The 72,089-nt window shown below is 40.1% G+C and overlaps 2 protein-coding genes across 2 annotated transcripts; one reads left to right on the top strand and one right to left on the bottom strand.

The window, feature by feature from the left end:
- Positions 1-47,424: 47,424 nt before the first annotated feature.
- LOC121973164 (ethylene-responsive transcription factor ERF003-like) lies at positions 47,425-48,378 on the top strand. The gene is made up of 2 exons (XM_042524744.1): positions 47,425-47,759; positions 47,831-48,378. The coding sequence occupies exons 1-2, from the start codon at positions 47,677-47,679 to the stop codon at positions 48,258-48,260; spliced, it is 513 nt and encodes a 170-aa protein (XP_042380678.1). The 5' UTR covers positions 47,425-47,676; the 3' UTR covers positions 48,261-48,378.
- Positions 48,379-49,966: 1,588 nt separating this feature from the next.
- LOC121973163 (WRKY transcription factor WRKY71-like) lies at positions 49,967-51,550 on the bottom strand. The gene is made up of 4 exons (XM_042524743.1): positions 51,168-51,550; positions 50,745-51,092; positions 50,537-50,653; positions 49,967-50,457 (listed from the first exon to the last, which is right to left on the bottom strand). Exons 1-4 carry the CDS (start codon positions 51,330-51,332, stop codon positions 50,116-50,118), a joined length of 972 nt encoding a protein of 323 aa, XP_042380677.1. The 5' UTR covers positions 51,333-51,550; the 3' UTR covers positions 49,967-50,115.
- Positions 51,551-72,089: the final 20,539 nt, after the last annotated feature.

The raw sequence follows: 72,089 nt of genomic DNA, 5'->3' as shown, positions 1-72,089 counted from the left end.
TATAATATTATAATAAAAACTTTTTGGCTTTGGAAATCTTGGAAACATAAAAAAAACAATAAAAATCTTAAAAATTAGGAGGTTTTTTTTTGCATTGAAAGTCCGAAAAAACAGGATAATCTCAATAATTTTGAGGCTCTAGTTAGGAAAAAAATATTTAGGGGCTTATTATTTTTTTAAAATAAATATTAATTTTTAAAAAGTATTTTTTTATATAAAATTTAATTTTTTGATTTTTTTAATGCAAAGTTACTACTTAAATTCTATATCCAAATTTTGATAATAAAAAAATTGATAAAATTATTAAATTATTTAATCTTTCTAATAAATAAGATTTTATTAATTTTAATTTTTAAAAAATTAAAACTATACTAACAGGTATTGTAAATAGTAATTTATAAGTTATTCATGCATGAAAATAATTTATTTTTTATAAGATTTAATATCAAGGACTATTTTAAATTCTAAATTAATTATTTTTTAGAAAAATTTTAATTCTATAAATAAATCTAAATCATCAATGTCATATAATATATCACATTTTACAAAGTCTTAAAAATTCAAATATTTTTCTTTTAAAAAAATATTACCAAGCAATTATATTTTTTCTATCGGTATAAAAAAATCAAAATTATCCTTATATATCTTAAACAGTTAGAAATTATTTTTAAGTAAAAAAATATCGTGATCAACAATATAATGAAAATAATTAATTTTAAAATATTCTTCAATTGAAAATTATCTCATTAGTTTCATCCTCAACAGCTTATTTATGGTAAATTATCTAATCGCACAAGGTAAATTACGTACCCTAATTTAAAAATTACTAAATCACATATTCAATACTATTTTTATCCCTATTATTATTTTTAATTATGTCACACTCCAAAGAAATCTTTATCTAAAAAATGGACAGCATCTCCCTTATAATGTAACAATGAAACTTAGATACAAGGCCACAGGATGCACAAGTAATAATCAACAATCCACAAGACTGGAACATATATAACAACACAGTTATATACATAGCTCACACGGCTGGAACAAAAAAAATATAACCATACAGTTGTATAATAAATAACTCACACAACTATACTAAAAACATAGTGGAAGACAAAAGGAAAACTCATAAACCAAACACGACAGACTGCTAGCTGGTTAGGTTTTACACAACCACAATAAAGCAAATCCAAGACACTATATAGCAAAACTCCCAAAACAAAGTCAAGTTATACAATGTCAAGTCCATAAATTCGTAATGCAAGTGAAACAGGAAACAAAATAAGAAATCATCCTCGGGTGTGACGTGGGACTGGCAGACAGATACTCCAAGCTACACCACAGTCATCTACATGCTACTTGAAAACATAAAAGTACATATGAGGTGGTGAATGGGTCACTCAGCAGGTAATAGACAATATAATGCATGATCTATATAAAATATGGAAATCAAAGTATACAGTCTTAGTAGATAATAAAGAATATGGTCATATACGACATAAACAATGCATATAGTCATAACTAGCATAATAAATGCACATAACCATAACTGACATAATAGATGTACATACTCAATCTGGAATTAACACATATGATATAGTGATCAGTAAACCCACTAAGGATCAGCAACAGATCTACTTGTAACACCTGAGCAACATAACTGACAAGATATACATGTATGATAAATAAACATGTATGAAACATGACAATCATATGCAATAATCATATCTCAAACATGTTCAACAATCACAAGCAAATGTAGATATATCTCCAAAAGATGCACCGTGCATCATATGCAGAATGCACGTGTATGCAACATGGTCACCCCGCCCACCCCTCAAAACACCACAACCCCTGTGTATCTGAAAGGCTGGATAATAACAACTGTACTACCCTTTGGATATCACTATAGAGTGGTCGAGCCGAATAATTCGCTAAGTAGTTTTTGTTAAGATTCCGCAAGTGTATCTAATACCCATGAAGAAGAAATAGATAAGTTGACTTCTATAACATATATACCTGAGGCAGAAGTCTCACTTCTCTTCCTTTTCAGTTCCTCTAGGTACACCCTGCAGTTCCTCTTCCAGTGTTCGGTCTTACTGCAGTGGAAGCAGGTTCCTTCCTTAACAACCCCACCTTTAGGTTTCAATGCATGAGTCTTGCCCTTTCCTTTGGCTTGGGTCTTACCCTTACCTTTGGGCTTCCAATTGCCTTTGCCCTTAGACACCAACAAAATGGTACTAGGCTTTGCCTTCTCAAGGTTGAGTTCAGCAGTTCTCAACATGCTCAACATCTTAGGCAGCGATTTGTCAATTTCATTCATGTTGCAGTTCATGACAAATTGACTATAGCTATCGGGCAATGACTACAAGATAAGATCAGTGGTCAATTCTTAGCCTAGTGGAAATCCTAACCTTTGTAGATTCTCCACATTCCCGATCATTTTGGGCACGTAAGGCCCTACAGGACTTCCTTCTTGCATTCTGCATTGAAACGGTGCTTTAGAGATCTCAAATCTCTCATGTCTTGCTTGTCCTTGATATAGTTTTCTAAGGTGTTCAACCATATCATAAGCATCCATGTTCTCATGTTCCTTCTGAAGCTCAGAGTTCATGGTGATGAGCATAAGACATGATACATCTAATGCATCATCTTGATGCTTCTTGTAAGCATCCCTATCAGCTCTAGTGGCAGTAGCAGGGGGTACTTCAGGAATAGGCTGGTCTAGGATGTACTATTTTTCATTCAATCTTGCTTGAGAACTATTCTCATGTTTCTATAACAGTCTAGGAAATTAGCTTCATTGAGCTTATTCTTATCAAGGATAGATCGTAGAGATAGTGTCTTCTACGTACTAGACGATATGGTGGTCTACAACAATAAAATACAGAGAAGTATCATGTTCAGATCATTTAATTAGGCCTTTAATTAAATGATTCTCCCACTGAATTCTAAAACTTGATAGGAGCAAGTCACTACTAGCTCTAAACCCAAAAGTAAAGACATTCAAGTGGAACAAGATCCACATTATACCTCATCTTGAGTTAGCTTTGGCTAATCGCCCAAGACTTGTATAAATTAGGTAAGCAGCGTGTACCAATAGGACAAGATCCACATTATACCTTATCTTGAGTTTTTTTTTTTTTGAGTTAGCTTTGGCTAATCGTCCAAGACTTAGTACAACTTAGGTAGACAACGTTTACCAATTGCATCCTATGTAACTCTTGTATCTTTAGGTGAACAAAACTGTTTGTTCATTTTCCCATTTTATGAAATTCATACTATTACTCATCCTGAGTTAGCCTTTGCTAATCGCCCAAGACTAGTATAATATGATTTACATCTTATGGGATATGCCTCTAAGTTCTCAACTTAGTTAGGTCACACCCAAAGTCTAATAGTCAGACATCACAATTGTCCAGTCGCACTCTACCAAGATAAAACGAGTCACTTTACTTTGGCAAATCTGACTACAAATGATCGAGGTAGTAGTGAGTACCAAACTTTAGTAAGCATATGTAAAGGACCTAATTATGATAGCTACACATGCATCACATACATTCATGGCATATCATGGTATATATCAACATATACACAACTTTAAACGTGGCATGGTTATGACCCCTATAAACTACGATCTTCTCAAGCCAATGAGAAGAGCGATAAGTCAACCTAGGTCTAAGTCGCTTCTCCAAGTGCTTCCTTGGTTGTCGTGTGTTGTTGTCCTTCCTTCCTTTTCACCCATCGTCCAGAAGACTAACTCTTTCTAATTTTGTACATTACAATGTCTAAAGAAACTTGAGTTACATTCGAGTGTAATCTAATTACAACAAGAATAAAAGGGATGAAAGCACGACACGCAGGTCGTATTATGAATTACAATATTACACACATCCAATCACATTGGGGTTAAAGGGTCATAACCATGCACCATGTCATATATATTCATAATATTCTTATGACATAAATTTACTATGATTTCAACAATAAGTTATGAGACATAACACCATGGCGGTCCCGCAAAATTTATTTTGCATACTCATTTTGTAAAATACCGAAAATAGGCAAATATTAATAAGGGAATTTTCAGGAATTTTTGGAAATTTTTCGGGAATTTTTCGGAGCTCGTATGGACGAGTTAACGGGGATGAATACGGGGCCCGGAAAAGCCTGTTTAGGCTACCCCATTTAAGCGAGGAAATGTTTATAATTACATTTCCTTTTTCTTTTATTTTCTTTATTTGTTTTCGTTTTCTTTTATTCTTATTCCTCTCTCGGCGCCAACCCATGCCCGAGCCTTGTCGCGCGCCCGACTCCTCCGAGCCCTAACCGCCGGAGTTCTAACCGCCGGCCGCTGCGATTTTTCCTCATCTCCCTCACGTGCAAAAGGCCGAGACCAAGAGGTGCTGGCATTTCTCTTCTCCCTCTCCTCAGCCGAGCGATTCCTTGCCCTAGCGCCGGCCCGCCGCCGAGCCCTAGCATCTCCGCCGAAGCCGAGCAGTGCCGGCGACTCATCCTCTGCCTGGACTCACTCAGCACCGCCGGCCTTCTCCATGCCGAGCTCTGCACAGAGCCACCGCCGACCCGAGTAGCACTGCCGCACCCTTCGCCTTACCGTGGAGATCTTAGTCACCCCTTTTGTTGGAGCAGATCAAAGGGTGGTGCCGCATCAGTCGGCTGCCTCCCGCGCCTGGCATAGTCTGTGGATTCTTCCTGTTGCCGACCACTGAAGAAGGATCACTGTTTGATTCTTTCTTAAAACTATGGGGGTCTTGGAGTAAGGTAGGATTGAGGTATATTCTTTGATTTGTAATCGTCACTGCTTGATCTCTTCTTTTGGTCCCAACCAGTGAGGATTTGTTGGAAGTGATCTTGGTTCTAGTGGTGTTTCTTGCCGGCAGCACTCAAACAAGCATTGACAGGGGTTTTGGATCAAGAGCAAAGGTAAGAATGTGTACTGTGAAGAAAAGAAAGAATTTGTTACTAGAATTAGTTTTAGGTTTAACTTTAAATCTAATTGTGTAGTGGATTTAAGTTTGGATTTCTAATCTAATGAGTTGATTGGGGATTAAGTTACTAACCCTAGTTAACTATTAGATTTAAATAGGTAATTGAGGTTATGTGATTAGGGTTTTACCCTAAATTAGTTTTGGGGATTTTATTTAGCTATTTTTATGAATGTAGCTAAATAAAATATATGTGCTTTGGTGACACAGGACCTTGATTCGAGACGGTATCTCGACGTCGGATTGGACATTTCTTTTGTCGGAGGCGGGTACTTTTGACTTATGTCATTTGATATGCTTAGTAATTAAATTAACATGTTGCATTAATTGTGTTTCTTATCTGTTTCGGTTAATCACTACCCAAATCTTACATGCTTGATTGATTGATTGGTTTTGCATCTCAGGTATATTTTACCTGTTTATACATGCTTATAGGGGTAGTGATATGCCATGCTTGACCATGTTCAGGACCTAGGTTTTATACCTTCTGTATACCTTTGGATTGTTTTGGATTCGTTGACCTATGATGCATTTTTATATATATGTGGATTAGGTCAGGATATTCTTGTGGTTAGTGCCATGCACCATTTGCATGATTACATGCTGTGCGATAGTCCGCTCCATTATTGTTGAGCACATCGCCAGTTACATGGATCTGCACACACCACCACTCATGGGTTAGTGGTCGATTCAGGCTGAGTGTGTTGCAGCAGGGACTCTGTTAGGCACCGTTGGTCCGCTCATAGGTAGTGTGACACAACGTGTTATCCGGCAGGGATTCCTCCCCGTCTTTGAGTACCGGGAGTTGAGAGCATTGCGCTCCCCCATCTATGATTTGGGGTAGGAGGATAGGTGTACTCCGACAGCATCCCGTCCACTCGGTCACTCATCAGGAGTAGTGACGACAGAGTGCACGGTTGTCACAGCCCTACCCACTCAGCCTCACTTTTGTATGAGATGATCGACTGGCGTCAGGGGTGACCAGGACGCATCATTGGCATCATATGCATGATGCATTTATTGCTTGTGTTTGTGTTTGCTGCATTTATATGCTGCATATTGTTTGGATACCTATGTTTGACATGCATACAGGATTTCCTTATCCCTCGGACTGTTTGACCTTATACTCAGGACCTGGTTAGTACAGTATTCTCCTGTTTATTTCAGATACATTCTTATATTTCTTATCAGGAGACTGTACGCATGATTAGTGCTAGGTGTTGTTTCTTTACTTTGCATATCAACTGTACCTGCTGAGTGTTGGACTCACCCCGCCTCCATTGTTGATATTTTCAGGTTGATGCTGTCAGGAGGGAGTTCCAGTCGCTAGTCCTCACTGCACGTAGTGCTGGTCCTGCAGATCTCCAGCTATTTGCTATCGTTTGTATTATTTTTGATTCTCACTTGACTATATTTGGATTTGGATGTTGATTACTTAGATATTATATAAGTTGTCTCGTTGATGGATTTGTTTTCGATTTTATACTACTACATGCCTGCCTGGACGGCAGAAGAGGTAAGAAAAAATTGGATTTGGGCTTTACGAGTGTAGTTGAGTAGGGTTGATTTCGAGTCAGAGTATTACTATGTTGTTTATTTTATTAACTGCGTGGTTGTGACAGCCAGAGGCTGAATACTTATATAAACTGCGTGGTGATTGATTTTATTTACTGTTATTGTTCCAGCCGCCTGTGGCTGAGGTATATGGGTTATGTAGAAGTTTCAGATTGTCCGCCGTACAGGGGAGATGCTGCCGAAATTTCTTTGGACAGGGACTCCTCTGGGGCGTGACACATTTTATGAGTTACTGCTTTACCCGAGACTCTACTACCCACAATACCAACTACATTTTGTTCTAAACAAAACATTTCTAGTCGAGACCTTGTTGGTCACACACCAACTTCATTTTGTTCCCAAAAAAACATCCATATCGTTCAAGACTCGGGAGTTGGCCGAGACTCAGAATCTGGCCAAGACTCATAGTCTGGCCGAGACCCATAATCTGGCCGAGAGTCTTGTGTGGCCGAAACTCATAAGTTTTGCAAATCACAATAAGCCCTATCATGTAATTTCTATATCATATATAAAAATTCTAATAACTTAGCATATCCCTTTGCAAGTGGCTCTGATACCACTATTGGGATCTAGCGCGCTAAACACAAGAAAGTGCAGCGGAAATTTACTAGATCCTCCATCCAATAGATCCATGCGAAGGGAAGAAACATTTTTTTAAAATAATCTATACTAAGCTACATGATAGGAGTATACCCTTGATGCGTGCACACGATCTCCCGACAGCTCGGATCTCAGCACGATCACACATCCGCGCCTCTATGGTATCTACACGAACAAGCCTTGTCTTTGATTGTCTTACAAACAAAGCAAGATGGAGATCAAAACACCTAAGGTTGTGCTAGCAACCTCAACTAGGAGTTTCGGCCAAGAGAGGCAAGGAGGAAGAAGAAGAATGCCAAAGGTGTCTTACCTTTTCATCTACATAAAATTTATCATCCAAATGATATATATACTCATCATATAAATACCAAGGGTTTTGCCCTTTCATCTTCCCATCCAATGACTCAAGATTAACTATTCAATCCAATGGTTCAATTTTGACCATCAAACTTCTTTGGTGAACTCAAGTTCACCCAATGAGTCTAACCCATTGATTCTCATGCAACTCGACTCAATCCAACAATTGGAACCCTTTGAGTCTAACTCAATGAGTCAAATTCAGATTACACTTAATCCAATAATTCATCACATGAACACATCTCCATATCAACTTGTTCTTTGTGTGTGACCCTATAGGTTCTCGTAACGTTGGCAATGTACCCAAATCACCATTTAGATACCTAAGCAATGAATGACATCTAGCAAGGCATCATTGCTACCCAAGTGACGAGAAAGTCGAGATCTGACTTAACCTGTCCGTGGCTATTATCTTGTATGACTTGGTCCCTCTATCCTTGATATCTAGATTGATCAATGAGGTATAGACCGTGTTATCCTCTTATCAATATTTGTGTTTCTTGATCTCCAAGTAGACACACTCAAACAAATGAGCTCAATATCTCATATTGACTCATTTACGCATGGACATGCTTTCTAGTGTCCTACTAATCAAGGGGCCCATATATATCACTTCCGTCATATGGAAGGGATAGATCCCATCTACATCACTCACATCCCTCCACATAATTCATTGCATACCCAATGATCAACTTTATAGTCCACCCTGTTACGGGTGGCGTTTAACGATACCAAAGTATACAACCCCTTATGTAGGGAACCGTAGTGACTTTAGGTATAAGGACTATTCATACCAATAGTCACATAAGAATATTTATGACACTCATACGACGATCCATGAAACATTCTCATGGTGAGTCATTCAATATATATTCTCTAATATATACCAATGTGTCAACCTGATATCTCATATCCATAACTTGTAAGATCAAGTCATCCGTTGATCTACATGCTAGTTTCAACGCATTAATATTGTCCTTGTATATTAATGCTCGACTATGAATAGTTAAGAGTAGTGTTCTCTACAATATCTTACTATAAATTCAACCAATTGATATACTGTAGATAAGAACTTACTACCCAAGGACATTATTATACTTATTCAATTAGCACTGAACTAAAATAAATATAATAACCAACTTTACCTTTTATTAGTAATGATATATGATACAAAATGAGCCCTTTACAATCATCTCATAATACTAGGGCTAATACTAACAGAAAAAATCTAAGCTTAGATAGGCAAGAATCATTCAAGGGCAAGAAAGGTTTGGGATACAAACCCAAAGCCAAGGAAAATGTATCATCGTACCATAAAATTTCATATAGTTATAGAATTAACCCTACGTCTAGGAGTTAGATTAAGATTATAAGGAAGGTTATCCCTAGTGTTGATCTTGAGGAGAGTAGCATGACTAAAACATCTAAGAATCTTAGGAAAGGCATTAGGAAGGTATTTAGGGAAGTTATCTCTAGTGAGTACCTAGTACACCTAAGAAGATCCAATAGATATTGGGTTCCTAAGAGTGTGATCTCTTTACACTAAATGGGTATATGGTGTGTCAACCCTAATTAGAAGGGTAATTAATCCAACCATGGCGAAGTTGGTATTTTAGAGCATTTTTAAGGTATTGTGACATCTTTAAAATGTGAAATTGATTTTTATCCTTGATGAGTTTATAGTGTGCTAATAAGAAATGAGTTCTTAAGTTGATTAAAATTGGCACCATATGATAGAATCATGAAGTGCATCAAGTTTGAGTTTTTGGCACATTCAAGGGAGATAGGATAGCCTATATCAAATTGTAGATTTGGCATAGTGATTAGTTGATGAAACTTAAATGAAAATTCTACATATTCACTCTTGCTATAACTACCATGTTTATGTGCCTTATCACATGTCATGACATCATATTACATATTCATATTATCATAAAGAATGATACATGTCATGACATCATATTACATATTCATCTTATCATAAAAAATGATACATGTCATGTCATACTTGCATCATTCAAGATATGATAGATTTCTTATTGAAGTTATGCATTTAATGTATGACATACTCATTTACATGCATTATTTCAATTCTTTGTAATTAGGGACTAAAATGGCATTGCTTGACATCCTAAGTAGGATGATCAAATGGAAAATGTCTCAATAAAGATGCATGATTCATTGGTTTAAGAAAAGCATATTTTACATCTCACAAAGATGATTGGATGACTTATGTGTGAATTGAGACATACTAGATGATCCTGTCCGAGTGTTGAGTTGATGAACACTGGGTACATGGTGCTCTCGGTGATGACGTGTAGACCTCCGACTGTTGTGAACCGCCGGTGAGCACTTGCAAGCACAAAACCCCGGCAACGGCCCTCCGATGCTCAAGTCAAGCAACGACGAGATGAAGTAGAGGCAAAATAATGAGACTGTAGCTGCAGTAGAAGAGAAAAGCATACCTCAACCGAAGTCTGGAGGTCCTTATATAGGACCTCGGAGAGGCGCGTGCACACTTCATGAGGCGTGCACGCTACTCAAAGCATACCTCAAAATGGTTGTGTCAGAAAAGCGTGTCTAACGTCATACCGCAATCGTCCGAGCATATCTTTGACATGACAGTGGAAACTTCCACCGTACGATCCTCGGTATGGCCCGACCGCCGACCATGCTGTTTGTCGGCGGCAGGTATCTCGAAAATGATATCACTAGCTACCCTTTTTGTCCTCTTCTAAGTCTTTTGTCTCTTAATGGGCCGGATGGGATGGCCGCTCGGCCTCCAGGGCGCTCGGGTATGTACGCGCATCGAACCGAGCAAGAAGGCTGCTCGGTCACATACTCGGACGGTAGTACGAGTTGGTTGATTTGCAGTTCGGCCGGGCAGATTGGCCGCTCGGCATAACAGTTCCTCCATAAGGGAGACTTGTGAGCGTCAGAAGCTCAACCCAAGGTCAAGCTTGTAGGTGCAGCGGAGGCCGGCAAGAGGGGGGTGAATTGCTGAAAACAAAAATAAACTATACCCTCCTTGCTCTTTTAACTCAATTAGTGCAATAGTAAATAAAGCAATAAACAGAAAAGAAACAGGAAGTTAACCTAGTTACGACCAAGGAGGTTGTTAATCCAGGGCAATGAGAAGCGCACTAAAAAGAATCTCCTTTACTGAAGGCGGAGAAGCCTTTTATACTTTGGAAGCTTAGAACTATTGCTAGGAATGGCTACACACTTGATTGCTTGAGTTGTTGTGAATTCCTAACTCCAGGGGCCTTTAAATAGCCTCTGGAAATCTGATCTCGAAGGTCCAAGGCACCTCCAATAGGGGTCCAAGGCGCCTCCAAGGGGTCAACGGATAAAACTTTATCCGCTGTGCAAACGGTCTATTTAACCAGGCTTAAGGCGCCTTCATCAGCCTTGAAGGCGCCTTGAGCTGTTTATCTAGCACAGCTTCTTTTCCAGCTCTTTTGCGTTGGCTTTCTTCAGCTTCCGACGCTCCGTTCTTTTGGAAGATTTCGGCCAACCGAAATAGGGCTCACCCGAACCCAATTTCCAGCCTTCTCCTCGAGCAGCCTTCCGTCCTGGCTTAACGTCTCTCGAACGCTGCGCACGCTCTTCACGTCCACCGGAGTACTCTTCCGCACCTCTCTCTATTAGTTAAAGCCCTAGAGCCAATCATTTGATGATTGTATTATGGACTTGTTGTATCATATTCTTATATAAATAAAGACATTTATTTTTGGTTATTATACTTACTTGTATTGGTGTCAAATAAACTAAGTATACCAGCGTCCTTGAGTAGAAGGTTCTTACCTATATCAATCGATTGGTTGAATCGATAGTGAGATGATATAGGGAACACTACTCTTAATCATTCCTAGTCGAGTATTAACATTCAGGAACAATGTTAATACGACGAGACTAGCATGTAGGTCAACTCGATGACTTGATCTCACAAGTCATGGATATAGAGATATCAAGTTGACACATGGGTATGCATTGGAGAATGTATACTGAATGACCCGCCATGAGAAAGTATCATGGATCGTTATATGAGTGTCATATACTTTCTCATGTGGCTATTAGTATGACTACTAGTCCTTAGACCTGAAGTCACCATGGTTCCCTACATAAGGAGTTATGTACTTTGATTTCGTCAAACATCACCCGTAACTAGGTGGACTATAAAGGCGATTATTGGGTATGTAACAAATTATGCGGAGGGATGTGAGTGATGTAGATGGGATCTATCCCTCCTATATGACGGGAGTGACATCGAAATTCTTGATAGAGTGAGACCACGAAGTGCATGGCCATGCCCAAATGAGTCAATATGAGATATTGAGCTCATTTGATTTAGTGAGTCTCCTTGGAGTTCAAGATTTAGATTGGTCAGAGGATGACACGGTATATGCCTCACATTGATCAATCTAGATGTCTAGAATAGAAGGACACTTGTCATATATTGTGAGGAGTCACAATTAGTAGTCACAAGGTGATGTTAGATCTCAACATTCTTGTAACTTGGGTAGTAATGATGTGTTGCTAGATACCGCTCATTACTTATGCTCCTAAATGGGTTTAGGGGCATTGCCAATGTTACAAGAACCTATAGGGTCACACACTAAGGACAATTAAATGGAGATTAGATTCATATGATGAACCAAGAGGATTAGATTCATGTGATGAATGAAATTGGATTAAGAGTAATCCTAATTGGGCTAATTGAGTTGGACTCAAGTTGATTCATGTGTTCAATGAGTCTAATTTAGATTATGACTCATTAAATCAATTTAATTAAATGAATTAGATTCATTATATTAAATGGGTTGAATTAAATGGTTGGATTAGATCAACCATGAGAGAGATTAAGTCAAGTTTAACTTGACTTGAGAGGAAGAGGAAGAGTCAAGTTTGACTTGACTTTATGCCACATCATTTGTGACTTGGCATTAAGTGGCCAATGATGATGTGCCACATCATCATGTTTAGCACATGTGTATGCCACCTAATGGAGGTTACAAATTCCCTTTCAATTTAATGTGGCCGGCCACATTAAATGAGAAGGAGTTACACATGTGTGGCCGGCCACTTTGTGAATGAATGGAATTCATTTTTCATTCAAGGCATTATTCCATTATCTTCTTCCTTGCTCCAATTCTTCTCTCCCTTTCCTCTCCATTGCCGAGACCTTCTTGGAGTGCTAGCACACTCTAAGGTTCTCCCTCCATCGATTTGTTCGTGTAGATACTTCTAGAGGATTGTCTACTTTGACAATCTTGAGATCCGACACCTTTGGACGAGCAGGATTTGCGAAAGTCACGCATCAAGGGTAAAACTCATACTCTAATGTAGATCTAGAGTTTGTAAACTCGTACTCATAGGTTTTTCGAAATTTTATTCTTCGCACGGATCCGGTGGCGAGGGTTTCGGGGTTTTCGCGACGCGAAAAAGCGGTTTTCGCGGCCCGAAAGACCCAACATTGGTATCAGAGCCACATGCGAAGTCTTGTACGAGTTTAGTTTGCATTTTTATGAAAAATGTAGGTTCTGTGATTTTCTATAAATTTATATTTTTTATGGTTTTATGAGTAATTTTCTCGTAGAAGCGAAGCACAAGTGTTTAGACACTTGTAGGCTTCGACTACTGAGAAGATTTTTCCAAAATGACAAGGTTTCGCCCCAAATCTTTTTGGGACAGCGGGCTAAGGCACTGTAGGATCGCTAAGGAACACTCGCGATGGTTAGATCGCGGGTAGGGGCACTGCCCCTGGCCCCGCAAGGGGATTCGTTCCGCGATTGCGTCCGAAAACCGCTAAACGGGGCCGCCGGGAAATTTTACTCATAAAAATTATAAAAATTGTAGTAAAAATTACAGAAAATTATGAAAATTACATAATTTAGAATTATGTATAATTTTTTATAGTCATGGCCCAAAAGACCCAATTGGATTGGTATATTTGTGTTGTAATTCATATTATGGCCTGTGCCGTCATTTGTATTGTGTGTGCTGTATATTTGATACGCGACCTGCGCGTTGTGCCTTTCTCCATTTATTCTTGTTGTAAATTAGTTTAGACTCGAATGTAACTCGAGTTTCAAAATTGTAGTGTACAAAATTGGAGCCGTAGAAGGTCCACTCGAGACGGAGTTACGAGGAGGGCGCGAGCAACACAAGGTGGTCAAAGGGAGGAGCTTGAGAAGCTGTGGACCCTAGGTTGACCATCCGATCTTCTCATTGGCTTGAGAAGATCGTAGTAGGGTCATGACTAATCACAAATAGTATAATTAATTGCTTGTGTGTGTGTGTATTTGATGCATGCTAGTAAAGTAGTTAATTAGCGCCTTAACGATTCGATTCGATCAATCGCGTATATGATACATCTCGACAATTAGATTAGATCTAAGTCGCGCACATGATGCACCTCCTCTATGATTAGATTAGATCTAAATCAAGTATATGATACACATCGTCGATTAGATTAGATCTAAATCGCATCGACTCAAATGCCTACCGTGCCGTGATACCTATCACTACCTCGATCACATGTGTTGTTGAAATCTGCCAAAGCAGAGCAACACATATTATCTTGGTAGGGTACGGAGGGACAATTTTGGTCCCGCTTATCAACGCATGGGCGAGTACAAACTCAATTAGATTGAGTATTCCTAGTTAACTCGGTTGGATCGAGTACAACTATAGGCATTCTTCCAACGGTTGGAAAGATAAGACATAAATCACATTTATATTAATTCTTGGGTGTATTAGCCAAAGCTAACTCAAGTTTTAATATAACTACGGATAATGATCCTATAAACAAGAGTTGCATAGAGATGTAATTGGTAAATCGTTACCTACCGATCATACTAAATCTTGGGCGTATTAGCCAAAGCTAACTCAAGGGTTAGTATGATGTGGATCTTGTCCCACATAAATTATAGAATTCAGTGGGAGCATCATTTAGTTAAAGACCTAATTAAATGATTTAAAAGAATATGATATTTATTTTCTACATTTTTCTGTTGTAGATAACCGTGACGTCGAATATGAACTCTTTCTCCCTGCGTTCTGTCCTTGAGAAGGACAAGCTCAACAGAGCAAATTTCCTGAACTGGTACAGGAACTTGAGAATAGTTCTCACCCAAGAACGTAAACTATACGTTCTGGAGCAGCCCATTTCGGAGGCTCCTCCTGCCACTGCCACGCGAGCTGACCGAGATGCTTACAAGAAGCATCAAGTTGACGCATTAGATGTGTTTTGTCTTATGCTCACGACCATGAACTCTGAGCTTCAGAAGCAACATGAGTTAACGGGCGCTTATGATATGGTTGAATATCTTCGTCAACTGTATCAAGAACAAGCAGGGCACTGGAAGAGGTGTTGGTGCAGGAAGCATCCGACGATTGAACCTAAGTTTTGATAATGACAAAGGGATTCAAAGTTAAGATTCTCTGTTATCTAACATGTTGAATAAGGTTTCAGGAAAGTCCTAACTGCGGTTAGGCAGGTGAAAACCCTAGGGGGTGGTAACCCTAGGTCCTAGGGGGTGGTACCCCTAGGTGGAGAAAAGTCCTAGCTGCGGTTAGGCAAAGGGAAAACCCTAGGGGGTGGTAACCCTAGGTCATAGGGGGTAGTAACCCTATGCGGAAAGTCTTGGCAGGTCGATGGCTTCAGGCAAAAATCCTAGGGGGTGGTAACCCTAGGTGGAAAGTCCTGGTGTCGCGAACCAGGTGAAAGACTGGACTAGCCGGGGAAGCGGATGTCCAGTAGAAAGTCCGGAAGCATCGAGTGCTGAGCAAAAGTCCAGTTGATCTGGAGGATCGACTGGGAACAGGTAAATCTCCTGAGTGGAGTAGGTGAGGACACGTTCCCCGTAGAGGGAACAGTAGGCGTCGGGTCGACCTAAGGTTTCCGGTCGGAAACCCGAAGTCAGACTCGGACAGTCCGGAGACTGTCTATACTTCATTTATCATGTTTATTGTGCTAACTTTGTGTTGCAGGATATTGTTTGGGACTAACATATCTTGCAGGTGCAAAGGAGCAACCTAAAGCCTCGGATGAACAGTGTCCGAGGCGCCTCCATGGAGCTTGGAGGCGCCTCGGGTGCAAAAGCTGAGCTGGCTGCGAAAGTTCATCGAAGGCGCCTTGAAGGGAGTATAAGGCGCCTTGGAAGGCGCCTTGAGCAGGGTATAAGGCGCCTCCAAGGGATGAAGTTCGACCAGTTCAGATCTGATCCACGCGGAAGACTAGGCAGCATGGAGGCGCCTTGAACAGCCTTCAAGGCGCCTTGAACACCCTTTATAAGGGGGTTTCGACCAGCACTTCAACACAACAACTTCGAGGCTTCCTCTCTTCAACGTGCTACTAACAAGATCATTCCGAGGTGCTGTTGCGACATACCGACGACCTGGAGCATCAGTTTCGATTCTGTTATTGTCGGTATAGTTTACTTTGGTGCTTACAATTGTAAATCTTTTATTGTACTTTTAACGAACTTATAGTTGTTGCCCACCGGAAGCGATCAAGGATCGCGGGCCTTCGAGTAGGAGTCGTCTTAGGCTCCGAACGAAGTAAATTCCTCTGTGTTTGTGTGTTTGCCTTTTTATTCCGCTGCGTTTTAATTACTCGAGTGTTTTACGAATCATACGAAATAGCCGCGAGCGCTATTCACCCCCCCCTCTAGCGCTTCTCGATCAAACAATTAGTATCAGAGCGGGGTCGCTTTGAACTGGTGCAACCACCATTCAAGCATTTTTTTGTGGCTTTGTCGTGTTTACGCCTTTCGTTTTTTCCCTCCAAAATTATTTTCGAAAAATACATTTTCATCCTTTCACGATTTATTAGTATTGATAAAATATTTAATTTGACAAAATTTGAAATAATATTTTTAAATATTTTTTTAATAATATTTTATTATTATTTTATTATTTTTTCTTGAAACTCGTAAATTTCTTTTTCTATCCTTCTACCACACTACTAATTCAGGATTAAGTCCTGGGACAAGTTTTTTTTTGCTCATTTTTTCGTGCAAGATTCAATGGCTCTCCAAGAAGGCTATAACACTGCTCACCCACCGCTCTTCTCCGGAGATGATTTCGGAGACTGGAAGGGTCGGATGGAAGCGTATCTCCAGACTCACTTTGAAGTCTGGATGATCGTCAAAACCAGGCTTCACCTGCCAACTGACGGTGTCGGCAAGCCACTACCGTACGAGAACTGGGATGCGAACCTTATCAAAAAGGTAGAAGCAAACGCAAAAGCAACGTATACACTTCAGTGCGGCTTAACGAATAAGGAGCTGAATCGTGCCGGCCCATTCTCAAGCGCCAAGGAGCTGTGGGAGAATCTGATAGAACTTCACGAAGGTATGTCAAACACAAGTAAACATGATTTAAATGATTTATTTGAATTGGATGAACAGAATGATACTACTTCGGCCGAGGAAGGTATTACGATGGTTGCAGGTACAAGTAAGACAGAGAAACATATGTTGAAAGCAACCTGGTCTGAGTCATCAGATGAATCCGGATCCGTTGAAGAGCAACCAAGCCTTCTCGCTCTACCAGTACTAGCGAACATTATCGACACCGAGTCCAAGTTCGAGTCTGATTCAGAGACCGAGAGCAAATCAGACACCGAGTCCGAGGGAAGCCACGGATCCGCATCCGTTTCCGAAGGACCAAAACCCACAGTAAGTGCTTTAATGTCTAGTATTAACTTAGATGACTCGCAAAATTTAATTCCATACTTGCTTAAAAAATTGGCTAAATCCAACGTCCGGGTTAAGTCGCTCCAAAAGGAGGTAACAACCCTTAAGGAAGCGACTGACTCGAGTTCTTTAACTGAGTCAGTTCAAATTGGAAGTTCAACTCAAGTTCAACAACTTGAGGAAGAAAATTCCAATCTGAAAGATCAAATTAAAGAACTCAAAAACACATTGGAACGGTTCACCTTGGGTTCCAAGAATCTGGATCTGATTCTTGGAAAACAGCGAGCCGTTTACAACAAAGCCGGACTTGGATTTAAGACCAAAACGAAATACAAATCGTATTTATCATTAGTTAATAGAAATAATATAAAGGTAGTCCAAGCATGGGTACCTAAGTCCAACTTGGTCAATCAAGTTGGACTTGGTCAATATTGAGTCCCGAAGGATCAAATACACTACCTCGATAGACCATATCGAGACTATGATCCAGGGGGAGCAAAAAGAAAAACAATCTTAAAAATTTAAAAATTAAATTTAAAATTTGAAATTAAATTCAAAATTCAAAATTTGAAATTCAAAATTAAATTTAAAATTCGAAATTAAATTAAAAATTACAAATTTTAAATTCAAAATTAAATTAAAAAATTGAAAAATAGATGGAGGATCCAAACTAGCTGGCACCTTCAACTGAACTACCCGATAGGGTAACTGAACCTAATTTACCCGAAATGGGTAAAACAAGAATAGATTACCCGGCAGGGTAATTAAGGTTAGATTAAAACGGGATAAGTTTAACTTGAACCACAGTACTGGTGAAGTTTTTGAATGATAGTACGTTAGGGAAGCTTGGGCATCGCATGTCTAGGAAGATATGGCTTCGACCTAGTGCATTTGGCCAAGTGGAACTGACCAAAGCTACCCTTAAATGGATCCTAACTAGTTAGACCAAGGTTTAGTATTAAGTTCAGTGGGTAGGACTATTTGGAAAACCTCGAAGGCATGGTTACTTTAATGAGTTCCTTGTGACTCACCATAGCCCAAAAGTTTATCCAAAGAATGCTTACTTGTTAAACCCAAAACTAAATCTAAATCTAACACAAAGTTAAACCAAACCCATAAATTGAACCTCAATTCATCTCACAAAAATTATAGGATTACCTAATTGAAAACTTAGATCGGGTGAGATGACTAAGGAATTTAAAATTCAAATTAAACTCATAACTATAATTCTATAATCAATTAATCAATTTGAAAAATCTTTTTTTTTAAAAAAAAAAATTCTTTTCAAAAATCATTTTAAAATCTTTTCAAAACTTAATTTCAAAATCATTTTAAAATCTTTTCAAAACTTAATTTCAAAATCTTTGAAAAATCATTTCAAAATCATTTTAAACTTAATTTTAAAATCATTTAAAAAAAAATCTTTTCAAAATTAATTTCAAAATCATTTTAAAATCTTTTCAAAACTTAATTTCAAAATCTTTGAAAAATCATTTTAAACTTAATTTCAAAATCATTTTAAAATCTTTTCAAAACTTAATTTCAAAAATCATTTTAAAATCTTTTCAAAATTATTTAAAAATCTTTTCAAAATTATTTAAAATTCTTTTCAAAAATATTTTCAAAATTATTTAAAAATCTTTTCAAAATTAATTTCAAAATTATTTTAAAATCTTTTTAAACTTCATTTCAAAATTATTTGAAAAACTTTCAAAATAATTTTAAAAATCTTTTTAAACTTCATTTCCAAATTATTTGAAAAAAAAACTTCAAAATCATTTTAAAAATATTTTTAAACTTCATTTCAAAATTATTTGAAAAAACTTTCAAAATCACTTTCAAAATCTTTAAAACTTTATTTCAAAATTATTTGAAAAATATTTTCAAAATCATTTCAAAATCTTTAAAACTTAATTTCAAAATTCTTTAAAATTATTTGAAAAAACTTTCAAAATATTTAAAAAATCTTTTTAAACTTCATTTCAAAATTATTTGAAAAACTTTCAAAATAATTTTAAAAATCTTTTTAAACTTCATTTCCAAATTATTTGAAAAAAAAACTTCAAAATCATTTTAAAAATATTTTTAAACTTCATTTCAAAATTATTTGAAAAAACTTTCAAAATCACTTTCAAAATCTTTAAAACTTTATTTCAAAATTATTTGAAAAATATTTTCAAAATCATTTCAAAATCTTTAAAACTTAATTTCAAAATTCTTTAAAATTATTTGAAAAAACTTTCAAAATATTTAAAAAATCTTTTTAAACTTCATTTCAAAATTATTTGAAAAAACTTTCAAAATCATTTTAAAAATCTTTTTAAACTTCATTTCAAAATTATTTGAAAAAAAAAACTTTCAAAATCATTTTAAAAATCTTTTTAAACTTCATTTCAAAATTATTTGAAAAAACTTTCAAAATTATTTTAAAAATCTTTTTAAATTTCATTTCAAAATTATTTGAAAAAACTTTCAAAATATACTTTGAAAAATACTTGAAAAACTTATTTCAAAATCCTTTGAAAAATATTTGAAAAACTTATTTCAAAATCCTTTGAAATATACTTGAAAAACTAACTTTCAAAATATACTTTGAAAAATACTTGAAAAACTTATTTCAAAATCCTTTGAAAAATATTTGAAAAATTTATTTCAAAATCCTTTAAAAATATTTGAAAAACTAATTTCAAAATCCTTTGAAAAATATTTGAAAAACTAATTTCAAAATCCTTTGAAAAATATTTGAAAAACTTATTTCAAAATCCTTTGAAAATCTTTGGAAAACTAATTTCAAAATCCTTTGAAAAATACTTGAAAAACTAAGTTGAAAATCTTGCTCCCCTAAATTTACTAGACTTACAAGAATATGGAATTAGCCCTGATGGAAATGGAGAGTTGAAGTTTGAGCATGCTCATACTTTAGGGCTCTGATACCTGAACAAAACAATCCAGATAACTTAAAATCTATTTAACCTCATGCTTGGACTTAAAGACCAACTAAAATAGATAACCTAAATTAAACATTTAGTCACTCCCTCTTTATCCAAAAAAAAAATAATAACAAATTCTTACTCCTATCTTTTCAACATTAAGTTTTAACGCTAAGTACCTTTTAAACTGTACCTACATTCTCAAAATTCATTGTTTGCAAAAGGCTTAGCTAAAGTGACTCATATAGCAACCTTCAAACTTTCTCAAACTTAGCCACCTTACAAATTTTAACTCTAAATGCTAAAATACTTTTCTAAGTTAAAAGTATTAAAAAGCATATTTCTTTACTTGCAAAATTTAACTCATGGCTTTCAAAATACTTTTGCTAAGTAAATTGAGACTTCAAATTTCCTTACAAACAATTTGGCTCCAAAATTAAAAAAACAAAAAATCTAGCTAAGTTTTTCTAACTTTAGTTAGGTATGTCTTTCTAAAAACAACTAAGTCTCAAAAGTGGCTAAAGACATCATTCGAAATAATCCATATATTAGCCTTTTAAACTTAGGTGAAAAATATTCCGTTTAACTAAGTTTCACAAGCCTTCTTCTTCCTTCTCTCAAAAAGATTGTTTTCTTAAAATCTTAAAACTTGCTTTCAACTGATTTTTGATATATGGCAAAGGGGGAGAGTAGAAGAAAATTCAAAGAATTAAAGAAAATTGAAAGAAATTCAAATTTTAAAAAGTGAGCTTTTATTAAGGGGGAGTCTTTATATTAAGGGGGAGCTCTGCACTTAATTTAGCTCTGCACTTAATTTAGCTCTGCACTTAACTATCATTATGCTTGTATTTTCATGCTTATCTTTTAATGGCATTATTTTCTTAACTTTGAATTTTTGTTGCCATAATAAAAAAGGAGGAGATTGTTGGTGCAGGAAGCATCCGACGATTGAACCTAAGTTTTGATAATGACAAAGGGATTCAAAGTTAAGATTCTCTGTTATCTAACATGTTGAATAAGGTTTCAGGAAAGTCCTAACTGCGGTTAGGCAGGTGAAAACCCTAGGGGGTGGTAACCCTAGGTTCTAGGGGGTGGTACCCCTAGGTGGAGAAAAGTCCTAGCTGCGGTTAGGCAAAGGGAAAACCCTAGGGGGTGGTAACCCTAGGTCATAGGGGGTAGTAACCCTATGCGGAAAGTCTTGGCAGGTCGATGGCTTCAGGCAAAAATCCTAGGGGATGGTAACCCTAGGTGGAAAGTCCTGGTGTCGCGAACCAGGTGAAAGACTGGACTAGCCGGGGAAGCGGATGTCCAGCAGAAAGTCCGGAAGCATCGAGTGCTGAGCAAAAGTCCAGTCGATCTGGAGGATCGACTGGCAACAGGTAAATCTCCTGAGTGGAGTAGGTGAGGACGCGTTCCCCGTAGAGGGAACAGTAGGCGTCGGGTCGACCTAAGGTTTCCGGTCGGAAACCCGAAGTCAGACTCGGACAGTCCGGAGATTGTCTATACTTCATTTATCATGTTTATTGTACTAACTTTGTGTTGCAGGATATTGTTTGGGACTAACATATCTTGCAGGTGCAAAGGAGCAACCTAAAGCCTCGGATGAACAGTGTCCGAGGCGCCTCCATAGAGCTTGGAGGCGCCTCGGGTGCAAAAAGTTCATCGAAGGCGCCTTGAAGGGAGTATAAGGCGCCTTGGAAGGCGCCTTGAGCAGGGTATAAGGCACCTCCAAGGGATGAAGTTCGACCAGTTCAGATCTGATCCACGCGGAAGACTAGGCAACATGGAGGCGCCTTGAACACCCTTTATAAGGGGGTTTCGACCAGCACTTCAACACAACAACTTCGAGGCTTCCTCTCTTCAACGTGCTACTAACAAGATCATTCCGAGGTGCTGTTGCGACATACCGACGACCTGGAGCATCAGTTTCGATTCTGTTATTGTCGGTATAGTTTACTTTGGTGCTTACAATTGTAAATCTTTTATTGTACTTTTAACGAACTTATAGTTGTTGCCCACCGGAAGCGATCAAGGATCGCGGGCCTTCGAGTAGGAGTCGCCTTAGGCTCCGAACGAAGTAAATTCCTCTGTGTTTGTGTGTTTGCCTTTTTATTCCGCTGCGTTTTAATTACTCGAGTGTTTTACGAATCATACAAAATAGCCGCGAGCGCTATTCACCCCCCCCCCCTCCTCTAGCGCTTCTCGATCCAACAAGAGGAACTGCATAGAATACTTAGAAGATCTTAAGAAGAAGAGAAATAAGATTTCTACTTCAGATATAAATGTTATAGAAGTTAACCTCTCTATTTCTTCATCGTGGGTATTAGATACTAGATGTGCTTCTCACATCTATACTAATGTACAAGCGCTGAGAAATAGCAGAGCATTGACGAAGGACGAGATAGACCTACGAGTAGGCAATGGAGCACGGGTTGCTGCTGTTGCTGTAGGAACTTACTATCTATCTCTACCCTCTGGGCTTGTACTAGAATTAGATGAATGTTGTTATGTGCCTGCTTTAACTAAGAACATAATTTCAGTTTCTTGTTTGGACAAGAAAGGTTTCTCTTTTATAATAAAGGACAAATGTTATTATGTTTATTTAAAAGATATGTTCTATTATAGTGCACCTCTGATGAACGGACTCTACATTCTAGACCTTGATAGCCCTATCTATAACATAAATACCAAGAAGTTCAAGTCAAATGACATGAACCAAACCTATCTCTGGCACTATCGCTTAGGTCATATAAATGACAAGCGCTTATCCCAACTCCATAAGGATGGTTTGCTGGACTCATTTGATTTTGAATCTTATGAGACGTGCGAGTCATGCCTACTAGGCAAGATGACCAAGACTCCCTTTAGTGGGCACAGCGAAAGAGCGACTGATTTGTTAGGACTTATACATAGTGATGTATGTGGCCCTTTCAATGTCGCTGCTAGAGGCGGTTATAGGTACTTCATCACATTTACTGATGACTTCAGTAGATAAGGTTATGTGTACTTGATGACACATAAGTCTGAATCCTTTGAAAAGTTCAAAGAATTCAAGAATGAAGTACAGAACCAGCTTGGCAAGAGTATTAAGATACTTCGATCAGATTGAGGTGGAGAATACCTTAGCCATGAGTTTCGTGACTATCTAGCTGAGTGTGGGATTCTTGTTAGGATATATACTAAAAGCCTAGCTTTTGGTATAAACATTTATCTAGAAATAAGAATCACATTGGTCAAATGTCTACATTTATGATAAATGTAGTTGTTCAATTAATTTATATTGTAGATAACATGGTGTGTGGTGTCACACACAGAGGATCATGTTATCAGTACCTTATAAATTATAAACAGTAGCTCATGACCAAGATGGAAAGGAACAAACCATTGGAAGATCGTAGTGTAATTAGATATTAGTTTATCTTAACTATATAATTACACTAGTACACTCAGAGTGTATTGAGTAGAACCATTTTGAGGTCGTTTCTTTTATACTAACTTTATAAAGGAACAAAGACCTCAGTTATTATGGAAGTGTGTGCTCTTAATCCTAATATAATAACAAGCACATATATTTGATATTTATTTCTTTAATTTATCAATGGGTGAGATTTAGTTCGATAAATCAATAAGCCCGATAAGTTGGGAAATGATATCATTTATAGTGTGTGTTGTTGATTATAGAAGGAAACTGTGTCCTAGTAATCTAGGTTGAGAATGTCCCCAAGAGGAGCTCATAAGGATTGTCATGTTAAACCCTGCAGGTGGACTTAGTCCGACATGACGATAAAGTTGAGTGGTACTACTACTCTTGGAGCTAGATATTAATTAAGTGAGTTGTCAGTAACTGACTTAATTAGTGGACATTTGTTATCTTAAACACAGGGAGACTGACACACTCATAATAAGAAGGAGCCCAAAATATAATTTGGGATTGGTGCGGTAGTTCAATAATAGTTCTTTAGTGGAATGAATTATTATTGATGAAATTAAGTTGTGTGTTCGGGGCGAACACGGGATGCTTAATTTCATCGGGAGACCAAAACCAATTCCTCCTCTCGGTCCCTATCGTAGCCTCTTGAATATAAAGATTTATACCCACCACATACCCATCTTCTTACCCATCCAATGGGGCCGGCCAAGCTAGCTTGGAACCCAAGCTAGGGCCGGCCAAGACCAAATGGTTGAGCCAAGTTGGTGGCCGGCCAAAGCTTGGGTCCCAAGCTTAGGTGGCCGGCCACTAGAATATTAAAAAGGATTTTTATTAAAATTATTTCTTATGTGGATATCATGATTTTAAAAGAGAGTTTAAAAATTAAAAATTTCCTTTTATAGCTTTCTACAAAAGATTAAGAGAAGAGATTAATCTCTTTCCTTATTTGTAGTTTAAAAGGATGGTTTTAATTTTTGGTAAAAACTTTCCTTATTTGTAAATCATCTACATGTTTAAAAGAGAGTTTAAAATTTGAAATCTTTCCTTATTTGTTGATTAAAGGAGGATTTTAAATTTTAAGAAAACTTTCCTTTTAATCATGTTCATGATTTAAAAAGAGAGTTTAAAATTAAATATTCTCTTTTATAAGTTTCTACAAAAGATTTGATATCCTTCCTTATTTGTAGATTAAAAGAGATTTTAATTTATAGAGATAACTTTCTTTTTATCCACATGTTTAAAAGAAAAATTTTAATTTATTAAATTTCCTTTTTATAAACTAATTATGAAGGGATAAAAATTATTAGAGAAATTTTTATAAATTTCCGGAAGCAAATAAGGAAGTTTTAATTGGTGTTTAAAATTTTATTTGCTTGGAGATTTTATTTGTTGTGGCCGGCCATTGTAATTTGAAAAGAGAAAATTGTTTTAATTAAATAAATTTTCCTTTTCAATGGCAAAAGAATTAAGGAAGTTTTTATTAAATTTTCCTTATTTGCCAAGACCAAGGATTATAAAAGAGGGGGTAGAGGAGGCTTCAAGGCTAAGGACTCTATTCTATTTTTCTCCCTCTTTTCCTTGGTGTGGTGGCCGGCCCTTCCCTTTCTCTTCTCTCCTCTCCTCTTGTTGTGGCCGAAATCTATCATCTCTTGGAGCTTGGAGGATGTGGTCGGATCAAGGAAGGAGAAGAAGGAGAGAAAGGATGCATCCCTTGGAGCTTGGTTGGTGGAAAATTCTTCATCCTTTGGAAGTTCTTGTGCTTGGCCAAAACTTGAAGGAAGAAGGAAGAAGGTGCCTAGGTGGTTCTCATCTCGGAAGATCGTTGCTCACACAACGTCCGAGGTTAGAAGAGGAATACGGTAGAAGATCAAGAGGTTTTTCTAGAAGGTATAACTAGTCATTTTTCCTTTCCGCATCATACTAGTTATTTTTGGAAATAATACTAAATACAAGAGGCATACGATTCTAGTGTTTCAAATTTATTTTCGATATAGTGTTTTTTTGTTTTTCTTTTTCTTGTGATTTGATTGTTCTTTTAGGTTGACCTAAAGTTATTTTAGGAAATTAAATATTAGCTTTCCTTAAAAGGTTTTGTCTAGTCGATGGTGGTTGCTCTCCCATATCTAAGAAGGCCATGTGCCTCGCCACGTCAGTACTGGGAACCAATTTTGGAAATTAATATTTAATGGAATTAATAACTTAGGTGATTTGGATCAAACGTGTTAAGTTCCGCAGGAGATCCAAGTCAAAACCTCAAAGAACAAATAGATTAAGTTTTGGATCAAACGTGTTAAGTTCCGCAGGCGATCCAAAATTTAATTTAAAAGAACACATGGTAGCTAGGATAAGGTTCAGACCTTTGTACAAAATTTTTGTACAGTGGAACCTCTAGGTTTTCCGAATAGCAACCAACAATTCTATCCCAACTCACTCCTACTGGAACACCACAGTGGAATGGTGTATCCGAAAGGAGGAATGCTACCCTATTAGATATGGTACGATCTATAATGAGTCACACAGATCTTCCGACATTCTTTTGGGGCTATGCTCTAGACACGGCAGCTTTTATACTCAACCGAGTTCCATCCAAAACCGTGATAAAGACACCATATAGGATATGGACTGGGAGAGATGCCCAGGTGTCTTTCATGAGGATTTGGGGTTGTGAGGCTTACGTTCGACGTCAAGTCTCAGACAAATTAGGACCCAAATCCGACAAGTGCTACTTTATTGGATATCCCAAGGAAACTAAGGGATATTACTTCTACATTCCCAGTCAGCACAAGGTAGTTGTGGCAAAGACTGAGGTCTTTCTAGAAAGGGACTTTGTTTCTAGAAAGACTAGTGGGAGTACGTTCGATCTTGAAGAAGTTCAAGATGCGGACCATAGCACTGAAACCTCGATGGAAGTTGAACTTGAACCACAAAGTGTTGTGGATGATGTTGTTCCACAAGGAGTTGAGGAACAACAACCAGTTCAAGTAGACATACCTCTTCGCAGGTCTGATAGGGTACGTCGTCAGCCTGAGAGATACTCATTTCTCTTGTCTGACCATGATGACGTTATGCTCATAGAGGATGAGCCTACCACCTATCAGGAAGCTGTGATGAGACCAGATTCTGAGAAATGGCTAGAGGCCATGAGATCCAAAATGGAATCCATGTACGCCAACCAAGTATGGACTTTGGTTGATCCACCTGAAGGGGTAAAACCTATTGGGTGTAAGTGAGTCTTTAAGAGAAAGACTGACATGGATAGACTTATCTATAAGGGTCGCTTGGTAGCTAAAGGTTTCAAGCAAATTCATGGTATTGACTATGATGAAACCTTTTCTCCAGTAGCGATGTTTAAGTCCATTCGGATCATGCTTGCTATTGCAGCATACCATGACTATGAGATATGGCAGATGGATGTCAAAACCGTATTTCTGAATGGAAACCTGCTCGAGGATGTGTACATGACATAACCTGAGGGTTTTGTAGATCCACAGCATACTAGCAGAGTATGCAAGCTGCATAGGTCCATTTATGGACTAAAGCAAGCTTCTCGGAGCTGGAATCTTCGATTCGATGATGCAATCAAACAGTTTGGTTTCATCAAGAATGAAGATGAACCTTGTGTCTACAAGAATGTTGTAGGGGATATAGTTGTCTTCCTCATATTGTATGTGGATGGCATACTGCTCATTGGGAAAGACATCCCTTTGCTACAGTCTGTCAAGACTTGGCAAGGGACATATTTCTCAATGAAGGACTTAGGTGAGGCATCCCGCATTCTAGGGATACAAATCTATAGAGATAGATCTAAGAGATTGCTTGGCCTAAGTCAGAGTACATATGTTGACAAGGTACTCCTACGGTTTTCCATGTAGAACTCCAAGAAGGGATTTCTGTCGATGTCACATGGCGTGAGTCTTTCGAAGACTCAAGGTCCCTCTTCTAGAGAGGAGAGAGACTGCATGGATCAGATCCCTTATGCCTCAGCCATAGGATCTATCATGTACGCCATGCTATGTACTCAACCTGATGTCTCATATGCTTTGAGCATGACGAGCAGATACCAGTCAGATCTAGGTGAAAGTCACTGGATAGCGGTCAAGAATATTCTTAAGTACTTAAGAATGACTAAAGAATATTTCTTGATATATGGAGGCGATAACGAGCTAGCTGTAAAGGGTTACAGTGATGCTAGCTTCCAGACCGACCAGGATGATTATCGATCGCAATCAGGGTTCGTATTTTGCATAAATGGTGGTGTTGTGAGCTGGAAGAGTTCGAAGCAGGACACAATAGCTGATTCTACGACAGAGGTCGAGTACATTGTTGCATCAGAGGCAGCAAAGGAGGCAGTTTGGATCCGCAAGTTCATCACTGAACTTGGGGTGGTTCCCAGTATCGCTGACCCTATTGAGCTCTATTGTGACAACAATGGAGCTATAGCACAGGCGAAGGAATCTCACTCACACCAGCGGACCAAACATATACTACGGCGCTTGCATCTCATTCGAGAGATTATCGAGAGAGGAGATGTGAAAATATGTAGAGTACCTACAGAGGCTAACATCGCAGATCCCTTGACCAAGGCTTTGGCACAGAGGAAGCATGATGGTCACACTAGGTCATTGGGGCTTAGAGCCTACACTGATAGGCACTAGTGCTAGTGGGAGATTGTTAGTTAGAGTCCTAGAGTCAATCATTTGATGATTGTATTATGGACTTATTGTATCATATTCTTATATAAATAAAGGCATTTGTTTTTGGTTATTATACTTACTTGTATTGGTGCCAAATAAACTAAGTATAATAGCGTCCTTGAGTAGAAGTTTCTTACCTATATCAATCAATTGGTTGAGTCGATAGTGAGATGATATAGGGAACACTACTCTTAATCATTCCTAGTCGAGTATTAACATTCAGGGATAATGTTAATGCGACGAGACTAGCATGTAGGTCAACTCGATGACTTGATCTCACAAGTCATGGATATAGAGATATCAAGTTAACACATGGGTATACATTGGAAAATGTATACTGAATGACCCGCCATGAGAAAGTATCATGAATCGTTATATGAGTGTCATATACTTTCTCATGTGACTATTAGTATGACTACTAGTCCTTAGACCTGAAGTCACCATGGTTCCCTACATAAGGAGTTATGTACTTTGATTTCGTCAAACGTCACTCGTAACTGGGTGGACTATAAAGGCGATTACTTGGTATATAACAAATTATGCGGAGGGATGTGAGTGATGTAGATGGGATCTATCCCTCCTATATGACGGGAGTGACATCGATATTCTTGATAGAGTGAGACCACGAAGTGCATGGTCATGTCCAAATGAGTCAATATGAGATATTGAGCTCATTTAATTTAGTGAGTCTACTTGGAGTTCAAGATTTAGATTGGTCAGAGGATGACACGGTCTATGCCTCACATTGATCAATCTAGATGTCTAGGATAGAAGGACACTTGTCATATATTGTGAGGAGTCACAATTAGTAGTCACAAGGTGATGTTAGATCTCAACATTCTTGTAACTTAGGTAGTAATGATGTGTTGCTAGATACCGCTCATTACTTATGTTCCTAAATGGGTTTAGGGGCATTGCCAACGTTATAAGAACCTATACGGTCACACACTAAGGACAATTAGATGGAGATTAGATTCATATGATGAACCAAGAGGATTAGATTCATGTGATGAATCAAATTAGATTAAGAGTAATCCTAATTGGGCTAATTGAGTTGGACTCAAGTTGATTCATGTGTTCAATGAGTCTAATTTAGATTATGACTCATTGAATCAATTTAATTAAATGAATTAGATTCATTATATTAAATTGGCTTGAATTAAATGATTGGATTAGATCAACCATGAGAGAGATTAAGTCAAGTTTAACTTGACTTGAGAGGAAGAGGAAGAGTCAAGTTTGACTTGACTTTATGCCACATCATTTGTGACTTGGCATTAAGTGGCCAATGATGATGTGCCACATCATCATGTTTAGCACATGTGTATGCCACCTAATGGAGGTTACAAATTCCCTTTCAATTTAATGTGGTCGGCCACATTAAATGAGAAGGAGTTACACATGTGTGGCCGACCACTTTGTGAATGAATGGAATTCATTTTTCATTCAAGGCATTATTCCATCATCTTCTTCCTTGCTTCAATTCTTCTCTCCCTTTCCTCTCCATTGCTGAGACCTTCTTGGAGTGCTAGCACACTCTAAGGTTCTCCCTCCATCGATTTGTTCGTGTGGATACTTCTAGAGGGTTGTCTACTTTAACAATCTTGAGATCCGGCACCTTTGGACGAGTGGGATTTGCGAAAGGCACGCATCAAGGGTAAAACTCGTACTCTAATGTAGATCTAGAGTTTGTAAACTCGTACTCGTACATTTTTTGAAATTTTATTCTTCGCATGGATCCGGGGTTTCGGGGTTTTCACGGCCCGAAAGACCCAACACTCTCGTCCTTCGGACGCACCGAGCCCGTCGGCTCCTTACCCGTGGCGTCCTTCTCGCTAGCTGCATCTTCTGCTCGACTTCCTGCCCTCCTAAGTTCCTGCACACTTAGATACAGGGATCAAACACAAAGCAGGACCTAACCAACTTGGTTGATCACATCAAAACTACCACGGGGTCTAACAGAGCTATCTTCGCGCTGTCCCAGGATTTACTTTGGTGGGCCGGCCAGGAGACCTCCCCGATCAGCCGGGTCTCAAGTCTGCTCTTGACTTTGACTCCCTCGTGTCGTTGACCCCTTCTTATGTGGGCCCCCGATCCTTACCACCGGATCACGTGCCTTCCCTTCAAGTCTAGTCGAAGGAGGTCGCAAGTCCGACTGACTGGACCATTGGCCTGGTGACACGACCGCCGTTCTGCCACTGATGTTGTTATCTATCCGACCGGGCACTGCGAGTGAACGATGTCGCTCGGCTTGACACCTGCTGACACTCTGAAAGTTTTGCTCGCCAATGGTTGTCCTGCCACCCCGACATTGGTCAGTGTTGATGTCCCTAGAATCTCCGCGAGATTCGTGCAAATCCTCGCCATTAAGGTTGAGCACTCGACCACACCTGCGTAATGACGCTCATTAAATGCGACCCATGAGCGAACACCACGTGGCCACGCAGACGTCACCGCTCGCTCAAGCTGTCAGGGCTGATGTGACCTTTGGCCTTTTGAATTCGACGGTCAGATATGCTCCTCGGATCCCGTGACCTGGATCGGATGGCTCTGGTCGGCCGAGCCCAACCTTTATAGGGTTGTCTCCTCTTCACCCGCCGCTTCGCGTTATCGCATGCTCGCATCCGAAGGCTTCTGTTCCCTCCTGTTCAGTGCTCCGGTGAACTCGTCCTCAACCCTTCGGCCACTCGCCTTCTTCTTCGACCATCTTTCTGTAAGGACTCTTTGCCCACCTTTTCTTCATTCTTTTCGCACTTTTCTTTCGCATACTAACGGTGCTGTGCTCCGCCGGCATCGTCTCATCCCCCTCTTTCGTCCATCTTTTCGTCTTTCTCGGGTTTTTGTTTTTTCTACTGTTCCGATGATGGCGAGCACCTCCCAACCGTCTAATCCCTCTCCCGGCCTATAGTATACGACCATGGAGAGCCGGTTCGATGAGGCTGACGCAGTGAACTTCGTCCGTGACTTCGAACTCCCTCCTACCCATAGATTAATATTAGCTACCTCATCCGATCGGCCACACAATCCGCCGCTCGACACTGTTTGTTTCTTCCGAGACCAATTTGTAGTCGGTCTGTGATTCCCTCTACATCCATTCATCCTTGAAGTGTGTAACTATTCCTACCTCCCGCTCGGCCAACTTGTCCCCAACTCCTTCAGGTTGTTGTGCGGAGTAGTTGTCCTCTTTAGGCTGCACGGCATTCCCTTAATCCCCAAGATTTTCCATTATTTCTACTATCCCAAATAGTCCGAGTGGGGCACCTTCCTCTTCTAGTCACGGATTGGCCTCGTTTTCTTCGACAAGATGTCGACCTCGAATAAACATTAGAAGGAGTACTACTTTTACCTTCATCTTCCCGAGCTGCTAGCTTTCTGAACCAAATGACAGACCGCCGTGCTGACCCCGTCGGACCTTGGTAAATATAAGAGTCAGTCGGCCTACCTCCATGCAACCAACCAATTGGCCGAGCAGAAATTCAACATCCATAAACTACTTTGTGAGGGCATGTTGTACATATTCGGATTGAGTCCGATCCGAACGAAGCTTCCAAGCAGCATGGGGTAAGCGTTTTCCTCGTCCCCTTTCCTTTTGGTTTAACTGATTTATTCTTCTTTTGTGCAGTCATCATCATGTGGTGTGCCAAGGCTACTGAGTGAATGAAGTTGAGGGCCGCCAAGATAGAGGCAGCGATAGCTAAGGAGATGGCCGACCTGGGCATTGCACTGGTCGGCTCACACGAGGGTGAGAGCGAAGAAGCTACACCCGTCGTAGGGGAGTCAGCTGTTCAAATCCCTGCAACCGAAGTGGTCAGCGATGCTACCTCGTCTACTGGGCATACTACGTCGTAGGGAGTGGGCCACTCGGTCGATGATGCTTCGCTGGGGACACGCAAGCGACGCAGGACGGATCCTCCCATCCATTCGGCTACATCTGTGGAACCAGTGTCATAGCAGGTCCGCGCTCCTTCTGCAGCAGTCGACCCAGCCCCCATTTCGGTCGAGGCGATTTCCTCAGATCAGACTCCTTCACAACTCGATCTGCCAGCGGCTTCCCTCAAGGCACAGCCCGCCAGTTCTCCGCCACGAGTCCATCGCTGGCTTAGGCGCTCGAGCATAATCTCTGCTCCGCTTGGCTTGTCGTTTGGTCGCTCACCTTCAGCCCAGTCTGATCGGTGTTGCCGTCGAGTGGTTAAGGCCGTCCTGTATCTCCCAACTGAAGAATTCCTTCTGGCGGCTGATTGGCCAACTTCCCCTGAACATCACATCACCATCCGCGGACCACTTGCCAAAGTATGGGAGGATGCGAGGGCCCGTGTTGCCCTAATGACTTCCGGCTAGCTCGGTGACAGCCACTTGCAGCAGGCTACCGGGGTATGCCTCTCAAGCCCCTATATGCTTATTTTGCTTGGTTCTTGATATTATTTCATCTGAGCGCAGGCCTGGGTGGAGAACATCGCGGTCAGCAACCGCCTGGTGACGCTGGAGGAAGATTTGAAGAAACTCCAGATTTCTGGAGGGGCGCCAGCTCAAGGGCCTTCGTACGCCATGCTTCGGGCCGAGATGAACAAAATTGAAAAACTGCTAGCGGCCGAGCGGTATAAATCTTCTGGCCTGGAAACCAGGGTAGCCGGGCTCGAAGCCCGGGTTAAGTCTCATGTCCAGGAGATCAAGCTGGCGACTAATAGGAAGAATAGGGTCGTTTCCGATCTAGAGGCAAAGAATGTGCAGGCCCGGGCGCTGGAGCAACACGTCTAAGAATTGGTTGGCTTGCTATCCACCGAGCGAGAAAGCCGATCGGCAGGTCAAGCTAAATTTCAAGGAGATAAGAAGGATCTCCAGGACGCCCTCGAAGCTGCCCGGGCCGCTCTCAAAGAGTACCAAGATGGTGAGGCAAGTCGCTTTTCGGTGATGAGGCAAAACTATGTCCGTTCGGGAGAGTTTGGCAATAAACTCAGCGATCGGCTTGTCCTGGCCTTTGAAGAAGCCATCTATGCTACGACTGCCTATCTGAAGGCCAAGGGCCATCTTCCGGAGGCGGCATCCATCCCCCCCAAAGACCTGGTCGGACTCCTGGAAACTATCTCCGAGCCAATCGAATTTTCTGGAGTGAGGAGTGCCTTTTAAATTTTGAATTTTCATCTATATACTTACTGTTCGGCGAGTTAGTGTTATCTGAATCTATCCAAATTTTATCCGACTTTTGTCTGCGTATTGGCCATGCGACGAATCAACGTAACCTTTTAATTTTGTTCTTGTTTAATTCTCAAACCACTTTCTTTCCAAGCGACACTCGGCGGTGTTCGAGCCCGGGGTTTATAGTCATTGGTCCGACTCTGGGATTTAACGTTGCCGCTCGACGGTCTTCGGATCGGGGGGTTTATAGTTGCCGGTTCGACTTTGGGATTTAACGTCGCCGCTCGATGGTTTTCGGACCGAGGTGTTTATAGTCGTCGGTCCGACTCTGGGATTTAACGTCGCCGCTCAACGGTCTTCGGACCGAGGGGTTAATAGTCGCCGGTCCGACTCTGGGTTTTAACGTCGCCGCTCGACGGTCTTCGGATCGGGGGGTTCATAGTCGTCGGTCTGACTCTGGGATTTAACGTCGCTGCTCGATGGTCTTCGGACCGGGGGGTTCATAGTCGCCGGTCTGACTCTTGGATTTAACGTCGCCGCTCAACGGTCTTCGGACCGGGGGGTTTATAGTCGCCGGTCTGACTCTGGGATTTAACATCGCCGCTCGATGGTCTTCGGACCGAGGGGTTTATAGTCGCTGGTCCGACTCTGGGATTTAACGTCGCCGCTCGACGGTCTTCGAGAGTCACCGGTTTTTGTTTTTTCTACTGTTCCGGCGATGGCGTGCCCCACTCGGACTGTTTGACGATGGCGTACCCCCGATCCTTACCAACTGCGTGGATCCTGAGTTGTCGGGCGTGTGACTTTCTAGCCCGATTCGAGTCACCGCCCGTCGGTCCATCGGCGATGATGTTGATCTCTCCCCGAGCTGCGTTGCTTCTATTTTCCTCCTCCCGAGCGGATGGCCTTGCTCGCTCCTGTGAGGTTCGGGGGTTGGCGCTCGGTCGGTGCTGGTGCTGCTGATGGTGTTGCCGCTCGGGTGAACGCCTAGCCATTTGTCGTTCGCCATTTTGTTGATGAAGCCGCCGGTCCAGGCAAGGTGATCGGCGGCGATAATTCCTTGGCTCAGGTTGGCTGACCGGGGGGAGACTCCGGCAGTCTCGAGTGTTGTGAGTGGCTGATTGATGGATTTTGCAAAACATGGGCGTCCATACCTTTCCTTTTTACTTTGGTCGTTCGGCCGCAATATGTTGAACGGGCGGGTGACCTGGATTCTTGATGTGGCCTCATTCCCTCGGCCCGCGGTCCTATTTGTTAGGATCGTCGTACTCGGCTAGAGAGGGGGGTGTGAATAGCCGACCCCAAATTGCTCGTTTCTTCCTACGATTAGGGTTAGCGCAGCGGAAATAAAAATAATAGAAACGAAAGCGGAGAAATCAAACCTCAACACGCGTCGATGTAACGAGGTTCGGAGATATACTCCTACTCCTCGGCGTGTCCGTAAGGTGGACGAAGCCTATCAATCCGTCGGTGGATGAGACCCCGGAAACCCGGCTAATAATCACTCCTTCTGGGTGGAGAAACCTCGCCACAATGTTTTGCAAAAGCAATACAGGAGTAGAAAGTAGCAAGAAGCAAAATACAATACAAATGTATGAAACACCTTCGCTTACTTGCCTTCTCTTCGACTGGATGAAGCAGCAGCTTCTCGGATCCAACCACAACAGCAACAGCAACTGATCAGTTGGTCCCACCCGAGTGGAAGCTCACAAAAAGCTTCAGGAACGAAGAGCTCAGCAAAGCTCGCAGAAGAACTTGCAGCAGCAAGAAGAAGAGGCAGGAACAAGAAGAAGCAGAAGCTTCGGAGAAGGAGAAGAAGATAACTGTAGCAGCCCTCGATCTCCTTTTATAACCTCTGATATCCTGAGCCAACCTGCAAAAGGCAGAACACGAAGCCCGAAATAACCTAGCCGTTGAGTCACAGCGGTTAGTCTGGACCGATCAGGCTCCACCCGATCGGTCCAGGGGTCTTCTGATCGGTCATGGAGACCGATCGTCTATGCTTGATCGGTCCCGGACCGATCAGAATCTTTCGCAGAGTTGCCCAACTCTGGCATTCTCGATCGGTCCTGGGACCAATCAGGCTTCTGTCGGTCCCAGGCCGATCGAAGCTCGGCACACTAATCGCTTTCGATCGGTCTCCGGTCGATCAAGAAACCACGATATCGGTGGATCGGTCACCCCGATCCGTGTCTTGTTTTGCCCAAACCAAGTCCAAACCAATATCCAGTCAACCTTGACCTCTTGGTACATCATGCTTAGCATCCGGTCATTCCCTTGACCTGCTAAGACTCCCCACCAAGTGCCCGGTCAATCCCTTTGACTCACTTGGACTTTTCTCTTCTCTGTCAAGTATCCGGTCACTCCCTTGACCTACTTGACCTTCTCAACACCAGATGTCCGATCACCCTTGATCCATCTGAATTTTCCCTTGCCTGGCTTCACTCACCAGAACTTTCACCTAGCTTCACTCACTAGGATTTTCACCTGGCTTCACTCACCAGGATTTTCAATCTGCCCGGCTTCACTCACCAGGACTTTCCAACTGTCTGGCTTCACTCACCAGGACTTTCACCTAGCTTCACTCACTAAGGTTTTCACAACTGCCTGGCTTCACTCACCAGGACTTTCCACATCCGGTCCAGAGAACGAGCTACCGAGCCCTCTCTGACTTCTATCCGGTCCAGAGAATGAGCTCCCGAGCCCTCTCTGACCACAGTCCAGAGAACGAGCTACCGAGCCCTCTCCGACTTCCCATGTGCCAAGCTTCCATACTTGGACTTCTTCGTGCCAAGTCTCCATACTTGGACTTTTCCCGTGCCAAGCTCCCTACTTGGACTTTTCACTATGCCAAACTCCCTGCTTGGACTTTTCACCATGCCAAACTCCCTGCTTGGACTTTTCCCATGCCAAGCTCCCTGCTTGGACTTTTTCCGTGCCAAGCTCCCTGCTTGGACTTTTCCGAGTCAGGTCAACTCACCTCGGGTCAACCAGGTCAACCTTGACCACGGGTTGCACCCACAATCTCCCAAGCTTGTATCCTTGTGAAACATCAAGATACAACTTTTCTGTTCACGTCAAATATTGTCAAACATAACTCGTCAAACATCAAAACACAACTCGAGTCAAGTCAACTCGAGTCTGGTCAACCAGGTCAACCTTGACCTAAGGTTGCACCAACAATCTCCCCCTTTTTGATGTTTGACAAAACTCATAATCAAACTTAAGTTTTCTAATGTTCTTCCTTGAACATTCTCCCCAAACCTACACTCTCCCCCTTTTTGACACACATCAAAAAGAGTGAATCAAGGTCAAGAGTTTCTTTCTAATGAAGGTCCCATACCTTTCATTGAAACCCTTAATTTCCCCCTTGATACTAAGGTCAACAATTAACTTAGTGATAATCTCATATCACTCAAGTCTTTAGGAGTAAAAACTCCCCCTAAAGGTCAACTCCCCTTGACTAATAGGTAAAATTCCCCCTAAAGGTCAACTCCCCCTTGACCATTGCACCAACAATGTCTTGGAGAGTTTCAAACCTTCAAAATACCAACTCCCGAGCTGAAATTTCAGACAACCAGTCGAATTTCAGCAACTTGGCACGCCCTGATCGGTCACCAGACCGATCATACTTCACTGGATCAGTCACCAGACCGATCCACACTCTCCTGGATCGGTCCTAGTGACCGATCCACACTTTCCTGGACCGATCAGAATCCTCTCTGATCGGTCCACAAGTCTGATATCAGAATTTCTGATTTTCCTCCCGAAATTCAGAAACTTCTAGAAAATTCCAGAAAATTCCAAAAATTGTAAAACTTTGAGGATACATTCCTCATAACATATACTATCAAAAAAAAAAATAGTTTTCTATGAAAATAACTTCCATTTTCAAATCTTGATACAAAGTTCGAAAAGTTTTGAAATAACTCAAAGTTAATCAATCTTTGTATCAACTTACTCAATGATGAATGCTATCACTAGAAAAACTTCATCAAGGTTTTTCAAATCAATTTTGAAATGATTTTAAACCATTTAATTTAGGACCACAATCTTAGGGCTAAATGTACATGACTTGTACACAAGCTTTCCCTATGATCCTCATTTCGAATTAGGCTCATCTAGGTACAAGAACTATGCACCTTGATCCTAACTCATAATCCTAATATCTCACACACATCTAAGGTGTATCAAACACATCCAAGTCAATTTTGATGTGAGATATGGGTTTAGGTCATCTTAAGCTAAGTTCTCATGCATTTTCTAAACAACAATTTGATTTCCATATCAAATTATGTTTTTGTCCTTAAATCAAATTAATTGATTATAAATGCAAAAGATGATGACATGGCATATAATGATATCATAAGTAAAAACATGTGTCAATGTCATGATGTCATGGCATAAAGTATGAACCTTAAATAAAGTATGACATTTAACTAACCTAAGCATTATCATGACATTTTAAATGATCATAAATTAAGTATGATGTCATGACATGGCATATGACGATTTATATATGGCAAACAACATATAAAGGTATAGAAAATACTTAATTCTAGCCTTAGTTGCCATTTTTGATAATCTTGATCATTTTGCCATAGGTTCTATATTCCTAAGAGTAATAGACCTAAAATTATATACCAAGGATGTTTAGATCACTATGTGCCAATTAAACTGACCTAAGAGAACTCCTCAAATGTAGTTGGCACATTCTAATCACCTTAGGAATAATTCTTAATTTCATTTTTCAAGGCTTGATCACACCTTGAAAATTCCTAAAGTGCCATATTTTTCCATGATTAGGTTAACTGTCTATTCAAGTAAGGTTGGCACACCCTAACTCATCTAGCGTGATGCAATCACGCTCCTAGGAATCCAATACCTATTTGAGCTCATTGGGTTCACTAAATATTCACTAGGAATGACTTCCCTAGCAACCCTCCTAATGACCCTCCTAGGCTTTGAAGCCTTGGTCATTTGGGACTCATCAAGATCAACTCTAGGGGTGACTCCCCTTGTGACCTTGGTGATGGTCTTCCTAGTCCTAGGTTTTGTTCCATAATCGAATGGAACATCATGGTAAGTGGGCTTGACCACTTGGGACTTAGGTTTGTGACCCAAACCTTCCTTATCCTTGGACTTGGGTTTTTGACCCCTAGACTCTAGAGTCAAATCCTCAAGAGCCTTTTCTAGAGAGTCAAGTCTTGACCTCAAGACTTGATTTTCTTTCTCTAATACCTCAAGCTTTAATTTATCATTTTTCTTTGAGGTATTCCTAGGCATATGTCTAGATGATTTGGGATTTCTACCTAGATTTTCCTTAGCCTTAGATGGGTTAATTCTAGGGTTGACATTTCTAGTATTATCCTTATCTAGGTTGACATGTTTGGCTCCTAAGCTCATGTATTGGTTCCTAAAGTTAACATGCTTATCATTATTAACAATTGTAACAAAACTACTAGCATGTGTCTTATTGCAAGAATGAGACTTAAATGTTACCTTAGGGTTTACCTTAGCTCCCCCTATTGACATGCTCGGTCTCTTGTCCTTGTGAGGTTGCCTCCCCCTCGGACATTGACTCCTATAGTGTCCCTTTCGCTTGCATTGGAAGCACACCACATGCTCCTTGCCTTTGCGTGTCGGGACTCCGGCTTCCTTGACCTTTGGCGCCGGTGGAGTCTTCCTAACCCTCTTTGGACACTTACTCTTGTAATGCCCAAATTCCCTACACTCAAAGCACATTATATGTAATTTATTTGAAATTAAATGGCTTGAGTTACCTAGGGTTGAGGATGGATGTGAGCTCTCTTCTTCATCCCTTCCGGAGATAGAAGCTTCTTCTTCTTGCTCCGATCTTGAAGAGGAACTCTCCTCCTCTTCTTCCTTAGATGTTGAGTAGCCCTCAACCTCTAAATCCATGCCTCCATGATGTGAGCTACTTGGCTCACTTGACTCCTCTTCATGACTTGAAGTGGAGTTCTCCTCATGGAACTTTGCCAAGTTATTCCACAACTCCTTAGCATCGTTATATCCACCTATCCTACACAAAACATCATTAGGTAAAGAAACTTCAATGATTTTCATTACCTCATCATTGATGGTTGATTGGTGGATTTGCTCCTTCGTCCACTTCTTCTTCTCTAAAAGTTCTCCTTCTTTATCCAATGGAGGAGTAAAACCTAATTGCACACACCTCCAATTTTCTAGGTTAGTCATAAGAAAGTACTTCATTCTTACCTTCCAAAACGCGAAGTCGTCGCGATCGTAGAAAGGTGGAATTGTGACGTCTTCTCCAAATAACTCCATTCTCTAGCTCGTGCTCCCCCGGGTGTTGATCCAACGAAGAGCGACCTCGCTCTGATACCACTTGTTAGGATCGTCATACTCGTCTAGAGAGGGGGGTGTGAATAGCCGACCCCAAATTGCTCGTTTCTTCCTACGATTAGGGTTAGCGCAGCGGAAATAAAAATAATAGAAACGAAAGCGGAGAAATCAAACCTCAACACGCGTCGATGTAACGAGGTTCGGAGATATACTCCTACTCCTCGGCGTGTCCGTAAGGTGGACGAAGCCTATCAATCCGTCGGTGGATGAGACCCCGGAAACCCGGCTAATAATCACTCCTTCTGGGTGGAGAAACCTCGCCACAATGTTTTGCAAAAGCAATACAGGAGTAGAAAGCAGCAAGAAGCAAAATACAATACAAATGTATGAAACACCTTCGCTTACTTGCCTTCTCTTCGACTGGATGAAGCAGCAGCTTCTCGGATCCAACCACAACAGCAACAACAACTGATCAGTTGGTCCCAGCCGAGTGGAAGCTCACAAAAAGCTTCAGGAACGAAGAGCTCAGCAAAGCTCGCAAAAGAACTTGCAGCAGCAAGAAGAAGAGGCAGGAACAAGAAGAAGCAGAAGCTTCGGAGAAGGAGAAGAAGATAACTGTAGCAGCCCTCGATCTCCTTTTATAACCTCTGATATCCTGAGCCAACCTGCGAACCTGCAAGCAAAAAGGCCAGAACACAGAAGCCCGAAATAACCTAGCCATTGAGTCACAACGGCTAGTCCTGGACCGATCAGGCTCCACCCTGATCGGTCCAGGGTTCTTCTGATCGGTCATGGAGACCGATCAGGCTCTATGCTGATCGGTCCCCAGACCGATCAGAATGCTTTCACAGAGAGTTGCCCAACTCTCTGTGTGTACCCTGATCGGTCCCGGGGACCGATCAGGCTTCCTGCTGATCGGTCCCCAAACCGATCAGTAAGCTCACAGAGGCACACTAATCGCTTTCTGATCGGTCTCCAGACTGATCAAGAAACCACAGTATCAGTGGATCGGTCACCAGATCGATCCAGGTCTTGGTTTTTGCCCAAACCAAGTCCAAACCAATATCCGGTCAACCTTGACCTCTTGGTACATCATGCTTAGCATCCGGTCACTCCCTTGACCTGCTAAGACTCCCCACCAAGTGTCCGGTCAATCCCTTTGACCCACTTGGACTTTCCTCTTCGTGTCAAGTATCCGGTCACTCCCTTGACCTACTTGACCTTCTCAACACCAAATGTCCGATCACCCTTGATCCATCTGGATTTTCCCTTGCCCGGCTTCACTCACCAGGACTTTCACCTAGCTTCACTCACTAGGATTTTCACCTGGCTTCACTCACCAGGATTTCCAATCTGCCCGGCTTCACTCACCAGGACTTTCCAACTGCCTGGCTTCACTCACCAGGACTTTCACCTAGCTTCACTCACTAAGGTTTTCACAACTGCCTGGCTTCACTCACCAGGACTTTCCACATCCGGTTCAGAGAACGAGCTACCGAGCCCTCTCTGACTTCCATCCGGTCCAGAGAACGAGCTCCCGAGCCCTCTCTGACCACAGTCCGGAGAACGAGCTACCGAGCCCTCTCCGACTTCCCATGTGCCAAGCTTCCATACTTGGACTTCTCCATGCCAAGTCTCCATACTTGGACTTTTCCCGTGCCAAGCTCCCTGCTTGGACTTTTCACCATGCCAAACTCCCTGCTTGGACTTTTCACCATGCCAAACTCCCTGCTTGGACTTTTCCCATGCCAAGCTCCCTGCCTGGACTTTTCCCGTGCCAAGCTCCCTGCTTGGACTTTTCCGAGTCAGGTCAACTCACCTCGGGTCAACCAGGTCAACCTTGACCACGGGTTGCACCCACAATCTCCCAAGCTTGTATCCTTGTAAAACATCAAGATACAACTTTTCTGTTCACGTCAAACATTGTCAAACATAACTCGTCAAACATCAAAACACAACTCGAGTCAAGTCAACTCGAGTCTGGTCAACCAGGTCAACCTTGACCTAAGGTTGCACCAACACTCTTGGCAGTTGTTGGCTGGTGTGTGGTCTCCGCTCGGTTGGGACCGAAAGCTCGGCTGGCGCTTCCTTCTTTCGGGTCGTATGCGCTTCCTCCACGTTAATATACTCATTTACTTTTTTTCAGCATATGGTCATAGTCGCGGGGTGGCTTTCTGATGAGCTAGTGAAAGAAGTCCCCGTCAACTAAGCCCTGCGTGAAAGCATGCATCATTGTCTCGGACGAGACCGCTGGGATGTCCATTGTTGCTTGATTGAAGAGTTGGATGTAGGCCCGGAGAGTTTCTCTTAGCCCTTGCTTTATGGAGAAGAGGCTGACGCTGGTCTTCTGGTAACATTGGTTGCTAGCAAAGTGATGAAAGAACTCCGTTCGGAAATCTCTGAAGCTCTTAATAGATCCGTCCTGCAGCCTCTGGAACCAGCGTTGCGCCGAACCGGACAGTGAAGTGAGGAAGACTCTGCATTTGACTCCGTCGATGTATTGATGGAGAGTAGCGGTATTATCGAACTTACCGAGATAGTCATCTGGATCGGTTGTACCGTTATACTCTCCGATCGATATGGGAGCGTAATGCTTTGGGAGAGGGTCTTGTAAGATTGCCTCAGAGAACTAGCGATTGACCCGCTCGGGGGATGACTCAGCCCGCGGCGCCTTCTGTTTCCTAGCGTCCCGAACGGGCGCTTCATCGGATGATCCCTGGTTGGCTAGGGCCAGCTTCGACAGAGTCTAGAACAGTGCTCGATGAAATGGAATAGGGACGGGCGGCGTGTCTCCGGGTGTGCCGGTCTGCCCCTTATTCTGTGCCCAAGTATAATATTGCTCCGGTCGGTCCTCTATCGTCGCTCGTCCACCAGAAATCGAGGCAGCCTGCTGCGCTATCCGCTCGGCTTGGGCCTTTTGTTGTTGCTCGACCATCTTCGCAGCTCGCGCTTGGATGAGTGCGTCGAGCTCCTCGCGGGAGAGCGTTACCATGAGTTGGCGTCCAGCTTCTTCCATCTTCTCGGCTCGAATTCAGGTGTGTTCCCACAGACGGCGCCAATTTGATCCTGTCCGAGTGCTGAGTTGATGAACACTGGGTACGTGACGCTCTCGGTGATGACGTGTAGACCTCCAACTAATGTGAACCGCCGGCGAGCACCTGCAAGCACAAAACCGAGCCGGGAAGAGGTTCCCGGCAATGACCCTCCGACACTCAAGTCAGGCAACGGCGAGATGAAGTAGAGGCAAAATAACGAGACTGTGGCTACAGTAGATGAGAAAAGTATACTTCTACCGAAGTCTGGAGGTCCTTATATAAGACCTCGAAGAGGCACGTGCACGCTTCACGAGGCATGCACGCTCCTCAAAGCATACCTCAAAATGGTTGTGTCAGAAAAGTGTGTCTGACGCCATGCCGCAACCGTCCGAGCATATCTCTGACATGACAGTGGAAACTTCCACCGTACGATCCTCGGTATGGCCCGGCCGCCGAATATGCTGTTTGTCGGCGGCAGGTATCTCAAAAATGATATCACTAGCTGCCCTTTTTATCCTCTTCTAAGTCTTTTGTCTCTTAATGAGCTGGATGGGATGGCCACTCGGCCTCCAGGGTGCTCAGGTATGTACGCGCATCAGACCGAGCAAGAAGGCCGCTCGATCACATACTCGGATGGTAGTACAAGCTGGTTGATCTGCAGTTCGACCGGGTGGATTGGCCTCTTGGCACAACGGTTCCTCCATAAGGGAGACTTGTGAGCGTCGGAAGCTCAACCCGATGTCGAGCTATCTTCGCGCTGTCCCGGGATTTACTCTGGTCGGTCGGCCAGGTGACCTCCCCGATCAACCGGGTCTCAAGTCTGCTCTTGACTTTGACTCCCGCGTGTCGTTGACCCCTTCCTATGTGGGCCCCCGATCCTTACCACCGGATCACGTGCCTTCCCTTCAAGTCTATTCGAAGGAGGTCGCAAGTCCGACTGACTGGACCATTGGCCTAGTGACACGACCGCCGTTCTGCCACTGATGTTGTTATCTATCCGACCAGGCACTGCGCGAGTGAACGATGTCGCTCGGCCTGACACCTGCTGACACTCCGAAAGTTTTGCTCGCCAATGGTTGTCCTACCGCCCTGACATTGGTCAGTGCTGATGTCCCTAGAATCTCCTTGGGATTCGTGTAAATCCTCGCCATTAAGGCTAAGCACTCGACCACGCCTACGTAATGGCGCTCATTAAATGCGACCCGTGAGCGAGCACCACGTGGCCACGCAAACGTCACCGCTTGCTCAAGCTGTCATGGCTGATGTGACCTTTGGCCTTTCGAATTCGACGGTCATATCTGCTCCTCGGATCCCGTGACCTGGATCGAACGGCTCCGATCGGCCGAGCCCAACCTTTATAGGGTCGTCTCCTCTTCCCCTGCCGCTTCGCGTTATCGCGTGCTCGCGTCTGAAGGCTTCTGTTCCCTCCTGTTCAGTGCTCCGGTGAACTCGTCCTCAACCCCCCGGCCACTCGCCTTCTTCTCCGACCATCTTTCTGTAAGGACTCTTTGCCCACCTTTTCTTCATTCTTTTCGTGCTTTTCTTCGCATTCTAGCGGTGCTGTGATCCACCGGCATCGTCCCGTCCCCCTCTTTTGTCCATCTTCTAGTCTTTCTCGGGTTTTTGTTTTTTCTACTGTTCCGGCGATGGCGAGCACCTCCCAACCATCTAATCCCTCTCCCGACCTATGGTATACGACCATGGAGAGCCGATTCGATGAGGCTGACGCGGTGAACTTCGTCCGTGACTTCGAACTCCCTCCCACCCATAGATTAATATTAGCTACCTCATCCGATCGGTCACACAATCCGTCGCCCGACACTGTTTGTTTCTTCCGAGACCAATTTGTAACCGGTCTACGGTTCTCTCTACATCCGTTCATCCTTGAAGTGTGTAACTATTTCTGCCTCCCGCTCGGCCAACTTGTCCCCAACTCCTTCAGGTTGTTGTGCGGAGTAGTTGTCCTCTTTAGGCTACACAACATTCCCTTAATCCACAAGATTTTCCATTATGTTATGATGGTAAACTAAGTTCAAGATGTAATTTAATGTATCAAAATGAGCTTTAGTTTCATCAAATCCAAGTGGATTTTACATGACCAATCATGAGAAAGCTCATGTACAAGTGATGTGCATTTAGCTCATAGATCATGGCTAGAAATTATGGCTGAAAAATATTTCAAAAGTATTTTGAAAAACCTTGGTAAAGTCTATTTGCTAATATGAATCACCATTAATTAGGTTGATACAAAGTTAGAGTGAAACATTGAAATTTTAATGGTTTCCAACTTGTACCATTCTTTAAAAATAAGATGAATTTTCATTAAAACAAATATTTTTCTCTGATAGTATTTGACATAAATAGTATCTATACGAAATTTCATAATTTTTTGAAAATCATAGAATTACTTATATATTTTTGAAATTTGATCTGAAAATTAAAACTTCAAGGTTTTAACCCACCAATCGATTTGTGTTAGCTACCAATCGATTATTGCATGTACCAATCAATTGGTAATAGTTATCAATCAATTAGTAGTGTAATTTTGGTTGAAATGAGTTTATTTCAGTTGGTTAAGCCACTATAATGTAATATAATAATGTCTAACCCTTTGATATGTTTGGATAAGCATTCAAAAGTAATTTTCTTAATGAAAATGAGAAAAGAATGTCAAAAAGAGATGTATATGGAATTGAAAAGAGGATTTGATTCAATGTTGAATTTTTAACCTCATGACTTGGATTTTAAAATTTTCTAAAAATATAGGAACTTTAAATTATTGTTGGTGCAATAGTTGAAGATAGAGCATGCTTTGAGGGGGAGGTCCATCTTAAGGACATGTTTTGGGTAAGAAATGAGAAATTTTGAGGATGAGTGAATGTTGAAGGATTGAATGCTCAACGTTGAGTATTTTGAGATAATGAAAGGTAGGGAACCTCCATTATGATGTTAGAAGTTTAAGATGAACGAATCTGAAGAAAATATTTTTGATATATATCAAAGGAGGAAAATATATAGTTCAAGTTAGGAAATTCTCATTCATACGTTGGCTTAAGAAGAAGGATGAAGAAGGAAAATTGGGCTAATCAGTTAGCCTCACTTAAATATATTATCAAACATAAAAAGGAAGGAGATTGTTGGTGTAATTAACCACAAGTCATGGTTGGCCAAGCTCAGATTGACACAAGTTTGGATTTCGATGTTTCATCAATATGTTAGTAAGATATCAAATACATCAAGGTTGATTAGATACTTGATTGTGAAGAAGAGTCGAGTATGTCAAGGTTGACCAAATACTTAATGATAAAAAAGTCAAGTAGGTCAAGGTTGATCAAATACTTAACAATGTCAGAAGTCCAATAAGAAGTTGGTACAAGAAGTCAAGTATGTCAAGATTGATCGAATAATTGACTAGAAGTCGGAAGTCCAATAGAGAAGCTGGCAAAAGCAAAATCTAAATGGGTCAAGGTTGATTGGACACTTAGTGATCAGAAGTCCAATGGAAAGTTCGAGGTTGACCGGACATTTGGTGATCGGAAGTCTAATGAAAAATTAGTAAGAGAAAAGTTCAAGTAAGTCATGGAGGACTGGATACTTGGCATGAGTGAGGAAGTCGATACTTGCATGGATGTTTGCTCTAATAGATTTTCGGATTAATTTTCAACAGGTGTAAAATGTCTCATTATATGTCTGACCTCTCTCATACAAAATGTCGTTGCAGTAGGTAAAATACCTTCCATAATTTATTTATTTGTATTTTATCGTATGACTAATAATACTAAGTCATTTAGGATGATAGATATCTACTTTCACTCCAATTAATCAACATATGTAGGACTGAACTTCTGAAATCGCGTCCTAATTTTTTTTGTAGTTTTTAATGGAATTTATTTGTCAAATGGCAAGGTCAAAGAATACTTGTGGAAGTTTACAGCTAACTGATTGAAAATGACAACTAGATTTCAAATTAATGAGTGCTTGACAATAGATCCAGCTAGAAGCCACAGTGAACTCAAGCTTATCACCTACATAGAGAAAACATGCCTACTCTGAGATGTTTAATGGTGCAAATAAATCCAACCCAAATCCAAAATGACATGGGTCCAACTAATTCTCAACTAATAATTGAAATTGTTATATGGACCAAGTGGATTCACTAGGACAATTCTATCATACGTCCACACTTCATTTGATGGACCACACCGAATACGAACTGTATGAGAACCAGCATCATATAGCTGTGATTAATATCCTCTGTCTGGCTGATTGTAGGATATTTTTCGATAAATTTGAAATGTGAAACTGTTAAGTCACTTGTTATGAATCCTTTTAGATTTATCTCATCAATGGAAAATTTTTATGGTACCGAGTTAATATTAGTCGGCCAGAATAATCGATACCATGTGCTAACTAAAAAAAGCATGGGAAAAGACTAATCGTCTTTGAGGATTTGAGGATGGGTCAAATGTTTTCTCCTACAAGGGAACCCAATGGCATGGGCATGCACTCTCGGCCCGCAAGGTGCCATGCTACAAGACACTACCAGCAAAATGGAACGTTTGGGGAGGGTGCAATGAATTCCGTGCGGATCGGGAATTTTATTTGGAGATCTAGAAAAATAGCATATCCTGGTATTGTCCTTTACTGGAGTTGGGATTATTTACAGGTGAAGTATGGGGCTTGACAAATCAAGTAGTGAGACATCATGGACTAGTAATTAGAGATCTGTAGTCCAACCATTGCGCAAAATAAGGAAGACTAGATTATATAGAGCTTGAGGCATGACCAAACCTTGTTGTATTGGATTACAGGGTTGTAGGATTATATAATCCACCCCTCCGCTGCTTCCCCTGTTCTCAGAACGAAGCTCACAGCTTTGTCTAACATGGCCAGGCCTCAGAAGCGGTTTCGCGGCGTCCGGCAGAGGCACTGGGGCTCCTGGGTCTCTGAAATCCGTCATCCTCTCCTGTAACTACTTGTCTATTCTTGAGGATCGAGATCTTCGATGGGTCTAAGCAATGTTGTATTCTATATTTTAGGAAGACGAGGATATGGCTGGGCACATTCGAAACGGCTTACGATGCCGCCAGAGCCTACGACGAAGCAGCAAGACTCATGTGCGGGGCGGTGGCGAAGACCAACTTCTCTCACGGCCCGAACGGCTCCTCTCCAGTCAAGTGCAAGTACCTGTCAGCAACCCTCCACGCCAAGCTGCATCGCTTCAACTTACAGTCTGTCCAAGCAGCGCAGCCTACCGACTCCGGTATGCCGCTGCGGAAGCCCTCTTCCCCGTCGGTCTCCGTTGCAAACAGCAGATCGCCATCGGAGGGCAGTTTCGTGGAGGTGAACCCGGCGTTGGTGGGGGAGAACGTGGAGGTTAGTTGCCTAGAGGAGTGTCACGTAGAACAGATGATTGAGGAGCTGCTGGATTCCAACCTTTCCATGGAACTCTGCTTCACGGCTCTGTAGTCACTGCTGTTATTTTACTATCCAGAGAGTGAACCAAAGATCCTATTGTTTCCAGCATTGGATTCATGGATCTAAAATGTATATGTTCCATATATATTCGAATAACAAATGATCTTGTTGGAAAACTGAGAAATTGTTCAGCAAGAGAAAAATTGGGTACAGAGATGAAGCATGATTATTCGTCCACCTATAATTGTCATTCTACTTACCAAAGTTGGTGTCGTCAGAATACAGAAAGCATTAGATGATTGGAACAGATTGGCGCTATGGTACCTGTTGATGCACCATGTGCCTGAACATGCATTCCTGTAATCCTGTTCTAGTTTACTGTCTGAAAATGAAACGTTGGATGCCCATGATTCTACATGCCTTGCACTAATTCTTAGGAACAATGGTGAGGCCACAAGAATTCTTGTTCATGGAAGTGCGATGGCGAGGCCACAAGGACTCTGTTTTGTATATTCAGTAAAATAGGTATTCCAAGGAGTCAATTAAAAATAATGGGTGATGAAAACTGATTCTTTTAAAAAATAAATCATTAGTATGTTATTGCATTATTTTAATGGTTAAAAATTATTTGTATGCCGGAGAAGACCTGTGGTTAATTGAGCAAAATATGATTATGTTGATCCTGTGCCACCTAGTTAAAATTTACTTAAATTCGAAGTGTATGATATCCTTCATCCACTACGAATGGCATCTCAAATTTGCCCCGGTAATGGTACTACGATTACTCTCTAATGAATAATTAAAGAATTTAAAGTTCAAATTTTAACTCCTTTGAGTATTTTTTAATTTATCGCCGATAGAAAAATTTTATAAAACTGGACCGATATCTTTATGATTAATCGGTTAAAAAACTGTATTAAATTGTCAAGCATGCAAAACAAAATATATAGAAATCAATTTTCATTTCACAAGATAACATCTAGAGGCAAGAAATATTCAACTATTTTCATCTTCACCTCTAATAAGTTAATAGGCATCTTTACCAAACCACTATAGGTTCCTCGTCTACACATGCTAAGCTCCGAGTTCAGTATGATCAAATACAATCTATATATTAAGTTTGAACCCCTGAGGGGCATGAAGAAGACTTAATCCAAGAATAAAAGAGGGACTAATTAAATGATGAAACAATGTAAATGGAGTGCAACTATCTTATAAATTTAGGTTATTTATTAAGTTTGAACCTTTGAGGGACATGAAGAAGATTCAGTAAGATAAGGATTCAAATCTTGATAAAATCAAAGAAAAAAAAATTCTTTTCATACTGATTGATTGAGACGGTTGAAATGATAGATTATACTTTTTACTATCACAGATTATTTATTCTGATTGACGAGAGAATAAATCCATTTTGTCATTACAACATTAACAATATCTTCCTTATTTATCTTCTCATAAATAGTCATAGGGCTGGGACTGTTAAAATGACAAATTATATTTTTTACTATCATAGAGAGAATAAATCTATTTTGTCATTACAACGCAATCAAATGATATACTTTTGGTATGCATACGTGCTGTCTGTTGGTTTAACAAATATTATATAGGTGTAATTATTTAACTATAGATATATAAATTTTAAAAGACATTAGATTTTAACATATTTAGCAAACATTATATTATATTTTTAAAAATACATAAATTTGTACTAAATTTGTTTACTAACTTTAAAATTAAGGATCATTTTTAAAAAAAAATACGCAGAACAAATTATAAACCCCCAAAAGCGTTCCCTTCAACTAAACTAGAAACAATATCTTGACCTTTATGCGACACTAATTCTTTAATTCACATAAACATCCATTTCCTTCCCCCTAAAACTGAACTGAATACTAGCGTGTGCATTTTAAGCAGGGGGGTTCTGCAACATTCTCCCTGAAATTGCTGCGGCGAGTGCAGTCTTGAAATCGGGATCTTTTGTCAACGACGAGGCCATTTGCTCCACCAGGCCTCGCTGGACCCCGGGCGACGTCGAGCCGATCTGTCGGCTGGACTTCTCGACATCAGGCCAAGATTCCTGCTGCGTTAGGTCGAGTGTGATCGTTGGGCACGAGGCCTTGATGGAAACCAAGCATGGCAGTGATCCACTCTGCATCGGGCCAACAATTCCTTGTGAAAACTGCCCATGGTTATGCTCACCTTCATAGGTTGCTACCAAAACAGATAGATCTGCTGCATCTCTCTGCACCTGATCCAGGCATGAATCCAAATTATCGAAAGCAAGTGGGTGTTTTTGTTATCTGACGTTTGGTTATAGTCGAGTTTACCTTTTTCTTCACAGGACATGTGGGTGAAAATGAGCATCTGTAATAGGCTCTTGGAGATGGATTGTCTCTTGTTACCTTCTGCCCATATTTTCTCCATTGATACCCATCTTTCACCACCTTTTTTTTATCAACAGCAATAAAACAGGTTAAAAGAGAGTATCTATAAGAATGAAAGAATTCATCAGGTTTGGCTTTGGAGCTAGCTCACCAGGCTCAAGTCTGATGGATCAGTTTGCACATACACTTTGGAGATCTTTAGCCTGGGATCTTCTCTCAATCTCTTGAACGAGTCATATTCTTTGCTTGAATTGCTGCTAATTTGGTTGACAAATCCGTGATCAAGTTTTTCTGAAACATGTTGGTTAAAACTGATAATCTCCTGCCCAGTCTTCCTCTTCCTCGAAGGAGATATTGCCTCTGGCTCCTTTGAAGGAGATACCAGAGTTAAGAACTGACTGCAGAGAGCAGCGTAGTTAGCCTGCATGATGCTGACCATCTCGGTAAGCACTTTATTCTCCTTGCTTATTCGATCCAGCTTGGCTTCGACTGCACCAACCTTTAATACAGCACTCCAAAGTTATGCCTAGCTGCTCTAAAAATATACGAACTTGTGCACAATTAACCAACTCACCTCGTGATCAATTGTCGAAACACTTCGCTCATGATCCTTCGAAAGAGTCTGCAACTCTTTCTGCCAGACGCGATCACTCAGAGGATTATGATCGGGGAGCCCGCGAAGGCCGATGCTCAGGTCGACGTTGAGAGACGAATCGCTAATCTGAGTCGACGAGTCCATCTACAAGGAGTATTAAGATGCGAGGAACACACAAGCTAAGGGCGTTGCTTGCGCATTTATGTGAGAATGATTCAGCGAGCTAGAGAAGATGAAACAAGTGAGGAAAATATATAACTGGATGGGAAACTGACATCAATAGCAGGACATCAGCACTCTCATCAGTAATTCCAGACTCGCTGAGAACCAAAGAAGGAGATAGAAAGTCTTCCACCAAGTTGATGTTAATGAGAAATGGAGAAAATTGGAATGCCAACTCATCAAACAATGAGTGGTCTAAAAATGTGGGCACTTGGGGGCAAAACAATCCGAAGACAAATTGACCAATCTTCCGAGTCTTTAATTCTTTTAGCTAGGTTTTGGAATTTAGACTTGTCTCATAGTGAATCATGAAGCGTCGTCATATTCCTCAGCCTGATAACGACAACCAGTTGAAGAAAACTGTAGTAGGAGAAAGTGGATTTCGTTGATTGCTTCAATTCTTATAAAACAAAATATTAATGACTCTTATTGCCTTAATCTGTGATAGAATTTTATATGTAATTTGGTGAGTGTTTTCTTCTTCTCTTAACAGATGTTAAGATAAATGAAGTTTACTAATGAAATAACGCGTCTAGCAATCCTCACAATCTGCTTTGTACGACGGGCTGTTCAAGATGAGATCGGCCATTACAAAAGTCTAAAATACATATAAAAAAATGTTTGGAATCAAAATGTGGTCGTTCTTCGTCTGGACCACAAACCGAAAAAATTGACTAAGGAATTCAATAAATCATAGTGCATGGAAGACTTTAAAATGTCGTGTCAAGGTCAAATTTTGCTTTGTTCTCAGGGTCAATTTAAAAATATCTTTTAGAATTTTAATATTCGATGAAAATTGAGCACAATTCTTTTTCCATCTTAATTGGATGGTACTAGATTTTTTTAAATAATACTTAATTGGATGAAAAATATACTAGATTTTCTTTAAATGATGCTGAATTTTGGAGGAATTATATTAAATAGGAAAAAAGTCATACTCAATTTAATAGAAAATATACTCAATTCTAGTGTAAAGTACTGAATTTAACAGGAATTATACTCGTTTTTATACTTTTTGTACTTAAAAAATATGGGAGACAATTTTGATAAAAAATATACTCGATTCTAATATAAAGTGTTGACTTTAAAAGGAATTATACTCATTTTTAGACTTTTTGTACTTAAAAAATCTGAGGGACAATTAGGTAATAATATTTGTATGAGGGAGTTGAAGCAAATAAAACTTTACATGCAGGGAGTGGAAACAAAGTTTTTTGTGATTAGGGGCTGCATGCAAAGTTAAAATTGTGATTGGGGATTTTTCTCTAATTTAATGGTACGGCAGATGTTTTTTTTTTCAGCTTTTAAGACAGTTAAAGATTATGGATATTTTTTTAAAATGAACGGTTGACTTAATTGCGAGCGCTTTCTAATTTATTTGTAGCCGATGGTAAACTTTTATAGGATTATATTAGACCGGTCAGCTCCAAGATTAGTCGAAGTAAGCTGAATACTTAATATCAACAAAAAAATTAATTGCACCCCCACATGTGTATTAGTGAAGTATTCGGAAGAACATATAAGAGAATCATAGCTCGAATTCAGTCCTGGTCTACTCTCATATCAAACTCAACATGGTCCTAGTCTCTAGGAGCAAACTAAGACCAAGTTAGGTCTAGTCTCTCCATACCAGGCTCACAGTGTTCCTTAATCAGAACCATGATTTGACACTCTATCTACCTTCCTCTCACTCAATCCTACCGGATGGGTGCTTGTTTATAGAAATTCAAATAGATTATGTTCATTAGTGGATTTTGATCAAATACATTAATTGACTTAGAGAGCTCAGATTGTACTCATTTCAGATCCTATGGATTTCAAATGAAACATCGTTCGAATCAGAAGTTGAGGCCTTCTCTGGACTTGCATTAATGGCAAGTCATCAAGAAAATGAATACGAAGTAAGCTCTTCCAAAATGAGCGTCGAGAGCATCGATGAAGGGGGAGCTACATCGGAAGAAAGCAAAAGTTCAAGGGGACCTACGGACAACGGGATTGATAAAGTAAGTCATGTACGATCTCTACTTCCCGATAAATTATTCAAGTGTGTTAGATTATTGTCAAAGGATTGTTGTAAGCTAGAAAAAGAAAACCAATAGTTAAAATTAATTCTAACCAAATCTTGTCCGTTAGAAGAATTTGACAAAATAAAATTGGAAAATGATAATTTGCCAAAAGAAATAAAGAACTTGAAAAATCATACATGTTCATATAATGCAAGTATTAGAAAATTTAATGGTCTAAATTGGTACCTTAATTACCACAAGGGACAAATTAAGAAAATTTCTCAGAAATATATTCCTAAAAGATTTTTAATGAACCCAGTTGGAAGGAACCTATATTGGGTTCCAAAATCATTCTTGAATTAAAACTTTAAAGTTAGGACTTTCAGAGAGTAGATTAAATATTTGATTTCCTTAAGAGGCTTTGTCTAGCCGTCATAGTCTGGAAGTCAATTAATGAAATAAAATGTTTAATTGACTAACTGATAAAGCATTTAATTGTAATTAATGCTTTAAATAGTTACTCAAATATTTTTTTTACTTAGAAAAGTGTCTTGCAAAACTTAAAGTTTCTAAAATTACTGTAAATTTTTTTTAAGAGATATTAAAAATATTTTTCAAAAACTTTATAAGTTTTCTTTCAAAATGTTGGAAAATCAGAATTTTTTTAACTAAAAACTTTCTTTTGAAAAGTTACTCTTAGATTTTTTTTTTTTTTTTGGTATCCTATTTTTTATGTGATCAAAGGGAGAGAAGGGAATATTAAGTCTAGGGGGAGGTAGTTTAAAATTTTTCAATTTTTGTACTTTTATTACAAAATTTATTGCTTTTATTTTATGTTAGTTTACCCTAACTTAACTTGGGTTACTAACATCAAAAAGGGGAAGATTGTTGGTACCCCAAGGTAGTTTTGATGTGATCAAACAAGTTAAGTTAGGTCCTGTTGTGCTTAACCCTGTGTCTAAGTGTGTAGGAACTTGAGAGCACAGGAAGTCGAGCAAAAGACGCAGCTAGCGAGAAGGACGGCATGGGAGAGAGGTGATGGGCTCGGTGTGTCTGAGAGATGAGGTGCTGTGAAAGAGTACGTGGGCAAACGAGAAGGAGGCGCGCGGCATTTCTAAGGGACGAAAATTTGGAGCAGAAGCTTGCTCGAGAAGGTCGGAAGTTAGGTTAGGATGAGTCTTATCCTGGATGGCCGAAATCACCCAAGTGAGCAGAGCCAGAACGGAAGACTCGAACCGATGTAAACGGAACCAAAGGAGGAGGCTAGGACCAAAATTCAACAAAGGCCTGATTTTTGGCCCCGGGGTGCCCAGACCAGTCCGGGGCGCCCGGAACAGGTCAGGGCGCCCGGAACCATTCCGAGCCCCCGGAACATGATTTTTATCCAGATCGACGTGGCCTTTGACTGTTGTACCGGGGATAAATTTCTATCTCATTCCAGGCGCCTGGAACCCTTCCAAGTGCCCCGAGCAGAGCTATATAAACAGCTCTGCTCCTAGAAGCTAAAAATAACAAGAAATACAGGGTAACAACACTTGCGCTTGAGTTGAGTTTAGCTTTGTTTTGTGAGCTTTGAATGTTGTAAGAGGCTTCTCCGCCCAGAGGAGATTTTTAGTGCACTTTTCATCTGTCTTGGATTAGCAACCTCCCTGATTGTAACCAAGTAAATTCTCAGTGTATCTTTCTTTTTGGTTTCTTTATTTTATTTTATGCAAGTGTTTTAATTAAGTTATAAGTTCGAGAAAGGTTGTGTTTGTTTAATTTGTGTAATGGCTATTCACACCTCTTTAGTCGGCCGCCAAGGGTCCTAACAATATGTGTGTTCACCAACAAAAGATTTGATTGAAGAACTTTGAAGATAGTAGAGTTCATTTTTGATTTTCCCATAAAACATAATAGTATTTGTTCCCTTATCTTTTATAAGATAATTATTATGATGAAACTCAAAAATGACATTATTATCAAGACAAAATTGACGTGTAGAGAGTAAATTTTTAGTGATAGATGGAACATGAAAGACATTGCATATGTGAAAAGTACGATTAGATAAATGAATATATGTGTTTTCAAGATTAGTAATTTGCAAACCTAAACCATCGCCTACTTGAACTGTATCTAAGCCATAATATAACATTACGTCTGTAAGGATATTATAATTTGATGTGACATGATGAGTTGCTCCAGTGTAAATATACCAATCAGTAATAAAAACTCTGGGATTTTACCAAAAGAAGGCACAGACAAGAGGACCTTAGGATAGACTTGTGAAGCAGGTGGTTATCTTGAGGTTGCAGATCCTCTAATGAAATTTAAGTCAAATTGTCTAAAACATTGAATACCAAAATGTCCATTTCTAAGATAAATTTGACATTTCACACGAGTATATGACCAATCATATCTTTTAGAACATTGATTTTCTGTATGTCCAATGATGTAACAAATTTGGCATTTTTCTAAACTTTATCTTTGGTCATGATGTTGATTATTTGTCATTGCAAAGGTATGGGAAGGAGGGCGGTGTTATTGAAGAAGATGGAAAAATGATGATCTTCAATGACAATGGTGAGATTGAAGACAACCCTCGTTGTTGCTTGCTACTTTGAAGAAAAGAGGGTACTGTTTGGTGTGCAGTTGGTGGTCGGAATTGAGGAAGCCGACAGTAGTGACCTCCCCTTGAAGGTGTTAGGGTCGAAATGTGCTAGAGGGGGGGTGAATAGCTCATCGTGCTTATTGATGTGCTTCTTCGATGATGTGCAGTGGAATAAACAACAAGAAACACACTCACAACGCTAACACTAAGGATTTATTTGGTATCCACCTCAAGAAGAGGTGAATAATCCAAGGACTCACACATGACTCGCTCTCCACTAATGAAATACTCCTTCTCGATCGCAGCCGGAGGCGGAGAAGCCTCGTACAAACCCACGCAACAAAAAATGCAACACATGCAAGAAGAAAATACAAAGATACAAAGAAAAACTCTTTCTTCTTGCTTACTTGTTGCTTGTTGCTTGTTGCTGCCTCTTGAACCTTGGAAGTGTAACTACACTTATCTCCAAGAGTCTTCAAGAACTGGTTGTGGAAGTGTGGAGAAGCTCGTGAGAATCAACGCTGAGATCGTCTGTAGTCACTGGAGAAGAATGCGCGAAGAAGACGCTCGCCAACGACTATAACCCGCGCACCGGTCAGATCTCAATCGATTGAATGACTCTCAATCGATTAGGGAGACTTTAAATCGATCGGATGATCGATTCAGAGCGCCTCTGTGCTCTCTGAAAAACACCTGAATCGATTGCCCGATCGATTCAGCCTCTATCGCACGATTTCCAGCTTCCCAATTAATCGACTAATCGATTAGAGGTTTCAATCGATCAACTGATCGATTCAGAAGCTCACTGTTCACTCAGAAACTCTCCCAATCGATTGGAGAAGTTTTGATCGATTACCTAATCGATCAAGAAGGTTTCTGCATAAAATCGCATCAACCAATCAATTGGCTGACCGATTGAACCCCCCCCCCAATTGATTGGTCAATCAATTGGAAAGTAGAAAACTATGTAGAGCTTGAAATGAGCTTCATTTCGCATCCGAGATCACCTCATTCTGATATCCGAGTCAAAATTTATGGCTTTCGAAAGTTTATTACGTCCGAACTTCCTAGTTCCATGTCAACTCTCTATTGGACTTACGACCGCTAAATGTTCGGTAAACTTTTGACCCATCAAGTCTTTCTCTTTGCCAACTTCTCGTTGGACTTCTGATCACCAAGTGCGGTCCTCCTTGACCCACTTAGATTTACCGTTTCGTGCCAAGTGTCCGGTCCTCCATGACCCACTTGGACTTCCTTCCACCAGATGTTCAGTCACCCTTGACCCATCTGGATTTTCTTGTGCCAAGTATCCGGTCAATCCTTTAACCTACTTAGACTTCTCATTACCAGGTGTCGGTCAACGTTGACTCACCTGGATTTCCATGTGTCTGGCTTCACTCACCAGGTCTTTCCATTTGCCCAGCTTCACTCACTAGAACTTCCATCTGCCTGACTTCACTCACCAGGACTTTCACCTAGCTTCACTCACTAGGATTTTCACCTGACTTCACTCACTAGGATTTTCGCACTGCCCGACTTCACTCACCGGGACTTTCACCTGCCTGGCTTCACTCACCAGGACTTTCACCTAGCTTCACCCACTAGGATTTTACCACTGCCTGACTTCACTCACCGGGACTTTCACCTGGCTTCACTCACCAGGATTTCCCATCTGCCTAACATCCAGTTACGACTTTTCCAGTCAAGTATCCAGTCAACTCTTTGACCTACTTGACTCTTCTTCATATATAACTGGTCAACATTGACCAGAGAAAAATTGTATCAACAATCTCCCCAAACAGGTGATTGCATCTGCAATCTCCATGTATTGTCAAACATTGAAACTCAAACAACAAGATTCAAGCTTGAGTCAACTCTGTTGGGACTGATGTGCCCGCTAGAGGGGGGGTGAATAGCGTTTCGTCTCGCTTGCGTTGGTTTGCTTCGTCTTGTTGTTGTGCAGCGGAATACTCGAAGACAAACACTCACAATGCTAACACCTAAGGTTTACTTGGTATCCACCTCAAAAAGAGGTGACTAATCCAAGAATTCACACACGACACGCTCCTCCACTATGAAAATCCTCCTTCTCGGTCGCGGCCGAAGGCGGAGAAGCCTTGTACAAATTCTCACACACACAAACTCACACAAGAATAAGAAATACAAATACAAGTACAAACACTCTCTTCTTGCTTACTTGTTGCTTGTTGTTGCCTCTTGAACCTTGAGAGAACACTCCCAAGAGCCTTCAAGAACTGGCGGTGAAGATCGGAAGAAACTCGTGTGAAAGTCGCTGAAGATAGCAGGAAGAAATCGCAAAGATCTGGCGAAGAAAACACTCCGCCCAGGCTTTAAACAGTGCTCCCAATCGATCGAATTCATCTCCAATCGATTGTCACGTCAGCACCGCTCCATCGTAACCGTCCATCACCTGCATCCTGCGCAATGGTCACTTCCCAATCGATCGATCGATCGATTAGGACTGCCTGAATCGATCGTCCGATTGATTCAGAATCTTTCAGTGCTCTCGCGTTCACGTGAGAGCTTCTGATGCCCAATCGATCGACCGATCGATTGACAGCTCCCAATCGATCGCCCGATCGATTGGGAAAGCCTCTGTGCTCACGATTCCACATCCCAATCGATCGACAGATCGATTGGGCCTTCCCATAATCGCATCACACTCCAATCGATCGGCTGAGCGATTGGACCCTGGTTTAATCGATCGCCCAATCGATTGACCAGCCTGGACTTGACTCAAACTCAAGTCCAAAATCTCCAACCCAACTCCTGGTCAACCGTGACCTGTTGGGTCTCCATGCCTAGCATTTGGCCACATCCGATCAACCTCGAACTAGCTTTCTAGCCTCCTCCATCATCCTTGCGTCCCTCGGATACCTCCCATCCTTCACACCTTGCCTTCAGGAGCTTCCTTCGGCCTCATCCTAGTTGTCGGATCATACCACGACACTCAACCAACCTCGAACTAGCCTTCTAGCCTCCTCCATCAGCCTTACGTCCCTTGGATATCTCCCATCCTTCACACCTTGCCTTCAGGAGCTTTCTTTGGCCTCATCCTAGTTATCTAGTTCTCCTTGCCAAGTCACACTAGGACTTACCTTGCCAAGACCACATGCTTGGACTTACAACCTTTGCCAAGATCACACTTGGACTTTCCATTTGCCTAGCTCTTCACCAAGAATTTCTCCTTTGCCAAGATCACACTTGGACTTTCCAATTGTCTGGCTCCTTACCAGGACTTTCTCCTGCCTAGCTCCTCACTAGCACTTTCTCGTTGCCTGGCTCCTCACCAGGACTTTCCCTTGCCTAGCTCCTTACTAGGACTTTTTCGTTACCTGACTCCTCACTAGGACTTTCTCCTGCCTAGCTCCTCATTAGGACTTTTCAAATGCCTAACATTCAGTTAGAACTTTCTCAGTCAAGTCTCCTGTCAACCTTGACCTACTTGACTTGTATTCTCATCAACCTGGTCAACCCTTTGACCATCTCCATAACCGGATGATTGCTCCAGCAACCTCCTTATATTGTCAAACGTCAAAACTCAAATCCTAACTCAAGCTTGACTCAACTCAAGCTTAGTCAAACTGGTCAAACTTGACCTAGGGAAATTGCCCCAACAATCTCCCCCTTTTAATGTTTGACAATACCTCTAACTTAGGCTAAATCCCATAGCCTTAACCGCTTCTTTATCACAAGACTAAATCTCATAGCCTTAACCCTTTCACAACAAGGCATGAATGAAGGTTTCCTTCATCCTCTCCCTTTCCTAGAGGGCAAACTCCCCCTATTTGAAATGAAGGCCTAACTTAACCTTCCATTCTTCCCCTTTGTCACATATCAAAAACTGAACACAAACTCTTCTCCATAAGAGTTAATTCTACGTTGTTTACAACCTCATATGTTGTTAACAACCCCACAATGAAGATCTCATATTCTTCATTGCTGCCAAAGCTCCCCCTTGAGTTCTACTTCAATTCACAATGCTCATCCTAGAGCATGCATCAACTTCCCAATGAAACTCTCATTCATTGTATTCAATGCTCCCCTTGAGCAGTGATCTTCTTCTCAATACTTAGCCAAGAGAATTTTTAACTTTATCAATGAAGGTCTGATCCCCTTCATTAATCCAATGCTCCCCCTTGAGCAGTAACTGACTCCACAATGCTCATCCGAGAGCATGTATCATCCTAGCAATGAAGATAACCAATCTTCTATTGTTCCCCAATACTCGACCCTGAGTATTATCCATCACGAAGGTTTAACCCCCTTCCAAGGTCCTTGAAAGTAAATTTTCATGCATTCAAGGAATAACTCCCCCTGAAAACATGGTCAAACTTCTGTCATTGCATCAACAATAACTTGGAGTTTCTAAACAGTTAGAAAAACCAAAACTTGAAGTTTTGAGATTCAAAATTCAATAATGAAACTAAACCTTATCCTAAACTTCACCTAAGTCTACCTTAACCAATCCATACTTGCTTTCATCATGAAAACTCCCCCTAAATATATACAAGTGTATTCCAAATGATTAGGAATGGTTAATGACCCTTGAAAACCAAAACTTGAAGTTTTGAGGTTCCAAAATTTGAAATTGAGACTAAACCTCATCCTAAACTTCACCTAAGTCTATCTTAACCAATCCATACTTGTTTTCATCAAGAAAACTCTCCCCAAATATATACAAATGTATTACAAGGGATTTGAAATGGTTATTGGAACTTGAAGTGGCTTAAAGTGCTGAAATCAAGCTTTTCCAGCCATAATCAGACTTCCCAATCGATTGAAGTTGGGACTCAATCGATTGAAGCTACTTCAATCGATCCATTGATCAATTCTGTAAGCTTCTGCTTGCAGAAATTCCCTCTGAATCGATCGGTTGATCGATCCAGCTTAGGTCAATCGATCGACTGATCGATCCACTGACTCTCTGTTCACGGGAATTGGCTTCCCAATTGATCGACTGATGGATTAAAATCATCCCAACAATCGGCTGATCGATTGGGGTTTCTGATTTTCTGAATTTAGTTTTAGCGAAATTCAGAAACTCCCCAAAAATTATACAAAATTATAAAAAATATGAAAATTCATGTAGATACTCTTTAGGGTATACTCTATCAAGGAAAAATAATTTTCTATGAAAATACTTCCTATTTTCAAAGATTTCTTCCTGCGATCTTTAGCGACTTTCACACGAGTTTCTTCCGATCTTCACCGTCAATTCTTGAAGGCTCTTGGGAGTGTTCTCTCAAGGTTCAAGAGGCAACAACAAGCAACAAGTAAGCAAGAAGAGAGTGTTTGTACTTGTATTTGTATTTCTTCTTCTTGTGTGAGTTGTTTATGTGTGTGAGAATTTGTACAAGGCTTCTCCGCCTTCGGCTACGACCGAGAAGGAGGGTTTTCATAGTGGAGGAGTGTGTTGTGTGTGGATCCTTGGATTAGTCACCTCTTTTTGAGGTGGATACCAAGTAAACCTTAGGTGTTAGCATTGTGAGTGTTTGTCTTCGAGTATTCCGCTGCACAACAACAATACGAAGCAAACCAACGCAAGCGCGACGAAACGCTATTCACCCCCCCTCTAGCGGGCACATCGGTCCCAACAAACTCAAGCTTAGTCAACCAGGTCAACCTTGACCAAAAGGATATTGCACCAACAGAAGATCGTCGACCAACTGATGGTCGACTAGAAGGGAGGAAGAGTCGGCAGTGCACCTCAGCAGGCAGGTAGTAGGCAACCGTAAGGAGCTACAATAACATTGTGTGCCCTTGGCGGGCGGTGGCGACACTGAAAAAGAGAGGAAGTTGCTGCCTTATTTAGTTTCGGCTGAACCTGGTCGGTGACGGTGTTGGGAAGGTGAACGGCTGGCAGGGCCTTATGTCGGTGTACGACTGACGTGTTGGTGCAGGAAGCACCAGATGATCGAACCTGTGTTTTGATTATGTCAAAGGGTCCAAAGTTAAGTTATCTTGTGATCTAATAAGGTTGATTGAGGTTGCAGGAAAGCCTTAAGTTGTCTTACGCAAAAGTCCTAATGAATTCTAGGTAGGTGGAAAACCTTAGGGGGAGGTAACCCTAGGTCCTAGGGGCGGTAACCATAGGTGATTGAAAGTCCTAACTGCGATTAGGTAGGTGGAAAACCCTAGGTCCTAGGGGGTGGTAGCCCTAGGTTATAGAAAACCCTAGAGAGAGATAACTCTAGGTCCTAGGGGGTGATAGCCCTAGGTTATGGAAAACCCTAGGGGGTTGTAAACTTATGTCCTAGGGGGGTAACAACCCTATGTCCTAGGGGGTGGTAACCCTAGGCGAAAAGTCCAGTCGGTTTGGAGGACCGATCTGGCAACAGGTAACTTCTCTTTAGAGGAGTAGGTGATGATGCATTCCCCGGTGAGGGGACAGTAGGCGTCGGTTCAACATAGGGTTTCCGGAGAAAATCCGAAGTCATAACCGGACAGTCCGAAGGCTGTCAAAGTTATTTATTTACATATTATATGCTATATGCTAACTATATTTTACAGGAGACTAATACTTTGTGTAGGGTTAGATTGGACCGGGATTGGTCGATCGAAGGTTCGGTTCAGTCGACTGAACCTCCAAGCAGCAAGATCAGAGTTCCAGCGAGTGGACCGAGTTCAACAAGGGGATCAATCGACCGAACCTCGAGTTCAGTCGACCGAACCTCGAGTTCAGTCGACCGAACCAAGGATAAGCAACGACTGGATCAGGACGGGTTGATCAGGACAGAGATCATCGGCTTATCGGTTGACCGAACAGTGAGATCGATCGACCGAACGAAGGGTTATCCGAAGCAACAAAATTTAGACGGGAAGCGAGGCTGATCTAGGCGAGATCGGTCGATCGAACCAGGGGATTGGTCGACCGATCAACGATGAGTCAAACCTGATCCCGAGATCAGTGGATCTGGATCAGGCCTAGCTTGGCTATTTAAGGAGAGCTCAACTAGTTGCTTCAACAACACAATTTCTATTATTGTCGGTAACTTTATTGTATTGCAATTGTACTTAATATTTGTACCTATTTGCGGATCTATAGTGATTGTCTAACGTAAGCGATCAACGATCGCGGACCTTGGAGTAGGAGTAGCCATAGGCTCTGAACCAAGTAAAAGAAACTATATTAACATTACTTTTATCTTGTTCTTTATTCCGCTACGTTACTTTGAGTTTTCCGAAACAAATAAATTAGCCACGAATGTTATTCACCCTCCCCCTCTAGCACGTCATCGATCCTACATGGCGTTCGCGGCTTTGGGCGACCGACGGCACGCGTGAGCAGAGAGGGGCGTGCGCGAGCGGAGAGAGCGTCGTTCCCTTCTCATACTGATCTTGATTGCTGCAAGACCGAGCTTGTCTGGCAGCCGCCTTCCTCTTCCTCTCCAGCACTGTGACGGAAGGATCTCTTAGTGGCGGCAATGGTTCCGACAGAAGTAAGAGGGGAGGCGACGACGAGGCTTCTAGAATGGAGGCTCTGGCGATCTGCTCGCGGTGTGTCGTGGAGTTGAGAAGGAACATCGGATCATGATTCTGATACCATGTTAAAATAAAAGAATAAGAAGAGGATAAAAAAAGACACGATAATACTAATAAATCTTATTATTTTCTTAATATTTACCCTAAGAATAATATAATATATATTATTTAAAAAATACTTGATCAATTAATTAATTGTACTAATCAATTTATCAATTAATAAATAATAAAATTATTGTAAAAATTATTCTAATAATTATAAAAAACTTATTAGAATAATCTTAATATTCAATTTATATATAGTTGCTCCTTTGGACGCTGCAACTTTTGCAGATGCAGTGGTCCAGATATATCTGGATAATGCTGGTGATCTGCAACTTGTTGTGAAGAATATTGAATCTTTATAACTTAACTTTTCAAGATATGGTGACGCCTTTTTTAAGGTTATCTTCACTGGTTGCAGGACACAACCAGGTACAATAAAGCCTGATGAGGGAGAGAGGCAGCCTAACTCAGTTCTAGATTGCCAGCGTAAACGTGAAAGCCATCTTGCCTCCGATTTGTACATTAAGAAATTTTTGCGGCGAATGCCCTTTTTAATTAAAAACTTTGAAAATGTTATGCAAAAGTTCCTTCAGTCCTTGGAACTTTTCAAGGAGAATGAAAGATAGAAGCTTGCCATATTTACTACTCTTGCATTCTCTTAGAAATTATCAGGCCTTCCGCATGAGACGGTCTTCCCAGCATCGCTCGAGGACAATCTAGTTGCCAAGGGGCTAGTACTCTCCTTCGTTACTGTTTTCTTCCAGAAATATAATATCAGAGCTGTACCTATGTTCGACGGGGCTTGAAGCGCATACTAAAAAGTGACTCTTTTGCTACGGTAAGTCGATAACTAATAATAAAGTTTAATTTACAAATAACATATATATAAAATATATAAATAAACTAAAAATATATATATTACATCAATAAAAAATTAATAAATATCTAAAATAATTATATAAACACTACCCGTCTAGCTATTTTAGAGATAAAAAATATTTATTAAATCTGCATAATTCAATTGTCGAACTCTTTCATTCTCAATGATAACATTGATAGTCCATTTAGTGTATTCTGTAATACTAAGACTATTGCAGTGGCCGTAGGCAGTAGCAAGGCGACAAGTAGTGACCACCATGCAATTAGGTCGCAGTTCGCACAAGCGGCTGAGGTAGCGTGTGACAGCCCCGTGCTACGCAATTAGGTCACGCGAGTAAAGGCCAACCGCCAGCCCGTGTCGAGTGAGATAACCACTGCGAGAATCAACATGATTAGGTCACCCAAATGATTCTTGTTGCACAATTAGGTTACAATTAGTGTTACATGTTGCAAGACGAAGAAGATGGTCGAAGAAGAAGATTATGATTACCTCTTGTTCCATAGATCCGTGCCTTGGTAGAAAGAACGTCATAGAAGAAATTGTGTGCAAAGAAGAGTAACACCAGAGAAGAAATTGTGTGCAAAGAAGAGTCATGCGTCAGTGTGTGCCTCGGAGCTATAAGAATAGGTTTAACGACCATTTAAGGTCCATGTCTCTTATTTTTTTTAGTATAATTAAAAAAAATAGACCCTTCATTAGGTTGGACCCTGAGGTGATTGTCTCTCTGGCCTCATGAAAGTTACGGCTCTGTATAATATTTGGTAGAAAACAGTTTGATCTCATGCTCTTTTGAAGCAAGGTAAAATGGAGGACAAACTGCTTGATCGTTTTCCCACTGCCATTGCCACTGCGGCTGCCAAGTTGTTGAATACATATGAATGAAGAAAAGATAAAAAGAAAAGAAATTTTATTATGAATAAATGTATAGATAGAAGAGCATACCATAAATTAAGATTATGCTGAATAAATTAAGAGCCTATCACATGGATGGATGTGTGCGCGAAGAAAATTTGGCCCTCACATAAGCTTCTCACACCTTTAGCGTAATTGTATTCAACTTAAAATTGGTGGGACGTCGTTTCGGCAGTCAAGGTCAACCCTAAAGTTTTTGCGTGGGAAACAAATGAACTGAATAACACGAGTGTGGCAGTCGCGTGCAATTTACTCCACTGAATTAACAGCTTGAAGAAGCTTCATGAGGTCACATCGCGATCGACTCCTTTAGCACAATTTGTTCAAAATCACGAACATGTCAGAGATAACTTGTTGACTCAAGAACCACAGCCAAGGAAGTGTTAGGAGATCTCAATATCATTGAAGAATATTGTTGGGGAATTAATACGTGCATGAAAGGAGACATGGAGCGTAAGACCGTTGAGTCAACGGAATAAATGGCGTTGGTTTACAACAGCTCGATCGGCCCGTCACATCTTCGTCCATGAACGATATTTATTATTATTATTAAATTAGTATTAAGAATTTAATTTATATCAATTAATTTTAAGAATAATTGATTCAGTGATATGGAAATTTTTTTTATTCAAAATATACGGTCTATCAATTCAATATTTTTATATGAACTGTTTATTAAAAAAATTATCTATTAAATCATCAAAATTAATACATGATTTTTAAGAAAGCGTCTACGCTACCATTATGGTAGGGATACATATTTAATTCACACTAGTAACTATGTACACGCGTTACGTGAGCTAGACTCTTTATATCATGTCGATCAATACATGGAGAAAGAATTGACCTATAAAAAATAATTTTAATTTTTGAGGATTATCTCTAATTTTATTTTTTTAGTGAGACAAGACTCTAATATTTTTTTAAGTGAGACAATTGTCCCACCAAACCTATACATGGCTTTGTCTATGCTTGCATATCAAAAGATCGTCCATAAACTCCCCTTATAAAAAAATTAATTTAATATCATATTTAATCTTAGTCAAAAAGTTGAGAAAAGTATGTTTTTTAATATCATCGACTCAAGGTATTTATAGTAATAGGTGGGAGGACTAAAGAAAACTCTAGATTTCTAATTAATTAATAAGAAAAATTCTGAATAATATGCCACAGTTGAGTCTTAAACTTTAAATCATTAATTGATACATTTATGGAAATTACTAATAAAACTTAGAATTATTTTCAACATAAATAACAAAAAAAAAAAAGATATTAACATATTTTCATTTTAAGTTTCATCAAAATTAATTAGTTATTCTTAATAAAATAGTAAAATAGGTAAAAATGCATTAATCTTAATTATTTTTTTATTAAAATAATATTTTTATAAAATAATTAAAATAAAGTCATCTCCAAAAATAAATAATTTATATATATTATATTTTTTTATTAAAATGGATATGTTTAAATTACTTTGTTATAAGAACATTGCAGTAAGATATTTTTGTATAAACATAAACTGAAATGCTATTTAAGTGTTTTTTTTAAAAGGGACGTTTGTTTTTAAGGGATAAAAATTAAATGAGTGCATGCAAGTCAGACACAATAATAGTCTAATTTCGCGACGGGTACTGGCGGAGTCAGCTGGCTTGTTTTTCCTCTCACGTTTTCTTTCTTTCTTTCATTATAAATCTTGATTTTTTTTTTTCCTTTCTAACTATCATCAGGTTATAACGTGGATAGCCTTAAACATAGCTCTTCCATTAACGACGGGTGCCCAATTAAGGATAACAATTTTACTATAATAAAATAATGAGTTAATTTTTAACAAACGTATGTCCTCGGCGAAAAAAATCTTTCTCATTTTCTAATTATTTATCAGTTGACTATAAGTTGACCTATAATTTATTTCCTATCATATAATTTGAGGATGGACTTTGAGAGAGGGATGTCTGCCATGAAGATAATTACTTTTTACTATAAAATTATAATCAGGGATATAAAAATAGATGTTGGTTTTTAATGATTTCTTTAAGTGAACTATAAATTGAAGACTAACGCCCCTAAGATTATAGAAGGATATAAGTTGCCATTTAAATATTTATGATTCCATCCCTAATAGGGATGGATATATAAGATTTTTTTTTAAAAAAAAAGATGCATAATTAAGGGGTATTTTTTAATTTATACAGATAGATGAGAAATTTATATGGAGCCAAACGGATCGCTCATGTTGAATGTTACCTGATTCATGATTGTTTTTAAAATGGAAGACTGGCACAATATAATTGTCTTATTCAGATAAAGGTTGATTCGTAATCATCGTGGAGTTTGACTATCACTTCTTACAATAAATTAAGACCTAATGGACGAACAGATTATTGAGTATTTATTGACCATGATTTCTTAAATTTCTTTGGGATCATAGTTTTATGAGATTTTAATCAAAGTGCGCCGATGAGTTTTTCAAACATGGAATCTAGTCATAGTTGAAGCAAAGGTGACAGGAAGTTGACTCTGGATACGGCGCCACGAGTAGAGGTAAAGTGATTCTCTTTTTTATATTTAATCATCTGCACTGAATCATGTTTTACCACATAGAAGTAAAATGGATGAAGATTTGAAATTTATGTCAGATATCTAGGGGTGTAAATGAATCAAGTCGCTCGTGAACTATTCGAATCTCGATTTGATAAAAGCTCGTTTGAATTCGTTTAATTAGGCTCGTTAAGATAAACAAATCAAACTCAAGTTTCGTAATATTCAGCTCGTTAGCTCATGAACACGTTCGTTAAACTCATTAAGCGACTTTTAAATAATAATAATAATAATAATAATTTTGATATTGAATTTATAAATTTTATACTCTACTTATGAAAAATATAGACAAATATATTAAATTTATTTATTAGAATAAAATTATAAATTTTAATATTAATATTATAATTTTCTCTAAATATATAATTTTATTTTTAATGAATATTTAAATTTATGATTTATATTTATTAAATTTGTTTAGGCTCGATAAAAATTTGAATAAGCTCGTGAGTCATAAATATATTCGTTAAATAAAGCTCAAGCTCAGCTCGATTATCAACAAATCAAACTTAAACATTTAAGAGTTCGACTTGACTCGATTACACCCTAAAACATCTTATATGTCAGTAGTATTCGAACCCCTCGTCTCCGACTTAATTTAAATTCTATGATTTATTTTGAGCTATTAACGTTCATTTTTTTTTATCACGTCGGTGTTATAAAATTCTGACCTTTTGAGTAAATTATATTTAATGACCACATACTTCCATAGGTAATATTTAACTCGGTGGTAGGGTGAATTTGTAAAAAAAATTTTCAAAAAATGGGGCATCTAATAGATACTGAGCTTTTGAATTATTCATCCGGAACATTTTTTTGATTTATTCTGATAATTAATAAAATTAAAAAAAAAATTATAGGATCAAATTGATTATTCCAGATTCAATATTACTCAATCTGATTAATCATTTTTCATCCCCAAGACTATGGTACCACTGTAGGACATCCAGATTATTATCCAAGTACCTACGGTTCAATCCCTAATTATAACGTATTTATAAAAACTTTTCTTCTAAATAAGAGGTGCATGCTGACCTTCTGATTTAACCATCATCTGTACTTCTTAATTTATCCTAATAATCAACAAATAATTTTATGAAACTAAACCAATCTTCTCAAAAATAATCAATAAAATTAATTAAAATTATCAAATTTTTTTAATATTTAACTCAGGTGTTTATTTTTTTAAGGGCCGTTATTACAGTCCAACGGCCGTGCAATCTTAATTTTTCCATTAAATTCAGCGTCAAATATACCAAAAGAATCGAATTGGCATTCTAAGAATCCCCGTTACGCCTTAATTACACCATGCCCGTCGAAGCTTATAATATGATCTTTGCTTGTATGGCTTATGCAGCTACAGCTAAAAAGTCTAAATTATTAAAGTTGACGTTGAAATTTTCTCAAGTCTTGAGATTATCTTAATCTAAATTAAGTCGATAATAAGTATATATAAGACTAGTCCTACTTATAATCACTCAATTACATCATAATTAGAAGTTGTAATCAAGGACGGAGTTAGGATATTAGTTGAGTGTAGGCCAAATTTGACGAGCTAGCGTAGCGATGCAGCGACATGGCAACCTCGCGTCTCGCGAGCGTTTGCTGCCACGCTAGGTAGCGATACGACCTTGCCCTACTAAGAAGTGACCTGGTCGTGCAAGGCAGAGACCACTCGTGAGGTGATCGCGTCACTACCTTATGGGGAAACGATTAGTTTACTAGCAACAACATTATTGTTTGGTGGGTCAGTGGGCGCTCAGGAGGTTACCACGTTGCCGCCTCATTGAGTAGCACGAGCGGTCGTGTCGTTGCATTGCATTTTTTTGTTGAATAGGAAAAAAAATTAGGATTACCTTTCAGCAAAATTCCTTGCTTGATGCATAGAGGGTGTTGCTTGTTGTGGAGAAGAAAGAAGATAAGGGTGTTGCTTGCTGTGACCTGCAGAGGGAAGGAGATGAAGGGGTTGCTGGCTATGAAGAGTCAAGGAGACGAACAATTTTGGTGTTTAGAGTAAAAAGTGTGCAAGACACGGATGTGCAATGGCGTGTCATAGAGAAAATTGTGTTGATGTCGTCAGTTTCTCTTTCTTACATTTTGAAAATTGCTAAGACGATATCTTATATGTTGTCGATGTGTAACGGTGTGTCATGGAATTACCGTGATTGGTGCGGTCGGAAGATGGGAGTCCATGCGTTGTTCTTTAATAAAATTACTCTATTACTCGACATCCATCCACTACTGCATTAGTTGAACTATTGAGGTCCCCTCGGGGCAGTGCGATGGTTAAGACATGGGGTGTTGTCACATGAGGTCTTGGGGTCGAAACTCAGTGTGACCGAGCATAACTTCCCCCATGTCTTGGCCATTTGCACTAATGGCTAGTAGTCACCTGTGATTTACCTCCTCCGTGTTGGCCTAGGGACAGGTTGACGGGGGTGCTGGGGGCGAGCGAATCACCTTTTGCCATATTAGTTGAACTATTGAGTCCCACAATTAAGAATTACTTTAAGAAATTTTAGTTGCCTGATATGTAGATGGGAGGCAATCTTCTTAATTTTGTCTGGCAGTGTGGGATATGTGGGCAATATTTTGTCTGGTCCAGTGTAGACAATTGCCCACACTGGGCCAACATAAGCTCCGCCCATGGTTGTAATCGCATTGTTGTAAATTCATAACTTATTTATATTGACTTATGCACATTAATTTGATATTAAAACTAAAATTTTAAATTCTTTTAGAATGAAAGTCTTAAATTTTAAAGTAATTCAAAATTAATGGATCTATTTTAAGTTAATTCACATCTTGATTCAGATTTACAAATAAACTCTGAATAAAGTAAAATACAATAACAACTAAGTTTTTATTAGATAAATAAAATCTTCTATATGGATCATATGATAGTAAACTCAATCCCTTATTATATCATAATATATATTAAATATATTTTTTTAATTTAATCATTATTAATTGAGTGTTTTTTGGATTTCACCTCTATGAATATATGTATTTATCATAGTGCCTGACTACTACATTTATTGGATGTATAAATGCATACTAATAGATCTTAAATAAGTCATTTAGAGTTTTCCTTAATAAGTACAATTTTAACTTTATTTTGAATATTTTTGTTATATTATCCGATCCATTTTTATATATCTAGACATCCAACTTAACATTTTCATGTCTACAACTCTAATATTTTACTCATATGCTTGTTTTATAATCAAACATTTAGTTCCATATAATCTAATCATCATTAGTATAATTTTCCTTTAAGCATTAGAGTTGCCCTACGATTATAAAGAATATCTAACGCCCTCTTTCATTTCAATCTGTTGTGCAATCATGCTCTAGATCGATAATTATTTAATTTTAAATTAATACGTTAAATCTAACTTGAGTTACAAGTTTATAGGATAAAAGAAGTCTAGGAAGGTCGAGGGTCAAATTATTGACAAGAAGAAGTCCTTATAGGTTGGAAGATGGGATACAAGACAAGAGAAGCCCAAGAAGATCGAGAGTTGGATTCTTGGCAAGAAGAAGCCCTTGTAGCTCGAGATGCTAAGGTAGATGAAGACTCGAAGATGAGGAAACTCCAAGCACAAAGCCCAGGGAAAATGAGGGTTATCTAGCATGAGGTAATTGGTTTCGATTGGTACATTAAACGGAATATGTGCTTAAGAGTTTAGGAATTGAAAAAAAAATATACTATTTTATGGTTTACACAAAACCCTAAACCTCAATTTCCGAGGTTTGCATCACCAATTGATTAGCATAATCGATTGGTGTAAATCTAGAATTCTAGGTTTAGCACCAATCGATTGCCCCAACTAGATTGCTAATAGATTGATAACTAATTCTGAGCGCACGGTAGCTTTCCAAATTAATTAGCCAAATCAATTAGGTATTGGCCCATTGATTAGGCATTAATTGGCAAGCTTTTTGCTACTTTCTTTGAAGAGAACAAAAAGTTACCAAATCGATTGGGCAATCGATCAGACACTAGCCAACTGATTAGTGCAATTGATTGGCAGGCTTTCTTCGAGCACACAGAAAGTTGTCGAATCGATTAGGCATGGCTAATCGATTAGTGTAATCGATTGGCAAGCTTTTTTCAGGAGGAAAGAAGGTTGCTGAAT

This window comes from Zingiber officinale, chromosome 4A (assembly GCF_018446385.1).
Source record: "Zingiber officinale cultivar Zhangliang chromosome 4A, Zo_v1.1, whole genome shotgun sequence".
In the NCBI taxonomy this organism is placed as follows: domain Eukaryota; kingdom Viridiplantae; phylum Streptophyta; class Magnoliopsida; order Zingiberales; family Zingiberaceae; genus Zingiber; species Zingiber officinale.
This window is presented reverse-complemented; position numbering and strand designations above follow the sequence as displayed.

Excerpts from the sequence above, each read along its gene's own strand:
- LOC121973163 (XM_042524743.1), bottom strand. The coding sequence starts at position 51,332 with ATGGACTCGTCGACTCAGATTAGCGATTCGTCTCTCAACGTCGACCTG. Across the intron at positions 51,093-51,167 it reads TTTCGACAATTGATCACGAG|GTTGGTGCAGTCGAAGCCAA; the intron begins GTGAGTTGGTTA and ends GCTGTATTAAAG. Across the intron at positions 50,458-50,536 it reads CATGTCCTGTGAAGAAAAAG|GTGCAGAGAGATGCAGCAGA; the intron begins GTAAACTCGACT and ends TGCCTGGATCAG.
- LOC121973164 (XM_042524744.1), top strand. The coding sequence starts at position 47,677 with ATGGCCAGGCCTCAGAAGCGGTTTCGCGGCGTCCGGCAGAGGCACTGG. Across the intron at positions 47,760-47,830 it reads GAAATCCGTCATCCTCTCCT|GAAGACGAGGATATGGCTGG; the intron begins GTAACTACTTGT and ends TCTATATTTTAG.